At 43.6% G+C, this 71,356-nt stretch overlaps 3 protein-coding genes across 9 annotated transcripts; 2 read left to right on the plus strand and 1 right to left on the minus strand.

Annotated features, from left to right (window-relative positions):
- Nucleotides 1-4,126: 4,126 nt before the first annotated feature.
- Nucleotides 4,127-27,979, plus strand: LOC109896274 (golgin subfamily B member 1). 3 transcript variants are annotated; one of them, XM_031831586.1, is made up of 22 exons: nucleotides 4,127-4,275; nucleotides 7,724-7,814; nucleotides 8,271-8,450; nucleotides 8,797-8,910; nucleotides 9,072-9,239; nucleotides 9,354-9,485; nucleotides 9,589-9,702; nucleotides 10,372-10,978; nucleotides 11,094-11,170; nucleotides 14,512-14,581; nucleotides 15,731-20,948; nucleotides 21,070-21,493; nucleotides 21,739-21,972; nucleotides 22,227-23,054; nucleotides 23,212-23,384; nucleotides 23,504-23,663; nucleotides 24,106-24,222; nucleotides 24,527-24,661; nucleotides 24,868-24,968; nucleotides 26,086-26,157; nucleotides 26,467-26,563; nucleotides 27,069-27,979. In XM_031831586.1, exons 2-22 carry the CDS (start codon nucleotides 7,734-7,736, stop codon nucleotides 27,207-27,209), a joined length of 9,243 nt encoding a protein of 3,080 aa, XP_031687446.1. In that variant the 5' UTR covers nucleotides 4,127-4,275; nucleotides 7,724-7,733; the 3' UTR covers nucleotides 27,210-27,979. The 3 variants fall into 3 exon arrangements, with proteins under 3 accessions (XP_031687446.1, XP_031687445.1, XP_031687447.1); XM_031831585.1 differs by having other exon boundaries at nucleotides 24,106-24,216; nucleotides 24,491-24,661; XM_031831587.1 differs by having other exon boundaries at nucleotides 24,106-24,216.
- LOC109896621 (src substrate cortactin) lies at nucleotides 27,249-35,690 on the plus strand. 5 transcript variants are annotated; one of them, XM_031831588.1, is made up of 16 exons: nucleotides 27,249-28,945; nucleotides 29,852-29,932; nucleotides 30,132-30,205; nucleotides 30,603-30,732; nucleotides 32,105-32,215; nucleotides 32,321-32,375; nucleotides 32,492-32,602; nucleotides 32,721-32,831; nucleotides 32,950-33,060; nucleotides 33,152-33,207; nucleotides 33,339-33,408; nucleotides 33,528-33,676; nucleotides 33,745-33,930; nucleotides 34,050-34,221; nucleotides 34,312-34,380; nucleotides 34,558-35,690. In XM_031831588.1, the coding sequence occupies exons 2-16, from the start codon at nucleotides 29,852-29,854 to the stop codon at nucleotides 34,689-34,691; spliced, it is 1,620 nt and encodes a 539-aa protein (XP_031687448.1). In that variant the 5' UTR covers nucleotides 27,249-28,945; the 3' UTR covers nucleotides 34,692-35,690. The 5 variants fall into 5 exon arrangements, with proteins under 5 accessions (XP_031687448.1, XP_031687450.1, XP_031687452.1 ...); XM_031831592.1 differs by lacking the exons at nucleotides 27,249-28,945; nucleotides 32,721-32,831 and adding exons at nucleotides 29,203-29,227; nucleotides 29,409-29,483; XM_031831589.1 differs by lacking the exon at nucleotides 27,249-28,945 and adding an exon at nucleotides 29,585-29,711.
- On the minus strand, nucleotides 35,314-36,835 carry LOC109896620 (protein LLP homolog). Its single transcript, XM_020490902.2, has 3 exons — nucleotides 36,736-36,835; nucleotides 36,032-36,262; nucleotides 35,314-35,951 (listed from the first exon to the last, which is right to left on the minus strand). The coding sequence occupies exons 2-3, from the start codon at nucleotides 36,249-36,251 to the stop codon at nucleotides 35,782-35,784; spliced, it is 390 nt and encodes a 129-aa protein (XP_020346491.1). The 5' UTR covers nucleotides 36,252-36,262; nucleotides 36,736-36,835; the 3' UTR covers nucleotides 35,314-35,781.
- Between the last annotated feature and the right edge of the window lie 34,521 nt (nucleotides 36,836-71,356).

Consider the following 71,356-nt stretch of genomic DNA (forward strand, 5'->3'; position numbering starts at 1 on the left):
GCTGTTTGAAAAGACTGCCTGAAATTTCAGCCAGTTTTAGTGGGATGGAGTTTTGGCCTGCCTGGTGACATCACCAAGCTGTAAATGATTTAATAGACCAATAAGAAAGAGTTCAAAACCTCTCGGCCAATAACAGCTAATATTCCGTTTTCCCCTCCCCACTCAGACAACTCCCAGACAGTCCTAGCAAAATTCTTGCTTGAGAAATTGCTCTTTGACAATTTTAATTTAACCATCACAGTAAGGTACTTAATTGTTACCCAGAAATGATTTGATATTGAGATTTAAAAAATTGCTGCATTGGACCTTAACTAGTTTTTTTGGGGTGTCTGTACTTTATATTTTTGACAACTTTTACATTTCAAATGTTAAGGCAGGACAGCAATATGGTCCAATTCACGTACCTGTCACCATAAAGCATTGTCATCCCTGCTGCCTCTGATCAGGCAGACTCACTAAACAAATACTGTTTGTAAATGATATCTGAGTGTTGGAGTGTGGTTCATCTGGTTTTCTTAATCCAAGAAATTTGATGTAACGCATTTACTTTCACTCAAGTATGACTTGAGTACTTTTTCCACCACTGAATGCACTACAGCATCATTAGTCATACATATGAGCTTCTCTGGATCAGCAATTGTAAAGGAAATGCTACTGTTTCTGGAAATTATGTTTTCATTGAAGACTGAGCTCTTTAAAACAGCAACAACAGACTAACTCTTCGGGTGACAAGAAGTTCTCTAACAATCTGGAATCATTTCATGTTCTCACCTATTTGCAAGCCTACGTCAATCAGGACCATGTGTCTGTGTGGCATTTAACTGGAAAGGGAAGAAAATAGTAAAGAATGTCACAGTTCTGTGTTTAGTTTGGTTTATTTAGATTCCTTCACATTCATAGACCAAGTAGGCCCAGGTCATTACTCACGAATAACTTCATCATGACTACAAGACAATGCTTTCTGTATTACAGTGCCAGACTTTGATTCTTCATGCAGCCCAACAGGAACATTGAGGCCAGACAAGCATAGGATTTAGCATAATGCACAATAAAGTACTTCAACTGTGGCGCTTAGACCCAGATAGAACATTGTGGCACATCCTACAGTCAGTTAGAGGTTTCTTACTTAGACTACAGTACAGAGTACATGCTGTAGCTTTCACAGAAATCCCCAAAACAGTTTGCTTTACTGGTTCTTAAAGCTGGAATCCTTAATGGTGAAACTTTCATATCCGTTTGGGATATTACTATACTGAACAAAAATATAAACGCAACATGTAAAGTGTTGAGCCCATGTTTCATGAGCTGAAATAAGATCCCAGAATTTTTCCATTCGTACAAAAAGCTTATTTCTCCAAAATGATATGCAGAAATGTGTTTACATTCCTGTTAGTGAACATTTCTCCCTTGCCAAGGTAACCCATCCACCAGACAGGTGTGGCATATCAAGAAGAGGAGGACACGTACGGCCAAATTTGAGAGACAGTGGTGCCGTTTCCCCTAATGTGTATTCCATCTTTAAAGGCTTTATCTAGACCAGGGGTGTCAAACTCATTCCCATGTGGGGCTGCATGTCTGCAGGTTTGTTTTTTTCCTTTCAATAGAGCTCTAAACAACCAGGTGAGGGGAGTTCCTTACTAGTGGGTGACCTTAGTGGAGCAAGTTGAGAGCTTCAAGTTCCTTGGTGTCCACATCACCAACAAACAAACATGGTCTAAGCACACCAAGATAGTCATGAAGAGGGCACGACAAAAACCTATTCCCTTCAGGAGACTGAAAAGATTTTGCATGGGTCCTCAAAAGGTTCTACAGCTGCACCATCGAGAGCATCAATGTCTGTTATGGCAACTGCTCGGCCTCCGACCGCAAGGCTCTACAGAGGGTAATGCGTACGGCCCAGTACATCACTGAGGCCAAGCTTCCTGCCAGGACCTTTATACCAGTCGGTGTCAGAGGAAGGCCCTAAAAAAATTCAAAGACTCCAGCCACCCTAGTCATAGACTGTTCTCTCTGCTACAGCACGGCTAGCGGTACCGGAGCGCCAAGTCTAGGTCCAAGAGGCTTCTAAACAGCTTCAACCCCCAAGCCATAAGACTACTGAATATGTAATCAAATGGCTACCCAGACTACTTGCATTGCCCCCTCCCCCTATTTTACACTGCTGCTACTCTCTTATTATGTATGCATAAGTGACTTTAATAACTCTACCCACATGTATATTACCTCAATTACCTCGACTAACCAGTACCCCTGCCCATTGACTCTGTACCGGTACCCCCTGTATATAGCCTCCACATTGTTATTTTACTGCTGCCCTTTAATTATTTGTTACTTGATTTATTTATTGATTTATTTGTATTTTTCTTAACTGTATTGTTGGTTAAGAGCTTGTAAGTAAGCATTTCACTGTAAGATTTACACCTGTTGTATTCAGTGCGTGTGACAATTTTATTTTATTTAATTTAATTCCTCTCGAGTACAAGGGAGGAGCGAAAACCCGCAGACACTCAGCCCTCCGTGGAATGAGTTTGACACCTGTGATATACACTGAGGATACAAAACATTAAGGACACCTCTTTCCATGACATAGCTTTCACCTGGACAGTCTATGATCCCTAATTGATGTCACTTGTTAAATCCACTTCAATCTGTAGGTGAAGGGGAGGAGACCGGTTCAAGAAGGATTTTTAAGCCTTGAGACATCGAGTGTGTGTGTGCCATTCAGAGGGTGAATGGGCAAGACAAAATATTTAAGTGCCTTTGAATGGGGTATGGTAGTAGGTGCCAGGCACGCCGGTTTGTGTCAAGAACTGCAATGCTGCCGGGTTTTTCACTGTAACAACAGTTTCATGTGTGTAAAAATGGTCCACCCAAAGGACATCCAGCCAACTTCACACATCCAGACAACAGTCAACACATTTGCAACTTTAGGGATTATTGTTGGCATGATTTTGAACACAATGCTGCCATTCATATAGTATTTTCACAGTTTGTACAAATAAAATAAGTAAATACAATAATAAAAGAATACACATTATAAGCATAGATAAAGACAATTCTGTATTCGTTCAACTCAATAGTGGTTCGAATTTCTGATTGACACAGTATAATGCAGGAATGGGAATAGTCTAGTTAGACCCCTATACATGTTACAAATGACAGTTCATAGGTGGGTAGTGTAGTTGAATTGACGTTATCCCCTTTAGAAAAGTGTTACAATAGTGTGTTTAATGCCCGATTCTTCCCCTCCTGTTAGTGGTTTTGGAGAAGCTTTCCTTGAACATTATTATAGTAGTTTATGATATGAATATTCAAACATGTAACTTTCATATTGGCATTACAGTACAAGGAATACACATGCAACCGATACATGCATATACTGTAAAAGACTAGACTGTTAGTAATAAATTAAACTTAAAAATGAAATGCTCAAGCTGAATGACTTCAGTTAGGTGCTCTTTCCATTCTACTTCAACTCTCTCCCAACTTTCTCACCTCTGTTGCACTTCATTTTCCCAAAAGATCAATGAGATCTTCTGATGTGATGTCTTGAGCAGGCTGTTAGTGATCGGGTTTGTTAAAACTCTTAGAATAATTGAGACTTCTTCAGGTTTAAAGGGACTTGGCATGTTTACTCTGGTCACCCTGATTTTGTGTCAGTGCTGGGGCAGATCTGATTGGCAACCCCTCCACCGCCCCTTCTACGCCACCAATGCAGGTGTCTGTAGATAGAGTCAAAGACAGACACGGTGTACCGTGCAAACAGTGTGGTCCACTTTAGCATCTGCACGAACCAGTTCACAGAGCGACTCACAAAGGTCAGAAACACTGTGGTGTAGTGTGCAAGTAGGAGAAGGCTTCGTCCAAGTTGCCTTCCATTGTTGATGATCAGATTGACCCGTGGGTCATGACCTGGCCCCATCCTAATAAATTCAGCAGTGTGGTTCCAAACGAAAATGGATAAGAAGGTTAATCGTGGTATAAAAAGACAAAAACATTATCTTGTAAAAAACTTCTTTTTTTAAAGTGTTTTGGCGCATGTTGCACATTTTTCGTTTTTTGAAATGTCCATGTCCCTAAGACGGTCTCTATAAAAATGGTAAAGGTCGGAATTTACAGACTCCCCCTTACTGTTGAGCAATCCTCCACTGGCCAATCGATGTTCTGCAAGTTTTGTTTCCGGGATGTTTGGTGATGTGGCTATGCACAGAAATACAGCAGAGGAGATTTATCATATAAAAAGAATAAACAGACATCTGAGAAGCTTTCATACAGGTTAGTCGCTCGTTCTTTCAACTATCAGCACACCATTCACAGAGTTGCAATTTAGAACAGCTGCCACACGCTCCAATAAAACAAGGCACGGCGATATATTTAGACAATATTGTTATCGTTGTTAGCCAGCAAGCTAGCTAGCTGCTTGTCTACGTGCACTGAAAAGCTAAGTCGTTCGCTTTCTCTCTGAGATTGTCTACTGTGCTGTTTTTATACAAGCGCAACCAATACATCATAATTCCGATTTATGTATAAACATCAAATACTCTTACTATGGTTGGAGCCAGCACTGTCACAATGTTCAGAAAGTAAGCCATCCATTTCTCCCCATTATCTGCTGTTCAGGAGTAGTGGGCAAAACGAAGTGACGCAGCCGCAGTCGAATGGCCCTATTGTTCGGCAGTGTTCGGTTCTTCGGGTGACATTCGAACCCCGAGGCCCTCTGCACGAACTATCTGGGTCGCAATAACAATAATGCCCGTAAATCTATGTTGCCACATGTATATTATTGGCACAAAGGATGATTGACTGCAGTGGCGGTCGGGGCCATTTAAGATGAGGGAGGATGATACATTTTTATGAGTATGGCCTTATTTCTATTACAGCATATCGGATGACACATTCACCCAGCTAACATCGATAGGTTTAGGCTACCACATGATACTCTAATTTCCCCTGTACCCATTGTGATGCTGCTACAACCTAGCCTATGAGGTGGAGAATCAAGGTGACAGACAGTGACACAGTCAATACCGCCTTCCACACTCTTGACTGCGTCTAGCTGACAGTTGCAAATGTGAATTTCTATTGGACAAATTCAGGTCTTTTTTCCCCAGTTTCTTTCCGTTTATGAACCCGGTGGCAATAAGTAAAAATAAAAAGCTTACCTTGGAAGAAATCCAGTGTTGGATAGCCAGCTAGTTAACATAGCATCCCTCTCTGTACACTTAACTAGCTAGCTGCATTTGCTAGCTAAGTAAGTGAAAGTAACACAAATAAAATACAACACTCTCTCTCTTACTTTTCCTTAATTTTTAGAATAAATTGTTTTGTTAACCGTTCAACTACTGTCTTTCTCTCTCTTTGAGTCAACTAATGTTACTCACCACATTTTATGCACTGCAGTGCTAGCTAGCTGAAGCTTATGCTTTCAGTACTAGATTCATTCTCTGATCTTTTGATTGCGTGGACAACATGTCAGTTCATGCTGTGATAGGTTTCTAGGACGTCCTCTGGAAGTTGTCATAATTACTGTGTAAGTCTATGGAAGGGGGTGAGAACCATGAGCCTCTTAGGATTTGTATTGAAGTCAATGTACCCAGAGAAGGACAGAAGCTAGCTGTCCTCCAGCTACACTATGGTGCTAACATGCTGAGGGCTGCTGAGGCTACTGTAGACCTTCATTGCAAAACAGTGTGTTTTCATCAATTATTTGGTGACGTGAATATATTTAGTATAGTTTGATCTAGAGGTCAACCGATTATGATTTTTTCAGTACCGATTATTGGAGGACCCCCCCCCCCCCCCCCCCAAAAAAAGGGCGATACCGATTATTCGGCCGATTTTTAAAAAATCATTTATTTGTAATAATGACAATTACAACAATACTGAATGAACACTTAATTTAACTTAATATAATACATCAATAAAATCAATTTAGCCTCAATTAAATAATGAAACATGTTCAATTTGGTTTAAATAATGCAAAAACAAAGTGTTGGAGAAGAAAGTAAAAGTGCAATATGTGCCATGTAAGAAAGCTAACATTTCAGTTCCTTGCTCAGAACATGAGAACATATGAAAGCTGGTGGTTCCTTTTAACATGAGTCTTCAATATTCCCAGGTAAGAAGTTTTAGGTTGTAGTTATTATAGGTATTATAGGACTATTTCCCTCTATACCATTTGTATTTCATTAACCTTTGATTATTAGATGTTCTTATAGGCACTTTAGTTTTGCCAGTGTAACGGTATAGCTTCCGTCCCGCTCCTCGCTCCTCCCTGGGCTCGAACCAGCAACACAACGACAACAGCCACCATCGAAGCAGCATTACCTATGCAGAGCAAGGGGAACAACTACTAGAAGGCTCAGAGCGAGTGTCGTTTGAAACGCTATTAGCGCATGCTAACTAGCCAGCCATTTCACTTCGGTTACACCCAGCCTCATCTCGGGGGTTGATAGGCTTGAAGTCATACACAGCGCAATGCTTGACGCACAATGAAGAGCTGCTGGCAAAACGCAAAGAAAGTGCTGTTTGAACGAATGTTTACGCGCCTGCTTCTGCCTACCACCGCTCAGTCAGATACTTAGATACTTGTATGCTTGTATTCTCAGTCAGATTATATGCAACGCAGGACACGCTAGATAATATCTAGTAATATCATCAACCATGTGTAGTTAACTAGTGATTATGATTGATTGTTTTTTATAAGATAAGTTTAATGCTAGCTAGCAACTTACCTTGGCTTACTGCATTCGCGTAACAGGCAGTAACAGGCAGCACTTGTGGAGTGCAACGAGAGAGAGGCAGGTCGTTATTGCGTTGGACTAGTTAACTGTAAGGTTGCAAGATTGGATCCCCCGAGCTGAGAAGGTGAAAATCTTTTAAATAATAATAATAATAATTTACAAAAAATCAGCAAATCGGCGCCAAAAAATACAGATTTCCGATTGTTATGAAAACTTGAAATCGGCCCTAATTAATCGGCCATTAATCGGTTGACCTCTAGTTTGATCAAAAAATAATAACTTTTTGAAAATGTCATAATTTTTTATGAAATTCACTGTGGAGGATGGTCCTCCGAGGGGCCTTCAGTGATTGACTGTCCAGGAATCCTCATTCTATGATTTCACTGGTCTCAATTGTTATCATCCACTGCACTTATTTCCATTTATTATTTTATTTTTATCTATGTTTTTGTCTTAAATAATTTCAATACACAGAAATGTGAATCATAACGTAACAGGGGTGCTAACATTGGAAATGCATCATAACTCCATGGAGATTTTTTGATCCGGTTTCTGTATAGCACTTTGTGACAACTGCTAATGTAAAAAGGGTTTAATCAATAGTGATTGATTGAGACAGAACCCTCGATCTCCAAACTCTAGAATCTTGGGCATCTCTCAGAAATCTCATATCTAACATGTCAAACCAAGGTGAAAGTATCATGTTAGGACATGGGTTTACTTTGATCAGGGATCTTGCATGGGAAGAAACACTGCATGGAATATTCACAATTTTTAAGAAACTTTTGATAAGCTTATCATTTATTTTGTTGTGGCATCTATGGACTCAGAAGATAAGAAAGCCCCAAAATATATTTGGAAAGTTTAGGTAGGACCTCTTGAAGGACCTTTTTGGGGTAGGATCTTTTACAACCTACTGACTATGACCCAGGTCCCACCTGTCCAGATAAAGGCCTAATGTCTCTGTCTTGTACCACCAGTTTCGGCTACATGTTCAGCCGGCTGTCCCAGGGCTTTACCAACGTCCTGCAGGAGCTGTCTGGGGACGAGCCCCCCGATGGAGCCCCTCATGTAAGAGAGACTCCCTCAACCCCTCACAAGCTTACATAACATGGCACATGTTTTCTGTCCTGGGACCCATATTTATCAACTGTCTCAGAGCAGTAGTGTTTAACTAGGATCAGCTCCTCTCTGTCCATAATAATAAATCCATTGTGATCTAAAAGGCAAAACTGATCAGCACTCTAACACATGTTCCCCCAAACTCGGTTCTGGGGTCCCCCCTGGGTGCACGTTTTGGTTTTTGTTCTAGCACTACACAGCTGATTCAAATAACCAACTCATCATCAAGTGTTGATTATTTGAATCAGCTGTGTAGTGCAAGGGGAGAAACCAAAACGTGCACCCAGGAGGGACCCCAGGACCCAGTTTGGGAAACCCTGCTCTAACGAATCACCTTTGAAGACCTTAATGTTCTCCAAGTCCCCATATTTGTATCCACTCTTCTTCTCTGTGGCCCTTTTGCAGGATATGTTGGTCCCCCAGCTCCCCCCTGGAGATGCCCCCGGGGCTCCTGAGGAGTCTGGGCCTGGGGTGGAGGAGGAGCCCCTGGAGAGGCTGGCTCATCTGGAGCAGCTCACGGTGCATCTCAAGGAGGTGGTCAGAGATAAGGACAGCCAGCTGGCCACATTCGAAATGCAGCTCAAGGTGAGGCCTGGGTACAGGTGGGTGTGTTTTCCTTTGGTTTTGTGGACCTGCATGTATTTTGTTGACTGTGTTTGTGTGTGTGTGTGTGTGTGTGCGTGCGCGCATGCCTGTGTGTATTGCTTTGACTTTGTATGCGTGTGTGAGACACATGAATGCAGTGGTTTTATATGGATGTGCCCTCAATGCATAGCTTCGATTTTTACTCTCCTGTGTGGGTTGGGTTCATGAAATATTCATATTTGATGCACTTCTTGTCAAATAATGATTGTGGTCAGAAGTATACTGAGATGATGCTGTTGTTGCTGGAACACAAGTTTCAATGCTGTGTTTGTTGGTGTGTTTACAGAGTGAAAGGGAGACAGCGGAGGCACGCTTCACTAAACTGAAGCTGCAGGCCAAAGCCAAGATGGCTACTCTGAACAAACAAATTGCTGACCTCAAGGGGCAGGAGGGAGCAACAGTGAGTCCTTTAGCTGAGTTCAAATAACTCTGTTCATTCAGCATGGTTCTGATGTGTATTTTAGCTGTTATGTATTCAGTCGATTCTTTACAGCCAGTTTGGTCTACACTAGACTATTTTGTCATCAATAACATTTTGAAATCCTTGTCTATTTCCTGAAGAGCTCTCCAGACAGCTCCTTCACCAGCTCAGCTCCTGCTGTGGAGGAGGAACTCCAGGAGCTGAGGAAGCAGCTCAGTGAGGTCTCGACCTCGGCGAAGAACCTCGAGGAGCGTCTCCAGATGTCCGAAGAGGCCCTGTGTGAAAAGGAAGCCGTACACACGGAGCAGGTGCCAATTTTGTTGTTACTCTAACCATTTTCAATGAAAATGTTCCGGGTTGCATTGTATTTAAAAAAAAGGGGAGGCCCTTCAGCTGACTGCAGAGATGTGTCATGCGTTTAGGTTCGTGTGCTTCAGGCAGTTGTCTGTGAAAAGGACGTGCGTTTCCAGGAGCAGATCCAGAAGCATGAGGACGAGCTGCTGAGGGTCACAGTGCAGAGGCAGAACGACGCTGAGCTGCAGCAGGTGCAGCAGGTACAAACTTCATTCTCTGACTCACTCTACACCCCCTCACACAGGCCAGGTCCTATACACTGTTTTTAGCCTGTACCCAAGCCTTTAGTGTGTGTGTTGCCAGGCTCTACGTGCAGCCCAGCGGCGTTGTGAGGAGCAGGAGGAAGCCATGCGGTCACGCTGCCAGGTGCTGGAGATGCTGCAGGGGGAGCTGAACAATGCCGACCAGCAGAAACAGGTACAGACGCGCTCTACTGTCCTGGTCAGTGTAGAACCATAGTGGGAATGGTGTTTTCTCAATGAAGGTCCCACAATAGAATAACAATGAGCAAAATGAGCCCATCTGAAGAGACTGACACAGAGTACTGTATTACATTATTCACCAAGTTACTAGTGTGACAGCGGAGTGACACTGATTGAGTAAGTACATTTGGTGATTGACATGTTGCATGTTACATAAGGGCTGAGGGGCAGACTCATTTCTCATCTAAATGCAAAATCACTGCTTTACTCGCACAGCCGAGCAGTCCTTCTTGTAGACCCTACCGTCCCCGTCTTCATCTGTCTTCATTCTCCCTCTCTGCCTCTGTCTCTCGCTCTGCCTCTCTTTCCCTCTCTGCCTCTGTTGCCCTCTCTGCCTCTGTTGCCCTCTCTGCCTCTCTCTCTGTCTCTCTGCCTCTCTGCCTCTGTTGCCCTCTCTGCCTCTGTTGCCCTCTCTGCCTCTCTCTCTGTCTCTCTGCCTCTCTTGCTCTCTCTGCCTCTCTCTCTCTGCCTCTCTTGCCCTCTCTGCCTCTCTTGTCCTCTCTGCCTCTCTCTCTCTCTCTCTCTGCCTCTCTCTGTCTCTTTCCCCCTCTCTGCCTCACTCTACCTCTACCTCTATCTCTAACTCTCCCCCTTCTCTCTGCAGATCCTCACAGCTCAGTTCCGCCAGATGGAGCAGGAGCTGGCTGAGGCTGGCAGGCAGAGGGAGCAGGAGCTGGCTGAGGCTGGCAGGCAGAGGGAGCAGGAGCTGGCTGAGGCTGGCAGGCAGAGGGAGGAGGAGAGGCAGCAGTGGGCTGGGTGGTCCAGCCAGGCCGAGGCAGAGCTGGTGGCCCTCCGAGCCAACCTTGAGGCCTCCGAGCAGGACAGAGCAGCCCAGCTAGCCAACCTGGAGGGTTCAGAGAGAGACAGATCAACCCAGATGGAGGAGCTGACAGTGAAACTGGAGTGTGCCACTAGAGAGCGGGAGGAAGTGACCAACAGAGAAGTAGCCAGGTTGGAGAAGGAGCTTGCTGCCTTAAGAGAGGAGTATGGAGAGGGACAAAGGGCAGGAGAGGCCCTGGCTGAGTTGTTGACAGGCCTGCGCTCTCTGGCTGGAGAGGGGGCCAACGAGGACAGCCCTGTTCCCACCGACCCGGCCCAGTGCCTGGGTACACTGCAGGCCCTGGAGGCCCGGCTCGAGAGACTGAGGGTGGAGCAGAGGGAGAGCGAGGAACGCTGCGCCCAGGTCACCCACACCATGGAGACATTGCAAGGTAAGGGAACCAAATACACTATCATGCAAGTTCCGTTTAAAAGTGTATAGCATTCATGATACCCTAACAAGTGGCTTGCTTACAGCGTATTTAAACATTTTGTTTTTTCTTTCAGAACAACTGGATAAGCGCACCGCAGAAGGCAAAGAGGCAGTTGCTAGGATACAACAGCTGGAGCAGCAAATTGGAATGGTGAGCAGTCAGACACACTAAATTAATGTAGGGTATTGTTACGACTACTAAATGAATTAAGGTAGCACATGTTGTAAGCTTGTTTTGAATCCTGTAATAACCTGAAAATAAACATGAAAATGTACTTTGGGAGAAATAGCTTATATGGTTTATTATCTGTGAACCCCAAATGACCAGACTCTTCAGTCTGTTGTACCCATTGCTAGATTCTCTAATGTATTTCTGTCATTTGACCAAATGGTGGGCTCATTTTCATCTGTGTAAAAGACAAAGCTGTGGATGTCTTACAATGCTTGTTATTTGAGAAGTTATGCAATGCCAAAAAAACTATGACCAATGATCCAAGATTGTTATTATGTTAATGATTAATTATTATTATGTTAATATATGGCATCTATTTATGTCAGATGTTTTCACACACAGTGAATTTACAGAAAGTATTCATAACCCTTAACCCATAACCCACATTTTGTTGTATTAGAGCCTGAATTCGAAATGTATTTAAAAAAATATAAAAAATCTCTCACCCATCTACACACAATACTCCATAATGACAAAGTGAAAACATGTTTTTAGAAGTGCTACTACATTTATTGAAAATGAGATACAGAAATATCTCATTTACATAAGTGTTCACACCACTGAGTCAATACAGCTAGAACCACCTTCGGCAGCATTTACAGCTGTGAGGCTTTGTGGGTAAGTTTCCAAGAGCTTTGCACACCTGGATTGTGCAATATTTTCATTTTTATTTATTTTTATTCTTCAAGCTCTGTCAAGTTGGTTGTTGATTATTGCTAGACAGCCATTTTCAAGTCTGGCCATAAATTTTCAAGACGATTTAAGTCAACTGTAACTAGGCCACTTAGGAACAAAACATTAAGAACACCTTACTAATATTGAGTTGCCCCCTCCCTCCCCTTTTGCTCTCAGAACAGCCTCAATTCGTCGGGGCATGGACTCTACAAGGTGTCGAAAGCGTTCCACAGGGATGCTGGCCCATGTTCACTCCAATGCTTCCCACAGTTGTGTCAAGTTGGCTGGATGTCCTTTGGGTGGTGGACCATTCTTAGCGCACATGGTAAAATGTTGAGAAAAAAACCAGCAGTGTTGCAGTTCTTTACACAAACCGGTGCACCTGGCACCTACCACCATACCCCATTCAAAGGCACTTAAATCTATTGTTTTACCCATTCACCCTCTGAATGGCAGATGTACCCAATCCATGTCTCGCTGGTCTCAAGGCTTAAAAATCCTTCTTTAACCTGTCTCCTCCCCTTCATCTACACTGATTTAAAGTGGATTTAACAAGGGACATTAATAAGGGATCATAGCTTTCACCAGGATTCACCTGTTCAGTCTATGTCATGGAAAGAACAGGTGTTCTTAATATTTTGTGCACTCAGTGTATATTTAAGCAAAAAGGCCAGAAGTGTGGTATTTGACCAATATACCACAGCTAAGGGCTGTTCTTAGGCACGACGCAACGCTGTATATCACAAACCCCTGAGGTGCCGTAATGCTATTATAAACTGGTTACCAACGTAATTAGAGCAGTAAAAATAAATGTTTTGTCATACCCATGTTATACGGTCTGATATACCAGGCTGTCAGCCAATCAGCGTTCAGGGCTCGACCCACCCAGTTTATAATTGGCCTTGTGTTTTAGGTTATTGTCCTGCTGAAATGGGAATCGGTCTCTTTTGGAAAGCAGACTGAACCAGGTTTTCCTCTAGGATTTTGCCTGTGCTTAGCTCTATTATGTTTCTTTTTATCCTGAAAAACTCTCCAGTCCTTACTGATGACAAGCATACCCATAAGATGATGCAGCCACCACCATGCTTGAAAATATGAAGTGTGGTACTCAGTGATATGTTGTGTTCGATTTGCCCCAAACATAACTATTTGTATTCAGGACAAAAAGTTAATTTATTTGCCACATTTTTTGCAGTTTTACTTTAGTGCCTTATTGCAAACAGACATGTTTTGGAATAATTTTATTCTGTATAGGCTTCCTTCTTTTCACTCTGTTAATTAGGTTAGTATTGCGGAGTAACTACAATGTTGTTGATCCATCCTCAGTTTTCTTCTATCACAGCCATTAAACTCACCATTGGCCTCATGGTGAAATCCCGGAGCGGTTTCCTTCCTTTGCGGCAACTAAGTTAGGAAGGGCGCCTGTATCTTTGTAGTGACTGGGTGCATTGATACACCATCCAAAGTGTAATTAATAACTTCACCATACTCAAAGGCATATTCAATGTCTGCTTTTAAAATGTTTACCCATCTACCAATAGGTTCCCTTCTTTGCAAGGCATTGGAAAGCTCCCTGGTCTTTGTAATTGAATCTGTGTTTGAAATTCAATGCTTGACTGAGGGGTAACTGTATGTGTGGGGTACAGAGATGAGGTAATCATTCAAAGCTCATGTTAACCACTATTACTGCACACAGAGTGAGTCCCTGCAACTTATTATGTGACTTGTTAAGCACATTTTTACTCCTGTACTTATTTAGGCTTGCCATAACAAACGGGTTGAATACTTATTGACTCAAGACATTTTAACTCTTAATTTTTAAATAATTTGAAAAATGTCTAAAAACATAATTCCAATTTCACATTGTGGGGTATTGTGTTCAGGCCAGTGACAAAACATCTTAATTTAATCCATTTTAAATTCAGGCTGTAACACAAAAAAATGTGGAAAAAGTCAAGGGGTGTGAATACTTTCTGAAGGCACTGTATGTTCAATCCAATTGTTAGACAATCCCCTTTCCAGACAGAATTTGTTGACTGTGCGGAGTCACAATAGAAAGCGACAAACCCTCTGTAGACATTTGTGCTGTATGTGTGTGCAGTCTGATACAATATGATCTATTGGTGTGCTGTTATTTCACTGTGCTGTGAGGACTGCCCAGTCAGCACATTGAGTGTCGCACATGCTTATTCATGTGGGGAAGTCTCTCTGGTTTCTGCCCTGACTACTGGGGCAGGTCAGTCTGCCACAATCTATCTCAGAGGGGACAGCCTGAGGGACAGAGACAGTGGTTAGGTTTAATAATGCTGAGGCTGAATGTCCTCCTGTCGTTTGGGTCAAGGCAATGCTAATCGCCTCTCCACTGATCCTCTGTTATGACTGCAGCCCTGGGCTGACCTTCACACCCAGGCTCATCATAACTACAGTGTAACTATTGTGTAACAACATTACAGCTGTGTGAAACGATTAACTGACTTCATTTTGAATGTAGTCCCACTTCAATGGGATTAATGTATTATTAAGTCATAAGGTTTACACCCTCTGTGTGTTCAGAAATAACTCAGGCCTTTGTCATTCTCTCCTAGGCTGCTAGGGAGTCATTGGTCCAGTGTGTGACTGACCCGTCTGTGGAAGAAGTGACTGATGCTGAAAAAGGTAAGGAGACCTATTTTAAAATGTGTGTTTTTATTCTCTGAATCTGAAAGCCAACCGCCAGGACCAGTCATACATCTGAAATCCAACCGCCAGGACCAGTCATACATCTGAAATCCAACCGCCAGGACCAGTCATACATCTGAAAGCCAACCGCCAGGACTAGTCATACATCTGAAAGCCAACCGCCAGGACCAGTCATACATCTGAAAGCCAACCGCCAGGACCAGTCATACATCTGAAAGCCAACCGCCAGGACCAGTCATACATCTGAAAGCCAACCGCCAGGACCAGTCATACATCTGAAAGCCAACCGCCAGGACCAGTCATACATCTGAAAGCCAACCGCCAGGACCAGTCATACATCTGAAAGCCAACCGCCAGGACCAGTCATACATCTGAAAGCCAACCGCCAGGACCAGTCATACATCTGAAAGCCAACCGCCAGGACCAGTCATACATCTGAAAGCCAACCGCCAGGACCAGTCATACATCTGAAAGCCAACCGCCAGGACCAGTCATACATCTGAAAGCCAACCGCCAGGACCAGTCATACATCTGAAAGCCAACCGCCAGGACCAGTCATACATCTGAAAGCCAACCGCCAGGACCAGTCATACATCTGAAAGCCAACCGCCAGGACCAGTCATACATCTGAAAGCCAACCGCCAGGGCCAGTCATACATCTGAAAGCCAACCGCCAGGACCAGTCATACATCTGAAAGCCAACCGCCAGGACCAGTCATATATCTGAAAGCCAACCGCCAGGAACAGTCATACATCTGAAAGCCACCCACCAGGACCAGTCATACATCCTGCCAGCAGCACACACTCCCTCTATTGATGTGTTTGCATAGGATTGGACACTGCAGATGCGGTTACAGGCCTTACCCATTTCACACAGTCTGTAACTAAACCTGAAAGACTGGTGGTTTAGTAGACATGCCAACAGTATTGTCAGTATGTTGACAGTATGTCAATAATCATCTCAATTGTTAACAGTTAGAAGCGAAAATCTGAAAGGAAATCTATAATATATAGGCAGAGTCATGAAAAAAATATCTGTTTTGGCAATTCAGGTATGATCAATTAATTGTGTATTGTGAGATAATTAGGCTGGCTATTAATTTTCATCTTTATTGATTTCCCCAGCCCAAATATTGGCTCTGGAGCAGCAGCTATTGGAGAAAGACCACGAGTTGGCTGCCCTGCGAGAGAGTCTTGTGCTGGCTGAAGAGCAGGGCTCAAATGATGCATTCAAGGTAAGCGCTGATCAGATTCTAGACCAGAGTGAGGACACTGCCATGGCCCCCTGCGACAGTCCTACAGTGCTGCCAGACCTCCTAGAAGACACGCGAGAGGAGGACACCACCCTGGTGGCAGAGGATAGGTCAATCCTGTCAGTCTCCGCTGATAACGAGAGCAGTCCAGAGCTCATTGAACCCCAGTCTGACTCTCCCGGAGAATCTAAGGGGGCCTCCTCTGATGAGATGGTCACGAGCAGTGACTCCGAGGTGGCCCACAGCAGCTGGACCCTCCTAGAGGCTGTGAACCAAGATGAAGGTCAGCAGTCGCCTCCCATACTGCAGGGCTTTGGCCAGCTCCAGATGCAATCCTGGGAAGAGAATAGCTCTGAGCAGGAAACATCCACAGTCCAGGTGGAGTCCTCATCAGTCATCATCCGTGAGACTGTGCAGGTGCACCTCAACCAGCAGGGGGCGACCCTCTTTGACTCTGACTCTGCCCCTGGACAGGTGTTTGCCCAGGCCCTAGCAGATGAGCTGCAGAACAGGTACAGTGAGCTCATGGTTGAGCTCCAGAGACTGAGAGAGGCTGCCTCAGAGTCACAGGAGAGAGCCCAAGGCCTTGAGGAAGAGATTCGGTCCCTGGCAGTTGCCAAGGATGAGGCAGAGTCCCAGGCCCAGAGATATGAGGAAGAGCTCCAGTCAGCCAGGTCAGAGATGGACACGGTGGCCCAGCACAGTGGCTCTGACTTGGAGAGGCAGAGCATGGAGCTGCATCTCCTGGAGGAGCAGCTGGCCAGCCTGCAGACAGAAGGCCGCTCCAAAGAGCAGCAGATCCAGGCCCTGCAGGCAGACCTGGACAAGGCTCAGCACTCTCTCTCTCAGCAGGAGGGCCAGGCCAGGATGCTGAGTGCCCAGCTGGAAGAAGGGGAGATCACCTCCTCTGAGCTGGAGCAGAAGCTCCAAGACATGGAGGCCAGCCTACTGGACATCTCCCAGGCTAGGGACATGGCCAAAGCTGTACTGTCTGAAAGGGACACAGAGATTAACGAGCTGCAACTGTGCATCACCCAGAAAGAGCAGGAGATGATGGAGCTGAGCAATGGCATGTCTGCCAAACTGCTCCAGACCGGTGAGGAGAAGTTCCTGATGAGTGCTGAAGTCAAGAAACTAAAGGAGCAGATAATTGAGCTTGAGAAAGCTGGAGAAAAGGAGAAAGCGACAGGGGAGAGTCATGTAGAGGATAGTGATGAGCTCACTAGTTTGCGAAAGGACAAAGAGGATCTGACAACCCAAGTGGCCACCATTAAAAAGAGGTTGCAGGCAGCCCTGATGCAGCGCAAAGAGCTGATTAAAAAAGTTGCAGAGTTTGAGAAAGAGGCAGATCAAAGGAAAGGACAGGTAGGGAAAGCAACAGAGGAAGCCTCTGCAAGTGTACCAGCTTTAGAAAAAGACAGAAAACAAGAGGTTATGGCAATTGAGACTACTCTTGAAGAGTTCAGACAAGCCTTGAGGTCCAAAGAAGAGGTCATGGAGGTTTTGGAACGGAAAATCAGCCAGCAGGATCAGGTTCTGGAAGAGACACTTGAAATGAACAGAAGGCTAAGTGAGGGAGCTCAGCAGACTCCAGAGGCTGACACCTCATCTGAAATCACTGGGTTGCAGTCCCAGGTGGCCTCACTGGAGTCAGATTGCGAAACACTGCAAAAGAAACTCCAGGAGGCCCAGGACTCTCGCAAAGACACCATCCGCATGGCCAAAGAAAAGGACAGGCACCACCGCGAACAGCTTAAACAGCAAAAGGAAGAGTACAACGGGCTGTTGGAGCGTTTGGAGGAGCAGGTTGGTGAACGAGATGGGCTGTTGACTAGACTGAGAGAGCTCGAGGAACTGCAGGCACAGAAAGAGGGGAGCACAGAGAAGGAAGTCCATGCCGAGCTGGAGACCAATGCTGCAGTGGAGAAGATTGAGAAGCCAGCTGCAGGAGATTGGGTCCAGGAAGACTGGGTGGACTTTGCCGCTCCTGAGAACGAAGCACAACAACGAGGTGATAAACCCATTCCCAGTGCTGAGGAACCCTCTCAGGTACTTTCAGCTGACATTGAGGCCTCATTTCAAGCTCTGAAAGAAGAGGTCCAGGCTGAGAAGGCATCTTGTACAGAGTTGGAGGGCCAACTGCAGGAGAGCCAGGCTAGCCTGTCACTCAGGGAAAGTGAGCTTCTAGAGCTGGGCAAAGAGCTGCAGGCCCTGAGAGAGAAGGAGAGCCAGATTGAACATGTCTATGAGGAGTTGGAGGCTCTGAGGGAGAAGTGTCTCCAGGCTCAGACCTATGCAGAAGCTGTGAAAGCAGAGTTGGAGGCTGTGGCCAAGGGAGCCGCCTCAGACTCCACTGAGTCCACCATTGCCGTCCTGCAGACAGAGGTGGAGGACTTTAAGCAGTTCCTGAGCAACAAGAACGATGAGATCATGGAGCTTAGCCAGCAGCTGGGTGAGCAAAGCTCCCTCCTCCAGTCTATGCAAGAGACAGTGTATGAGAAGGACCAGTCGATCGCCTCCCTGCAGGAAGGCCTGAGAGCAGAGAAGGAAAAGAGCCAGAGACTGGAGGCCGAGGTTCCCCAGAGGCAGGAGGAAGAGAAGGGCAGCGAGGCCAAGATCCTGCAGCTTCAGCAGAAGCTCAAGGCCGCCCTTATCTCCCGCAAAGAGGCCCTCAAAGAGAACAAAAGCCAGAAAGAGGAGTTGGCCTCCACTGAGAAAGTCATCACTGAACTGCAGCAGAGGATGGATGCTAGAGAAGTCGAGCTGGAGAAGCTGAGAGCAGAAAGAGAGAGGCTTATAGAGGAGGTCGATCGGACCTTGGTGGAGAACCAGAGCCTTGGGGGATCCTGCGAGAGCCTCAAGCTGGCCATGGAGGGTATGCTGACAGAGAAAGACTTCTGTAAAAGAGAGGCCGAGTCTGCCAAGGAGGAGACTGCCCGGGCATGCAGAGAATGGGAGGAGAAGGTGCATGGGATGAAGGATGAGTATGAGACTCTGCTAAAGTCCTATGAGAACGTGAGTGATGAGGCAGAGCGTGTGAGACGGGTGCTGGAAGCTGCTAGGCAGGAGAGGAAGGAGCTTGTTGCTAGAGCCAGGACCCACGAGGCAGCCAAGCAGGAGGCTGAACGGCAGAAAGAAGAGGCCCAGAAAGAGGTGGACACTGTCAAAGACAAGATGAGGAAGTTTGCCAAGACCAAGCAGCAGAAAATCATGGATTTAGAGGAGGAGAATGAGAGACTCCGAGAGATGGATGAAAAGAAAGGAATAAGAAGGGAGGACAAGGCACTCAAAGGAGAACTTGAAAGACTCAAAGAAGAGTTTGAGGCTCTGAAAGCTGATTTGAATGCCACTACGGCACAGAAGGACTCCTTAGAACAGCAAGTTGTTGAGGTGAGGGAACAACTAGCCCAAGAGCTAGAGAAAGGGGACAGATTAGCTCCAGATAAAACCCCCATCTCTGATGATGTAGTGGAGGAAACTATTGTTGCCCAGCAGTCTAGTACAGTCATGACTGAAACTACCCAAGAGCCAGTTAAGAGCCAGCCTCAGGACATAGAGCCACATAGTCAGGCAATAGAGTCTGAGGTAGCTGCACCTGAAATGCACTCTTTTGAGGAGACGGGGAAGAACGAAATAACTGAAAGTACACAGGCCCTAATTGATGTAAAATTGAGCAAAATGGAGGCAGCCCTACAGTCAGAGAGGGAACTGAGGCAAGAGCGCGAGGCTGAACTCACTGCTGAGCTGGCCTCTCTGGAGCAGCGCCTTCGGGAGAGTAAAGAAAAGGAACAGACCCAGGGGGAGGATCCAGTGAAGACGGACATGTCTGAAAGTGAACTGGCCACAATTGAGGGAAAGCGGAGGGAAATGGAGGCAGCCCTACATTCAGAGAGGGAACAGTGGCAAGAGAGTGAGGCTGAACTCAAGGCTGGACTAGCCTCTCTGGAGCAGCTCCTTCAGGAGAGTAAAGTTAAGGAACAGAGCCTGATGGAGGAGAGCTCTAAAAGGGAAGCCCAACTCCAGGCGCTCAGCAGCCTAGAGGTAGAGAAGGACGACCTAGAGGAGCGTCTGATGAACCAGCTGGCCCAGCTGAATGGCAGCATCGCCGGCTACCAGCAGGACGCGGCAGACAGCCGGGAGCGCCTTGCGGAGCTGCAGCGGGAGGTGGAGAGACTGGAGAGGGAGCGGGCCGAACTGGAAGCCCTGGCCGAGAGCGAGAGGGACCGGGCAGCCAGGCTGGAGGAGGACAAGAGGCAGGCCCAGAGAGAGAGGGCTGAGGCAGAGGCAGAGTCAGGGAAGCAGAGGGAGCTGGAGCAGCAGCTGAAGTCCGCCCAGAGGGTGAAAGAGGGCAGCCAGAGCCGAGCAAAGCAGCTGGAGGAGCTGCTGAGAGAGAAGCAGCTGGAGGTGCGCCAGATGCAGAAGGACTGCATCCAGTACCAGGAAAGGATCAGCGAGATGGCCAGGGAGGGCAAGGCTTTGCAACTGGGCAGCAACGAGGTCCACAAAGAGCTTGGGCAAGCCTATCTGGAGAGGACCAAAGTCACAAACGCTTTGAAGAAGACTGAGGCTGAGCTATCTAGCTGCAAAGCCCAGCTGGTTGAGGCCCAGACAGAGGCCAGCCAGGCCCAAGCTGAAAGGAGAGCCTGTGAACAGACCGCTCTACAGAGAGAGGCTGAGTTGAAAGCAGAGGCAGAGCAGAGCCTGGACTCTGTGAGGTTCAGGCTGGGAGCCGAGCTGAAGCAGATTGAGCTGAGGTTGGAGGAGTCTTACCGGGAGAGGGAGAGAGAGGAGAATGCCACCCGGGAGGCAAAAGAGCTGGCTGACACCGCTGAGAGACAGGCCCAGCAGATGCAGGCCCGCCTGGATGAGTCTCTGGCCCGACTGGCTGCCTTCTCGCGCTGTATGTCCTCCCTGCAGGACGACAGGGACCGCGTGCTGGATGAGACCCGGCAGTGGGAGAGTCGCTTCAACAGCACCCTCCAGGGGAAGGAGGCAGAGGTGCGGGAGGGAGAGACCCGATCCAGAGATCTGGCTGAACAGCTGCAGAAAGAGACCGCACAGAGGGAAGAGCTACAGCTTACAGTGGACAGGTAAAAATGGCTACAGTTCCTGAAAAAGTTAATTAATTAAATTGCCCCAATTTCCTGCCATGTTTGTGATACACTATAGTGTGTTATGTAATGTGTTTTTTTGTCTTGTTTTTTTGTCCAGACTGCAGAAAGCAGACGAGCAGTGGCAGCTGAAATGGGAGCAGGAAGAGAAGAGGCTCCGTGAGAACCAGGCTGCCCTGGAGCAGGAGAGGGGAGAGCTTCAGAAGTCCCTAGCCCAGACTGAGACCTCCCTGGCTGACACTCGCGCCCAGCTGGCTTCCCTGGAGAGCGAGGCGGAGGGGCTCCGCCACAGAGCCCAGGCCCTGGAAGAGGCAGTTGGGAAGCTGCAGGGAGAGACCAATGAGGCCAGGTCCCAGCTGAAGGAGAGGGAAGCAGAGGGGAGGAGGCTGGGCCTGAGCGTGGAACAACTGGAGACAGACCTGCGCTCCTCCAAGACCCTGACCGAGAGCCTGCAGACAGAGCTGAGTGAGAAGGAGAGGAGAGAGGTAGAGCTGCTGGGGGAGAAGGAGCAGGCCGTGACACAGGTACGCATCACTTTTATTTCATCTCTGCTTTATGACATGTTTTGTCATCGCAATGAATAGTTGCTCATTTCAATGCACATGGTGTCAAATCCTACATTTATTCAAAATAGGGTGTAAGAATTCCCTACAAATTTATTGTGATGTTACCGTTTTGATTGAGCTATCAAGTTGTTTTACGAGCTTGGAAATGTTTAAACCCATACCCGTGCATCTTCTTGACTGCTTACATGCTTTCTCCCCCCCAGGCTGCAGAGGAGGCCAGGAGGGAGGCTGACGCCAGGGCCCAGGAGGCTGAGAAGGAGCTGGAGGAGAGGAGAGAGGAGGTGCGGGGTCTGGAGGACCGGCTGCGGAAGGCAGAGGAGGAGAGCAGCCACAGCAAAGCCAGGCTGGACGCCTTCACCAAGGCCATGGGCTCTTTACAGGACGACAGAGACAGAGTACTTGGCATGTACAAACAGCTGGAGGAGAAACATCTGCAGGTAAAGAAACAATGATAACACTCATGTGTACTGAAGCATAAATGGCAGAAGAGATTCTGAATGGATTCTCCTACACTTAATGTAAATGGGTGGTAAAATGGTCCATGTCTGTTTACGTACACGCATGTCATCGACATGCTGAAACTGTATGTAGTGATAAGAGGGATATTATTAGTGTGATAGTACTGTAGAATGTCTTCCTCGTGCCCCAGTTGTATAACCCATCCCTCTACGTAATGGGTCTGTTGTCCCAGGTGATGATGGAAAAGGACGCTCTGATCCAGGAGGCTGCTGCGGAGAATAACAGTCTGAAGGAGGAGCTGCGCTCCCTATTGGTCCAGAGGGACGACCTCCACGCAGAGAAGGCCAAGCTATCTGCCCAGCTTCACGGCTACAGGGACGACCTTACCCAGGTCCTCACCATGAAGGAGTCCCAACACAAGCAGCTCTTGTCCGGCCAGCTGGAGCGCATCGCAACCCTGGAGAAGGAGAGAGCTGAGCTAGAGGCTAAGATCAAGAGCCTGGAGGGAGGGGAGGCTTTTGTTCAGGCGGTGGAGAGGGAGACACTCAGCCAGGCTGGTGATAGTGGAAACAGGCAGGTGAGAGACGCTCCCGGGGCAGAGGTAGAGAAGCTGAGGGAGCAGCTGCAGGCTGCCAGGGCCCAGGTGGAGAGCCTGGAGGAGAGCCTTGCCAAGGAAAGAGAGGTGCAGGAGGCTCGGCAGAAGGAGCTGAAAGAACTGCGTTGGGAGGGAGGGGTGACGCGCACGGAGTCGGAGACAGCGGCAGAGAGGGTGGCTGAGCTGGCCCGAGACCTGCTGAGCATGGAGCAGAGGCTGCTGGAGGAGAGGGAGGTGGCCGGCCAGCTCCGGGCCCAGAACCAGGCGTTCGGCCAGGCCATGGCGTCACTGCAGGGCAGCAGGGACCAGGCACTCAGCCAGGCCCAGGAGCTCAGCCTCAGACTGGAGGAGATGAGCAGGGCAGGGGGCCAGCAGACACCCACCACGGGCCATGGAGGATCCACTGCGGAGGTGTGGGGACTGAAGAACGCCCTGTCAGCCCTGCAGAACGACAGGGAGAGACTGGTAATCAACCAGAGTAATCTCCATTTTGCACAAAGTATTCCATTAAAGCACTACTAATGCAACCACAATGGTAGTGATTTCATAACTTACCTGTATATAGTGTTTTCATATACCAGTATCCACAGTAACACAAGCTTTGTTTCTCCCTGTCCTGTAGTTGGAACAGCTCCAGCGGCAGCACTCAGAGCTCACTCGACTGGAAGGAGGAGAGCTGTCTAGACTCAGCCAGGAGCTAGAGGAGGAGAGGAGGAGGGCTGAGGAGATGGTGGACAGGATGAGGGAGCTAGACAACCTGAGGCAGAGGGAGAACCAGGAACTAGAAATTCTCAGGTGAGACATACTTCATTAAGAGCTGCTAATGTTATTTAAAATCCAAACATTCTTAATCATATTTAGAGGTATATGAGTGTCTATGCCTCGGCTACATAAGTATATATGTCTCTCTCTAGGCTGGAGCAGGTTGACTGGCAGGCCCAGGCAGAGCTCCTGAAGCAGCAGACCCTGGCCACCCTCTCAGACCGTGACCAGCAGGTGCGCCAGCTCGGTGCCATGTTGGAGGAGGCCCGCGCTACCAGGCCCAAACCACCGGAGGAACACCACCAGAGACAGGTGAGGAGGAGGACACCTCTAAATCTGAAACTGATAACGACTGTACTTGGACCAGGCATTAGTGAGATGGCAGACTGCTGTTCATGTCCAAATCAAATTGTATTTGTCACGTACACAGTTTACAGCAGGTATAAAAAGTGCAGTGAAATCACCTTTTTCTGGACCAATCAAAATAACAATGAATTAAAGGAAGGTCGTATGCATAGCAATAAAACTGATATCTTCACAATTGGATATACAGTATAAATGATGAATGTGCTGTGTCAAGTACGACTGTGGTACAAATATAAAGTGGATCCTTATCAATGTTATCTACAAATCTAGGTTTAAGTTATACATTTGTGCAGTTAAGAGACGGTTAAATGGTGTGATTATGGTTCACCTCTGTTGTCTCTTCTCCATGGCTGTTTATGTATTCTTGTTTGTTGTTTTTTGTGCTCAGGCACCTCTTGAAGCAGACCTGTCATCTAAAGTAGGGGTCCTTCAATCAGAGAGTGGCCCGCTGAATGATCTTCAGCTGCGAGAGCAGCGGATTACACAGCTCAGTAACAAGGTAGAGGTACCAGACTGTTCCTCCTTCCTGTCACCCATAGCCTCTTGTCCGTGTCTTAGCAACCCTACCTGCACTCATTCTGTTTTCCTACTACGCTATCTCACAACTACCTCTGATCACCCTCTCTGACTTTCAGTACTTAATGACATGGTTGAATGAAAGGTACTTAATTTCATGATTATGGATTAGATGATCACATATTTCATAAATATCTCCCCCTCTGGCTCTTTCCTTTTCATTTCTCTTGCATGCTCCTTTTCCATTGTGTGTACAGTCTGCTGAGCCCGTTGCTGTCCCTCCCTCCCCTCAGCTCTCGCAGGTGTTTGAGGAGAACCGCCATCTCTCCTCCCAGTTCCAAGGCAGTTCCCAGAGGCTGGATGAGGCCGAGAGCCGCTGCACTGCCCTCCAGAGGCAGCTCCAGGAACTGCACGAAGACAAGCGCAAGGTCAGCATGCCCTTGGATATCACTCTGCTCTGATTCGTTCACTGTCCCTAGTTGATACATACTGAACATATGTTTTTAAAGATAATGTGTCCACTATGGCACAGAGGAACTAGATTTACACATTGACATCTCTGGAACAATTTAAGACTGCACTATAGTGATTTCTACAATGTTTAGTGATTTTGACTATTTCTTGTGGCCCCCAGAGGACAGGGGAAGTGGACAGTGCCCCCGGAGCTCCTCAGCAGCACAGTGGCCCTTCAGAGAGCGAGAGCCTCAGGGTGGATTTTGAAGAGCTCCAGCGCAGGTACCAGTTCTCAACCCCACGACACCCCCCTTTAAAAGCACACACAGTACACACACACGTTCTCTCTACCAATGACCAAAACACACACACATACATTACACACACACGTTCTCTCTACCAATGACCAGAACACGCACGCATACAGTACACACACACGGTCTCTCTACCAATGACCAAAACACACACACATATACACAGTACACACACACGGTCTCTCTACCAATGACCAAAACACACACACATATACAGTACACACACACGTTCTCTCTACCAATGACCAAAACACACACACATATACAGTACACACACACGTTCTCTCTACCAATGACCAAAACACACACGCATACAGTACACACACGTTCTCTCTACCAATGACCAAAACACACACACATACAGTACACACACACACGTTCTCTCTACCAATGGCCAAAACACGCACGCATACAGTACACACACACATTCTCTCTACCAATGACCAAAACACACACACACATACAGTACACACACACACGTTCTCTCTACCAATGACCAAAACACACACACACATACATTACACACACACGTTCTCTCTACCAATGACCAAAACACACACATATACACAGTACACACACACGGTCTCTCTACCAATGACCAAAACACACACGCATACAGTACACACACACGTTCTCTCTACCAATGACCAAAACACGCACGCATACAGTACACACACACGTTCTCTCTACCAATGACCAAAACACACACACATACAGTACACACACACACGTTCTCTCTACCAATGACCAAAACACACACACATACAGTACACACACACACGTTCTCTCTACCAATGACCAAAACACACACACATACAGTACACACACACACGTTCTCTCTACCAATGACCAAAACACACACTCATACAGTACACACACACGTTCTCTCTACCAATGACCAAAACACACACGCATACAGTACACACACACGTTCTCTCTACCAATGACCAAAACACACACGCAAAAACATTTTACAATAACAAACAGAACAGACATAACAAACCCATTCAACACCACACAGCCCCAGCCCATGATAATGCAAGCATGTCTGACATGCTAATGTGTCCTTTCTTTGTGCCTGTCAGACTGGATGAGGAGCAGCAGTATAGGGTGGTTGTGGAGGAGCAGCTAATGGCCGCCCAGGACCGCCTCAAACTGTAAGAGAGTTATCACAGCTTAGTGTCACCTGGCACATGGCAGGGGTCATCCTCTGCCTTCTCCTACAGCTCTACACTCACTGACACAGTGTGATTCTAATGAGGAATGAGCATGTCAGCTCGCTGCTGTGACTGTCAGGCTCTATAGAGATGCTCTGCTCTGTGATTTGTAGAGGTACAGTGTTGATAATGGGATTATTGGCCTCAAGTCATCGTTTGGAATATTTGTGTTGGAACTTGTCTGTGTGCTTTCCTGTGTGTGTCAGACAGTATTTACTCAGTATCTCTCTCCTCGCTCACCTGCCGTAGGATCAACCAGGGTGAATGGCAGTCGGCCCATGAAGGGCAGTTCTCTGCTTCTGAGACAGCTGTCCTCATTGAGCCACCAGGAGGCTCTGTCACCCGAGTAAGTACCAACCAACACCCTGGATTATTTACACAGGATACATATCTGAAGATGAAATGTCCATTCACCATTGTCATGTAAGAATGGTCTGTTACTACTACTACTACTACTACTACTACTACTACTACTACTACTACTACTGCTACTACTACTACTACTACTGCTACTACTACTACTACTGCTACTACTACTGCTACTACTACTACTACTGTCACTGCTACTACTGTCACTACTACTACTACTGCTACTACTGCTACTACTACTACTACTACTACTGCTACTACTGCTACTACTACTGCTACTACTGCTACTACTACTGCTGCTGCTGCTACTACTACTACTACTACTGCCTCCTGTAACTGTCTATACTTCTCTCTCTCTCCCCCTCCCTCTCTCTCTCCCCCTCCCTCTCTCTCTCCCTCTCCATCTCTCCCCCTCCCTCTCTTCCCCTCTCTCTCTCCCCCTCCTCCCCTCTCTCTCTCCCCCTCTCTCCCCCCTCCATCAGATTCGGAGCAGCAACGGACCAGGCCTGATGAGAATGCTGCGCGTGTCCTTCTGCTCTCGCCAGCGCACACCCCTGCTGGTGTCCCTCTACCTGCTCACCGTGCACGTGCTGCTACTGCTCTGCCTGGGAGGTTACGTTTAGGGCCCCTTCCACCCCTTAGAGACTGAGAGAGGAGAGAGATGGAGAGATAACGGACATGTGACACAGACCCACCCACCCCCTCTCCAAGACAAATATCATATTATTGTTACATTCAATACTGTAGAATAGGAGAAGACTTGTCACACACACACACACACACACACACACACAGACCATGCACTTTTGATATAACAAAAAAATAACGATAATGTGTCTTAGCCTGTTAACCAAAGTGAATAGTTTTTTTATATACTGGGACTCAAAAACACCCTCTGCCATCATTGATTTGATTCAATATTTAATATGTTACCGTTAGCAATCAATATTTAATATGTTACCGTTAGCATACATGATCAGTCAAATGTTATTGTAGAGGAAATGAGAAGCAGTATTGCACTACCTCAGAACTGTTGTTTGTTAGACTTCTATAAAGGGACGTGGATATTATGCATCTTTAAATGTATCTGGGGGAACTAACATGAAATGACACTATACAGTAGATTTACACGGTGTTTAGTTTTTCAGACCGTTTTATATTAGTGGTGGTTTAGGTGCCTTTAAATGAGGAGAATAAAGGATCACTTCATGTCTGGATGGAGTGAGGTTTAGGATCTGTGGATCTGTTCAGATCTCTCTCTCTCTCCTATGTTCTCATGTACAATGGACACCAACTGAAACGTGTACAACCTGCTATGACTACATTCCCACAACCATATATTTGTTTTTCCTCTTCGTTTTCTCTAATTAAAGAGAGAGCACCGTCATTGGCATATTTGACTCCTGTAGTATTTGTATGTCGTATGTACAGTATGTATGTACTGGAAGTGGGTTATCCAATCAATTCCCCAATTTCTGCCATTGTTGCACAGATGAGGGTTTTATTCTATTGATTTTATGGCAGATTCATTTGCCATTCTGGTGTTATGTTGTCCATTCCAGATGAAATAGTGTTGGTGTTTTTTCTGTGACCCTACAAATAATGTCCATCCAATCTATGATTCCTATAATTTAGCATTATTTATTGCTTACGCATTCAAACCGCATAATCTACTACAATGTATGGTGAACACTGCTGGGAAAAATGACTACTCAAAAACGTATTATTGGTGTCTGTTGTCCCACTACACATCTTGTGACTCACTTGTCCTCTGTTAACTTCTATTGTTAATGACCTTGTACTGTGCTGTATAGAGTGAATGTTCATGATGATTGATGATGATTGAGGATGATAACGATATGTGTTTTTCAGCACAGCCCACTGAGAAGTATAGGACTAGATGTGTACCAGTCAATTTCAAAGGGGACTAGTTAGAACATAACTGGTGAAAAGATCAGACAAATTTTGGTAATGACACGTGATTTATGACCTGATGAAAATAACTGGTGCAAAGTAAATCTAGTCCTTTAAGTGTCAAATCTCTGTATGATCAGTGTTGGTTACTCTTGGGCTATTTTTTTAAATTGAAATATATTGGGAAAACAAATGGATGTTTATTGCAGTTTATTACGGAATGAGAATGTGTGTTTTTACTAATTAACAAACATTATCGTTTTGAGTACAGTTGTATCCAGCTTTGATACAGTAGCAAGCCCGTAGCTACTTGCATGTCATCGCCCACGCGCATTATTTCCTACATCAACTGTTTGCGCGACTCTATCCTCGTTCTGGTTGAGATTTGTGAAAATATACATTTGTGGCATTATTACATCAAGGAAAGTTGTCTGGCAACGCAAAGGTACGTGTAATTTCCATGAAATAATGTTTCTTTATTTGAATGAGGTATTTATCACCGTGATATTAGAAATTCTAAACGTGTCTTTCAGGAAGTTGCAGATTAGTTCTGTACTGATCTCATCATTGGCTAACGTTACGTTATATTGTTTCAAAGTTGAATTAACGGAAGGTCTAGCCTACTTAGAAGATATAAATAGTTACTGTGTAAATTATAGCCAACTTATGTTTAGTTTTACTAGTATATTGGGTAAGTGCACTTTCAGACAATGCACGCATCAAACAGGTGAGTTAATATAAGCCAGAAGGTTCCTTTTATCGTTATTTTTTAAATTAAATATTTTGTATTACTTTTTAACTTAATCAAAATGCCAAAAGCATGTCCCTCAAATGTACAACCTTTAGATATATCCGCAATTACCAGACTTTGAATGTGTAACTGACTGCAATTTGTGTGGTACAATCAGGTAGCTGCCCTACATTAAATTGGCATCAGTCTGGACAGCTGTGCCAAGCTGTAAGATACCCACCACTTCCATCAGGTTACTTTGTGTTTTGTTAAACTATTCATTAATGATGATAGTGTGTTATTTTATGATGAGAGCGCTGCAGCTCAGTGCTGTATAAATAACTCAACTTCCTATTTTGTGACCTCAGCAGAATGAGACTATATACTTGTGGTTAGCTGTTAGTTTTTCCACTGACAAAGAGGAAATGTTAAATGCCTTGGAGCTTATTTGTATTTGCAGGAACAGGTGATTGTTCACAAGGTACATACAGTGTTTAGTAAAGCAGTGTTTCTCAACTTGTTTTTACACCGGGGACCAACAAGCTGTGGTCCCTCTTGTGTTTACTCAGACACTACGCTTAGACTGATAGTACAAATCTTCTGTTTTGTTTCTCTTCCTAGATGTGGAAGTCAGTGGTGGGACACAACGTGAGCTTAAAGGTTGCAGAGGGGGACGACTGGGAGACCGACCCTGACTTTGAGGTTAGCTACTGGGGTGGAGGGAGCGAGGGTCCTTATGGAGCCAGTGTTTTTACTAAAGCACTCTAATCAATATTTTCTCCCAGTGGAATTACTGTTTTGTTTATGCTTGATGCGTAACCGCTTCAGTCCTGTTTTCAACGACACCTTGGTCTTCAGACTACAGTTAGGTGATGAGAATGACTTGGGTTCTGTGTTTCAGAATGATGTGTCAGAACAGGAACAGAGATGGGGGGCCAAGACCATTGAGGGGTCTGGTCGAAAAGAACACATCAGGTAACCATTGAACATTAACTGGGGGTGGGTGGTCAGCCTGAGGTGGCCAGACCAGAAGTTACACATCAAAGACCGATCACATTATGATTGGTGTTTTATGCTGTTGGAGAGCTATGGGGGATGGTTAGCTCAGCTGTGTATTGCTGCTTTAGCTCTGTAGAAACAGGAAAAGGAAGTGAAAACAGTGTGTAGGCTGTCAAGCAGTGAGTCTTACCAAATATGGGTCGGTGACTGAGTAATTCTAGGGTTAGCCACAGACGAGTGTAACTATGTAGTCCCGGTGTCAGCAGATAATGTAAAATGGAAATAAATGTATGCAACAAAGTTCTGGTGTGTGTGTATGCTTGCATATGTGTATTTCCCTGCGTGTGTGTGTGTCATCCCTGCTTCTTCCCAGTGTATCAGAGCTGAGACAGAAGGTGTCCCAGGAGCATGAGGTGGGGAAGCAGAAGGAGCGAGCGGAGGCTCCCAAGGCCTCTTATGGTTACGGGGGGAAGTTTGGAGTGGAGAAAGACCGCATGGACAAGGTTAGGTTATAACATGTCATCATGTGATGTTCATACACTATATGACCAAAAGTATGTGGACACCTGCTCTTCGAACATCTCATTCCAGAATCATGGGCATTAATATGTGGTTGGGTCCCCCTTTGCTGTTATAACAGCCTCCACTCTTCTGGGAAGACTCCACTAGATGTTGGAACATTGCTGTGGGGACTTGCTTCCGTTCAGGCAAAAGAGCATTAGTGAGGTCAGGCACTGATGTTGGGTGATTAGGCTTAGCTCGCAGTCGGTGTTTCAATTCATCCTAAATGTGGGGTTGAAGTCAGGACTCTGTGCAGGCCAGTCAAGTTCTTCCACACCAATCTCAACAAACCATTTCTGTATGGACCTCGCTTTGTGCACGGGGGCATTGTCATGCTGAAACAGGAAAAGGCCTTCCCCAAACTGTTGCCACAAAGTTGGAAGCACAAAATCGTCTAGCATGTCATATGCTGTAGTGTTAAGGTTTCCCTCTACTGGCGCTAGAGGGAAAACAGCCCCAGACCATTATTCCATCTCCACCAAACTATACAGTTGGCACTATGCATTGGGGAAGGTAGTGTTCTCCTGGCATCTACCAAACCCAGTCCATCAGACTGCCAGATGGTGAAGCGTGATTCATCACTCCAGAGAACGCGTTTCCACTGCTCCAGAGTCCAATGGCGGAGAGCTTCACACCCCTCCAGCCAACGCTTGGCATTGCGCATGGGGATCTTAGGCTTGTGTGCGGCTGCTCGGCCATGGAAACCCATTTCATGAAGCTCCGGATGAAGTTATTGTGCTGATGTTGCTTCCATAGGTAGTTTGGAACTCTGCGGTCCTGTTCTGTGAGCTTTTGTGGCCTACCACTTTGCAGCAGAGACTTGTTGCGCCTAGAAGTTTCCACACTCACTTTAACAGCACTTACAGTTGACTGGAGCAGCTCTGGCAGGGCAGAAATTTGACGGACTGACTTGTTGCAAAGGTGGCATCCTATGACGGGGCCACGTTGAAAGTCACTGAGCTCTTCAGTAAGGCCATTCTACTGCAAATATTTGTCTATGGAGATTGCATGGTTGTGTGCTTGATTTTATACACCTTGCAGCAACGGGTGTGGCTGAAATAGCCAAATCCACAAATTTGAAGGGGTGTCCACATACTTTTGTATATATAGTGTATTTCGCTCATAAGGTCTTCAGTCTAATGCAAATAACACACCAAGCACAAGGCTTCCTCTAGTGCAATGCTGCTCACCCCAAAACGTATGCTGTCAGACAGTACAGTTCTGTGTGCTGACCTATTGCAATTTTTATGGACTTCAACAGTTTATCAAAGATCGTTTCCTGTGTTGATGTATTATGTGTGTGTAATTACCCAGGGGGCAGTGGGGCATGGCTACGTGGCGCAGGTGGAGCAGCACTCATCCCAGACCGATGCAAAGAGAGGATTCGGGGGGAAATTTGGAGTGCAGAAAGACCGTGTGGATAAGGTGAGGAAACTATACTCTTACTGACAAATACAAAGATATCACAGGATTTGATGAGCAGGATGAGGGATCGTTCTGGTGATGAACATTCCTTCTCTCTCCCTGTAGTCTGCCATGGGTTTTGAATACAAGGGAGAGGTGGAGCAGCATACATCTCAGAAAGGTACAGCCTTCAGGACGTCTAATACACATACGTTCTGATTTCCAATAAGTTGACTGCATGTTGTTATCCTACCCAGTTACTCCTGGCATACCTCTCACCCTGCTTTTATCTTTCAGACTATTCAAAGGGTTTTGGAGGGAAGTATGGGGTGGAGAAGGAGAAAGTGGACAAGGCTGCTTTAGGTTACGACTACAAGGGAGAGACCGAGAAACACCAGTCTCAGAAAGGTTAGAGGGGAACTGTACCGTGGGCTGTTTGTAGGTAGAAACGTTTCATGGTCAATTATTGATATTAGATTTCTAATTCATATTTGAAACAACCTCATCCCTCACTTTCCCTCACCAGACTATTCCAAGGGTTTTGGGGGGAAGTTTGGGGTGGAGAAGGAGAAAGTGGACAAGGCTGCTTTAGGTTACGACTACAAGGGAGAGACCGAGAAACACCAGTCTCAGAAAGGTTAGAGGGGAACTGTACCGTGGGCTGTTTGTAGGTAGAAACGTTTCATGGTCAATTATTGATATTAGATTTCTAATTCATATTTGAAACAACCTCATCCCTCACTTTCCCTCACCAGACTATTCCAAGGGTTTTGGGGGGAAGTTTGGGGTGGAGAAGGAGAAAGTGGACAAGGCTGCTTTAGGTTACGACTACAAGGGAGAGACCGAGAAGCATGAGTCACAGAAAGGTCAGTTACTCACAGTTGTAACCACAGTTGTGATTGTGAATGTCAAGGACCATGTCCACATTAAACTGACCTTTGATCTCCACACGTTCAGACTATGCCAAGGGCTTTGGGGGACGCCATGGCGTCCAGACAGACCGCATGGATAAAGTGAGTCTTGCGTGACCCTCGACTCAGGATCACAGTAATTCTTGATGCATTTTACATTGACCTGTACAAACACACTCAGACTATGACGTTTTCTCATTGATTGGAATTCTGGTTCCCCATTCGCTCTATAGAGTGCAGTGGCCTTCACAGACATGGAATCCCCTACCTCTGCCTATGAGAAGACAATACCATTGGAGGCATGTAAGTATGTTCTTTATAGTTCCTCATAGAAGGGCTGAAGTTGTTCTGCTTGCTAAACATTTAGTTCTCAAGTTCAAAGAGGAAAATACCATTTTAGATTTTCCGGTCTGTCTGTGCAGCAAGTGCAGGGGCAGGCAACCTGAAGGCTCGCTTTGAGAACTTGGCTCGGTCATCAGACGAGGAGAACAGAAAGCGAGCGGAGGAGGAGAGAGCCAGGAGACAGGCTAGAGAGAAGAGAGAGCAGGAGGAGGCACGACGCAGACAACAGGTACTGCAATAAACATGTTACTCCAATAAACATGCACGCCCTGACACAGCGGTATGTATCTCTTGTAGGAACAGAACAGCAGGGAGGAGGAAGCAGAGCAGCATCAGCCTCCACCTGTTGAAGAGCAGAGACCTCCACCTGTTGAAGAGCAGAGACCTCCACCTGTTCCAGAGACCAACAGGAAGCCCCAACCACCACAGCTGCCCACTGCCAGGGCAGTGCCTCAGATACCAAGAGATGAACCTGAGCTAGTGGTAAATATCTGATTTAATTCAATGCAACTCACCGATGATGTAAAAACGGCCATTTCTTCTTCACTGCAACGTTATAAAATGAATAGGTGAAATTCACACCTCCTTTTCTGTGGTCTCAGGAGGAAGAGGAGGAGCCAGACTATGACCAGCCCCCGTGCCTGCCCCCACGGTCAAGTGACCTGCTGGAGGCGGAGCCACCTCAGGAGCAGACCCCATCAGAACCAGAGCAGGAGGATGAGGGAGAGTATGAGGATATCTCACCAATACCTTTCTTCCCAGAACCTGTTCTAGGTCAGTGTGCCACACCCAGTGGGGTAGAGGGGATGGGTAACCCATTACTGTGTCATATCAGACTGACCCTTCCATGTGTTCCCTCTACAGCTGTGGATAATGACTATGAGGACCTGACATGCGGTCAGACAGCAGTGGCCATTTATGACTACCAGGGAGGTAGGTAGTCTACTGTATCAATGACTGCGTTGTGATATCATATCGTTGTCATACTGTGATGTTGTTTCTTCCATTGTGGATGAATACAGAAATCAATGCTAAACATTGCTCAACACAGAAGTCTATAAACCCTTTCGGAGACAAAATCCTAAAATAATGTTATTCTCACACATGAAGAGGCAGATGATGAGATCTCCTTCAACCCGGATGACATCATCACCAACATAGAGATGGTGGACGAAGGCTGGTGGAAGGGACACTGTCACGGACGCATTGGACTTTTCCCTGCTACATTCGTGAAAATGATGTAGTGAGTGTGCCTATACAGTCTCCAACACAGACATATACCTGAGCCCATAGGACCTGTGGGTCTTTTCACAGGGGGGACATCAGCATATTGATCCTATTAGACAGGTATAGTTTGATTGTACCATGGGAGCATCTCAATTGCATACTCCTCTATCCTCACTTTCTTAATACCCATTGGAGGGCAGAGGGGAGGGACCTCTGGCTTTCTCATCCAATGGGTTTTGAGGTGAGGCGAGAGGACGCAAGGAGTATACAATTGAGATTCTCCCCATGTGTTTTCTAGTCAATTGATTTATATCCGGTCAGTAGTCATGATATATAATGGATAGTCATTGTGCTTCATACTGCTCAGGGTGGGATGCAGCCCTTCCCCTTATAAACGCTGATTGCTAAATGTTCCAGAATATTCTCATACACTTGCATTTCAAAGGATTATGAAAGTCATTTAGCTATGGAATGTTTTGTTTAAAAACAATAATGATTAACTACAGAGAATTGTATTTTGGCTATTGATGGAATCCTTAACTTGAATTACATTGTCATACTTTGGAAAAGCATCATATCTGAAACACCAGGTTAAAAAGGTCATTTCTAGAATCAACTGCATGTAATCAATCAAATGTATTAATGTACAGAAACACATTTATTTACTGTGTGACAGCCAGAATATGATATGGACAGTTTGTTGCATGTATAATGAATGTCTTTGTAACTATGGGCTAGGCTACAGAAAAAGGAGCAAATCAAACAAGAATGGAGCTACCAACAACAGGTAGTAAGTAGTAGCATTATTAAGGTAAAATGTAAAGAATCTACCATCTTCTGTATACCACAGCAATAAGAAAACATGGCTTTCATTCAAGTGAAGTTTGCCAATGCAGTATTATACCATTGTGCCCAACACACAACTCTGTTTCCTTTCATACATTAAAATGAGCTTACAGACAATGGGTTGCACAATATAGATCCTTTGCCTCATATCACCATTTAACTTGAACAAGGCAGGCAACTCAAGTCCAGAAAGATCATGTATTCAATGCTCATGTGTGTGTCACAGGTTCCAAGTCAGAAGTCCTTTGGTTTTTTTCCAGGCTACCAGGCAATGCCCTTCTTTTTTTTGTTGGCCTTTCCTCCTGATTTTTTTGTTATGCGTTTGCCTTTCAGTTTCTTAGCCTGTCGTTGGCTCATCCATGTTGGGTACTGTCCGTGCTCGTCCAATTGGGTCGTCTTACTGCGCTTGCTGTCCATGTCCATCTTTCCATCTGCAATGCAAAAACAAAAAGGTGTCAAAACTCAAGACATAGGAAACGATACAAAATGCTTGATCTGTGTGTGATCTCACCATCGACTTCCTCTGCCTCCATGTCTACATCCACTTTCTTCTCCTTTATCTTCCCAGCTGGCACAACTGTAGCTATGTCCTGAATGTCATTCATGGAGATCTCTCCTGTGCCACCGTGGGCTAAGGCTTGCTTCAGCCGAGCCAGTTCCTTAGGGGCGTTCTTCGCTCTCTTCACAGCACGCATCTTCCGCTTCCATTTGCTTCGCAGACTTTTGGCCATTTTTAGGTTTTCTGAAAGACAGGGTTACGTAATGGAAACACAGATCCACTTGCATAAGACATCCCGGCTGGCTTTAACCCTAGTTCTGTGACAGTCTCTGCAGAGCCTAGCCATACATATGACTGAGTTCTTGGCTCATATAAACAACACTCATGCCATCAACTCCCATCAAGCCAGCAAAGACATACGTATAGTCCAAATCCCCCTCAATCATAAATCGAGGTTCTTGTATAGTTAATCACGATGAACTGCCGTTAAACTGTCCATGATTTTACTGTCTTTAAATGTGCAAGACTCAACATAAACAGGCACGTTTGCTAGCTTTTGGCTAATAGCTAGCTACACTGCTAAAGAAAATTGATTGTTTTAGAACAATCGATCGGCCTATTCCATTCAATGTTTTTATACTTCAATAACTAGTATTCGGTATACTCAATTTACTCCTATTGGTGGTATTGTAATTAATAAAAGACTGTCAACATACATAGACGCAGATGTATCTTCCGTACAGTTGATAAGGAGGCAGCACACACGTGTTAGTATTTTCGACAACCGTAAAGCAGGTCAGACAGTCGTTATGTTGGACACATTTGCGACAATTTACGTCCTCTTAATTTACTATCATACTGTGAACTAGTATTTATTTAATCGAAAACCTATAACCTACATATTTAGAGTGAAACATTATCAGTGGTGGATAACTGACGAACTGTCTTCCTGATGCACTTTATTCTCAATTTATCGCTACGTTTTGTCAGCTATTCTGGTGCAGTTCGCAGTTCTTCCAGGAGATGGCGAGCTCATTCTATACTGCAAGCCAAAGCGACCTAAGTCTCATTAATGATCATCCAAATATCCACAAATTCACATCTGCTCCAGAACAAATGTGTTGAACCACTTTAACCTCTGTCTGCAAAAACAAAGGCCAAACGAAAAGCAAAGTATGTGAGTACAGTAAAGTAGTAATGATATGTTATACCATCACAACAATTGAATGAACTACAACCATTCAGGATAAATACATTATTGTTGGTATGGCATGGTTGAAATGTCTTTGTACTATTTCGAATGGAGAATTTGCAAGACTGATGTTTCTTCTGGGACTGCATGTCATCAAGCTAAACCCATGAGACCGATTGGGGTGTAAAATCCAAGGGCAGGTCCTATTTTAGCCCCACTCGGGGCATGGCCCTACATACAGTAGGCCTCCACTCTTCCCCAGGAGATGTGAGTTGAGCCCCGCACTTTTCCAGCTGACCTCCTCGACTCCCTGCTCACTCAAGTGGAAGCCAACCAGCCCCAACTTCTCCCTCTTTCCTCTTCACATCCCAGAGGAACATTCTATTCAGTGCAGCCCCTCCTCAGCCTGGCCCCTCAGCTTCTGTGAGCTAAAATAGCAGCTTGGCACAGCAGGAGCCATGCCCGGCGAGAAGGTCCTGTCATCCCCATAAAAAAACCTATTTGGAGCTTTGGGTCAAATTGGGGTTCCTGGTTCACCTTCAAAGTAAACAGTTGGTGGGGAGAATACAAACTCAGGCACTGACCCTAGCCTACACCCACAGTGGGGGTTGTCAAAACCCATTTTTTTGTGAGATGGAAAGAAATGGGAAAACAGAAATCCCTCATACTGACCTGGGCCCAGATTCACAAAACACTTCTTACGCAAAAACATCAACTTTTTTGTTGTTTTAATTTTACCCTCTTTTCTCCCCAATTCTGTGATATCCAATTGCGCTCCAATTGCGGTCTTGTCTCATCGCTGCAACTCCCCAACGAGGCAAAGGTCGAGTCATGCATCCTCCGACACATGACCCGCCAACCACGCTTCTTAACACCTGACCGCTTAACCCAGAAGCCAGCTGCACCAATGTGTCAGAGGAAACACCATTCAACTGATGACTGAAGTCAACCTGCAGGCGCCCGGCCCGCCACAAAGAGTCGCTATAGCGCGATGAGCCAAGTAAAGCCCCCCTGGCCAAACCCTCCCCTAACCCGGACGACACTGGGCCAATTGTGCGCTGTCCTATGGGATTCCTGGTCACGGCCAGTTGTGACACAGCCTGGATCTTTTTTTTTGTAGTGACGCCGCAACACTGCAATGCTTTTCATACTAACTTCTCAAATATCTTCTTCCAAATCTTCTTAAGATATTTGTTGCCAGGCAACTGATTTAGCTTGCTATCTAGCTAGCAATGGCAATCATGTTAGCATATTTCGTACAGAGATTACTGTTCTAAAACATGTTCTTGGGTTTAAAATAATCAATACTTAAACTTTCAGATGAAGTTTGTGAGTGAATTAAACATGTTCAATTGCTTTCATGAGTTTATTCTCTCACAGCCTTGAGTTTAAGACAAGCTATCTTGGAATTAAGAACATTTCCAAAAGCTTTATTTTCAAGAATCTCTTCTTAACTTTTTGCTTTAGGAAAAACATAAGAAATAGCGCAAGAACATTTCCAATAACATTTTTGAGGAATAGCAACTAATATTGAACTTTCTTCTTTAGTCTATAGTTAAGGTTAAAAGGTCAGTTAATAAGACATTTCTTCTTAAGAAGGTTTTGTGAATCTGGGCCCAGGTGACATCGCCCTTGACAACCAGCTGAGGTCCCCGTACCGATGGTGGTATTAGTGTTTTGACTCCCCCAATTAGGACCCTATTACTGCGGAGAATGGGTCTGTGTCTGTGAAGAGTAATTAAGTCCCAGGGCATCATGTTCAGAAAGAGGCAGGGTCTAAACAACACACACACACACACACACACAGGAGAGCAGGTGACACCGTCTTAAGAGGGCAGATTAAACAAGAGGGCTGTCCTTTCAAGGAAGACAAAAAGGAAAGCCTCGTCTGTGACTGAATGTAAAAGGCTAATATACTCTCTTCTGCCAAGGTAATAGAAATATTCTGCATTTGATACCCAAAAGCAGAGTTGTATTCCTTACAAGTTTAAATGAAATACTAATATAACAGTAGTTGTATTTGTGCTCAGGTCTAGTTGTGTTCAGATGAACAGTAGGAATCAACGTTATCCTATTGGCTACTACAACATAGTATAAAGTCCTAAACATAGTTATAAAGTCATAAACATAGTTATAAAGTCATAAACATAGTTATAAAGTCATAAACATAGTTATAAAGTCATAAACATAGTTATAAAGTCATAAACATAGTTATAAAGTCCTAAACATTGTTATAAAGTCATAAACATAGTTATAAAGTCCTAAACATAGTTATAAAGTCATAAACATAGTTATAAAGTCATAAACATAGTTATAAAGTCATAAACATAGTTATAAAGTCATAAACATAGTTATAAAGTCATAAACATAGTTATAAAGTCCTAAACATTGTTATAAAGTCATAAACATAGTTATAAAGTCCTAAACATAGTTATAAAGTCATAAACATAGTTATAAAGTCCTAAACATAGTTATAAAGTCATAAACATATTTATAAAGTCCTAAATATAGTTGTAAAGTCCTAAACATAGTTGTAAAGTCCTAAACATAGTTGTAAAGTCCTAAACATAGTTATAATGTCCTAAACATATTTATAAAGTCCTAAATATAGTTGTAAAGTCCTAAACATAGTTGTAAAGTCCTAAACATAGTTGTAAAGTCCTAAACATAGTTATAAAGTCCTAAACATAGTTATAAAGTCCTAAACATAGTTATAAAGTCCTAAACATAGTTATAAAGTCCTAAACATATTTATAAAGTCCTAAACATAGTTATAATGTCCTAAACATTGTTATAAAGTCCTAAACATACTTCTAAAGTCCTAAACATAGTTATAAAGTCCTAAACATACTTCTAAAGTCCTAAACATAGTTATAAAGTCCTAAACATATTTATAAAGTCCTAAACATAGTTATAATGTCCTAAAACTGTTGTTATAAAGTCCTAAACATAGTTATAAAGTCCTAAACATAGTTATAAAGTCCTAAACATATTTATAAAGTCCTAAACATAGTTATAATGTCCTAAAACTGTTGTTATAAAGTCCTAAACATACTTCTAAAGTCCTAAACATAGTTATAAAGTCCTAAACATATTTATAAAGTCCTAAACATAGTTATAATGTCCTAAAACTGTTGTTATAAAGTCCTAAACATAGTTATAAAGTCCTAAACATATTTATAATGTCCTAAACATAGTTATAATGTCCTAAAACTGTTGTTATAAAGTCCTAAACATAGTTATAAAGTCCTAAACATTGTTATAAAGTCTTAAACATAGTTATAAAGTCCTAAACATAGTTATAAAGTCCTAAACATAGTTATAAAGTCCTAAACATAGTTATAAAGTCCTAAACATTGTTATAAAGTCCTAAACATAGTTATAAAGTCCTAAACATTGTTATAAAGTCCTAAACATAGTTATAAAGTCCTAAATATAGTTATAATGTCCTAAACATATTTATAATGTCCTAAAACTGTTGTTATAAAGTCCTAAACATAGTTATAAAGTCCTAAACATTGTTATAAAGTCATAAACATAGTTATAAAGTCATAAACATAGTTATAAAGTCCTAAACATAGTTATAAAGTCCTAAACATAGTTATAAAGTCCTAAACATACTTCTAAAGTCCTAAACATACTTCTAAAGTCCTAAACATACTTCTAAAGTCCTAAACATAGTTATAAAGTCCTAAACATATTTATAAAGTCCTAAACATAGTTATAATGTCCTAAAACTGTTGTTATAAAGTCCTAAACATAGTTATAAAGTCCTAAACATTGTTATAAAGTCCTAAACATAGTTATAAAGTCCTAAACATAGTTATAAAGTCCTAAACATAGTTATAAAGTCCTAAACATAGTTATAAAGTCCTAAACATAGTTATAATGTCCTAAACATAGTTATAAAGTCCTAAACATAGTTATAAAGTCATAAACATAGTTATAAAGTCCTAAATATAGTTATAATGTCCTAAACATATTTATAAAGTCCTAAATATAGTTATAAAGTCCTAAACATAGTTATAAAGTCCTAAATATAGTTATAATGTCCTAAACATATTTATAAAGTCCTAAACATAGTTATAAAGTCCTAAACATAGTTATAAAGTCCTAAACATAGTTATAAAGTCCTAAACATTGTTATAAAGTCCTAAACATAGTTATAAAGTCCTAAATATAGTTATAATGTCCTAAACATATTTATAAAGTCCTAAATATAGTTGTAAAGTCCTAAACATAGTTGTAAAGTCCTAAACATACTTCTAAAGTCCTAAACATACTTCTAAAGTCCTAAACATAGTTATAAAGTCCTAAACATAGTTATAAAGTCCTAAACATTGTTATAAAGTCCTAAACATAGTTATAAAGTCCTAAACATATTTATAAAGTCCTAAACATAGTTATAATGTCCTAAACATTGTTATAAAGTCCTAAACATAGTTATAAAGTCCTAAACATAGTTATAAAGTCCTAAACATAGTTATAAAGTCCTAAACATAGTTATAAAGTCCTAAACATAGTTATAAAGTCCTAAACATAGTTATAAAGTCCTAAACATTGTTATAAAGTCATAAACATTGTTATAAAGTCCTAAACATAGTTATAAAGTCCTAAACATTGTTATAAAGTCCTAAACATAGTTATAAAGCCATTTGCCTCTTTAAATAGCAGATCAAATCTTACTTGGCAAATTCTTGTGAGCATGAGCGATAGCCCAGGACATTTAACAGACTGGCCTCTTCTTCCAAATATGCTTGTGGATCCCAATACGCAGTAGTTACCCATCCAAAAAACAGGCTCCCATAAGTTAAAACGCGTTGATGGAGCGATCCCCAAATCCATAGTGAGAGATATGAATTGGCAATCAGTGGCCAGGCACTGGGAGCTGCCTTTAGCATTCAGGTCAGGACTGACAGGCCATCTGTTTCTGTTTTCTGAGAACAGTTCGGTTGCTGTGCAGCACACCTCAAAGCCTCACTCTGCTGGATTCAGGTGTTGTTGAATAGGCTACTTTGCATTTGGTTTCTTATATAACCTTTTTATATGGATCATCACTTGTAAAGACAGATGTATTACACTGACAAGGTTATGCGACGTGAAATGACTCAACAATATTAGAAATAGAGTGTTTATACAGGGCTTTGAGATTTCAAAGTATTCCAGATTTTCACATGAAGTTATATTGCAGTGGTAAGAAACATTTGTATTATAAAGTATTCAATACAAATAATGATTGTAGTGCATTTAATTTGAATATGACCAGAATGATCTAAGGGAGCATTTGGTGTAGCCGTAGAATGAATTATTGTGATGTTTTGTTTTAGCAGAGGCTCTCGTCCAGAGGGATTTACAGGAGCAATTAGGGTTAAGTGCCTTGCTCAAAGGCACAGACAGATTTTTCACCTAGTCAGCTCAGGGATAGGAACCAGCAACATTTCGGTTACTTGCCCAACGCTCTTAACAGCTAGGATACCTGCCGCTTTTGATGTGTAACGTGAACCTGTTGAACCAGGCACTGTGGAATTGGAGGAAGGGAGGTGAGCGTTTACCTAGATTACCTCGTCTCCCAGGGCGACGGATGGTGCAGAATGAGAGCGACAAAAAGACAAGGACCAAGCCCACATGAGCAGACAGGTATTTGACCTCTGCAGGGAAGAAATACCTCCTTATTTGCTGTTTAGCTATATGTGTTAAATCCTTCCAGTGGTAGAAAAAGTACCCAACTGTCATACTTGAGTAAAAGTAAAGATACCTTAATAGAAAATGACTCAAGTTAAAGCAAAAGTCACCCAGTAAAATTCTACTGAGTAAAAGTCGAAAAGTATTTAGTTTAAAATATACTTAAGTATCAAAAGTAAAAGTAAAAATAATTTCAAATACCTTATATTAAGAAAACCAGATGGCACATTTTCTAGTTTTTTTTTATTTACGGAAAGCCAGGGGAACACTCCAGCACCAGACATAATTTACAAACAAAGCATTTGTGTTTAGTGAGTCCGCCAGATCAGATGCAGTACGGATGACCAGGGATGTTTGGTTGATAAGTGTGTGAATTTGACTATTTCCTGTCCTGCTAAGTATTCAAAATGTAACAAGTACTTTTGGGTGTTAAGGAAAATATATGGAGTAAAAAGTACAATATTTTCTTAAGGAACGTAGTGAAGTAAAAGTAGTCAATAATATAAATGGTAAAGTACAGACACCTCAAAAAAATGACTTAAGCAGTACTTTAAACCAAAGTATTTTTACTGAAGTACTTTACACCACTGTATTCTTCCATTGTTGAGGCTCTTTTCACAGTCAGTTCTCAGTTTTCATGTAACATTTATGTGGAATTGCTTTATATTTCCATAAGGGATTAAGAAAATCGTCTTTGATGATTTACAAAATGAAATTAGTCACATTCTAAACGTTTTAAAAACGTTTTTTGAGCTTTGTATTCCAACAATTTGCTATTGACATCATTACTAATCTGATTTTATGGGTCCCTTTCGATAAGGAGCCTATATACTTTGCACTAAATAATGACATTTAAAGCCGTGTGTGACTAAGAGGCCCCTCCAGCATCTGAACTCTATCTACATCAGTAGCTCTGTACTGTAGCATAATGATATTGATTCCCTTAGTCCATAAGATACAGCTCAATGAAACAACTCCCACTGAGAAACAAGAAGAAACTAAAATAAGAGCCACTGTTTGAATCAGAGACCCCCAAGGGGCAGACACACACACACACACACACACACACACACACACACACACACACAGCCACACTCCTGACACACACACAGCCACACTCCTGACACACACAAACACACCGTCAGGTCTGCAGGCAGGGTGTCTTGGGAGGCGGAGCAGCAGTCTTGGGGCCTGTCCTTTCCCCCTGCCCGGGGTAGTGTATATCCACTGGGCTGTGTTGACTGTGTGTTCCTATGCCTGCGGCTGCTACAGAGCCAGCTGAGCTGCAGCTCCCAGAGAGCCTTGCTGTAGAGCTGAGCACATATTACCCAGCCACACTTGGAAGGAGATTGGCTGTGATTCGCTGTCTTGTCCTCCTGCTCCCCTGGATATTTTGCACATGGCCTTGTTGTTCTTGTAGGTCTCACTTCACATATAACAGGCTGGCTGGCTGTTACTCTACTTGTTTCGTTGACACTGTTAGGGAGAGCTTAGGTTGCTCAGTGCCATATCTAGTACATGTAAACCAGCATTATAATGAATGACTAATGGAGCAAATCTTGAAGGTCTGGAATCACACACCCCTTTCATCCTATGATTCTTGAACCTTTTGCATAATAAATGGGTCACTCTGGTCATTGGGTATGCCTTAGTTACATATGATTCTATCGTAAAGATATCTAATTCATTGGATGTTAGTTGAGAGTCACTCAAATGTACACTACTATTCAAAAGTTTGGGGTCACTTAGAAATTTGTTTTTGAAAGAAAATCACATTTTTGTCCATTAAAATAACATCAAATTGATCAGAAATACAGTTTAGACATGGTTCGTGTTGTAAATGAATATTGTAGCTGGAAACGGCTGATTTTTAAAGGAATATTTACATAGGCGTACAGAGGCCCATTATCAGCAAACATCACTCCTGCTTTCCAATGGCACGTTGTGTTAGCTAATCCAAGTTTTTTATTTTAAAAGGCTAATTGATCATTAGAAAACCCTTTTGCAATTATGTTAGCACAGCTGTTCTGATTAAAGAAGAAATAAAACTGTCCTTCTTTAGACTAGTTGAGTATCTGGAGCATCAGCATTTGTGGGTTCAATTACCGGCTCAAAATGGCCAGAAACAAAGAACCTTCTTCTGAAACTAGTCCGTCTATTCTTGCTCTGAGAAATTAAGGCTATTCCAATGCGAGAAATTGCCAAGAAACTGAAGATCTCGTACAACGCTGTATACTACTTCCTTCACAGAACAGCGCAATGGGCTCTAACCAGAATAGAAAGAGGAGTGGGAGGCCCTGGTGCACAACTGAGCAAGAAGACAAGTACATTAGAGTGTCTAGTTTGAGAAGCAGACGCCTCACAAGTCCTCAACTGGCAGCTTCATGAAATAGTACCCTCAAAACATCAGTCTCAAAGTCAACAGTGAAGAGGCGACTGGAACACAGGAGTGATGGTTGCTGATAATGGGCCTCTGTACGCCTATGTAGATATTCCATTAAAAATCAGTCGTTTCCAGCTACAATTGTAATTTACCACATTAACAATGTCTACACTTTATTTCTGATCAATTTGATGTTATTTTAATGGACAAAAAATGTGCTTTTCTTTTAAAAACAAGGACATTTCTAAGTGACCACTAACTTTTGAACGGTAGTGTATTTATTCCCTCAAATTAGTAGGAGTAGATAACGGACCACACAGACAAACTATAATTGAATCAGTACAGCTCACAGACAGATGGGCCAAGCCAACCGTGGCAGGTACAGCTGAACATTTCAAGCCCGCAACAATACAATCGGTTTACTGTATCTCGCCAAACAATAAATAGACTCATTAATAAATCAATCAAATTCTGGACAAGAAACAATAGAAAAATGCTCATCCCAAGGAAAATGGACTTCATTGGAGCGCCTTGCATGCATATTATGAGTAATGAGCACATCAATAATTCATCATTTTCATTATGCTTCTGATTGCGTTGCCCGCAATCATTTATTTTAAATATACATTGCTGTCATAATCGGCATGGAAGAAATCATGAAGATTTAGATTCATAATGCATTATGAATGTATACTGGACAAAAATATAAACGCAACATGTGAAGTGTTGGTCCCATGTTTCATGAGCTGAAATAAAAGATCCCATAAATGTTGCATTCGCACAAAAAGCTTTTCTCTCAAATTGTGTCCACACATTTGTTTTAGATCCCTGTTAGTGAGCATTTCTCCTTTACCAAGATAATCCATCCACCTGACAGGTGTGGCATATCAAGAAGCTGATTAAACAGCATGATCATTACACAGGTGTTCCTTATTCTGGGAACATTAAAAGGCCATTCTAAAATGTGCAGTTTTGTTACACAACACAATGCCACAGATGTCTCAAGTTTTGAGGGAGTGTGGAATTGGAATTCTTGACTGTAGGAATGTTCTCCAAAGCTGTTGCCAGAGGTTTGAATGTTAATTTATCTAAACTAATGTCACGCCCTGGCCTTAGTTATCTTAGTTTTCTTTATTATTTTGGTTAGGTCAGGGTGTGACATGGGGGATTTATGTGTTTTGTCTGGTCTAGGGGTTTTGTATGTTTATGGGGCTGTTTCCTTTCTAGGTAGTTTGTATGTCTATGGTTGCCTAGATTGGTTCTCAATTAGAGGCAGCTGTCTATCGTTGTCTCTGATTGGGAACCATATTTAGGCAGCCATATTCTGTGGGTGTTTGTCTTCTGTCTTTGTGTCATTGCACCAGATAGGACTGTTTCGGTTTTCACATTTGTTGTTTTGTATTTTGTAGTGTTCTCGTGTATGGTCTTTATTAAACATGTTGAACTCTAACCACGCTGCATTTTGGTCCTCCTCTCCTTCAACGGAAGAAAACCGTTACAACTAAGCTGCCTCCAACATCGTTTTAGAGAATTTGGCAGTACGTCCAACTGGCCTCAAATCTACAGACCATGAGTAACCACGCCAGCCCAGGACCTCTACATCCGGCTTCTTCACCTGCGGGTAGTCTGAGACCAGAGACCCGGACAGCTGATAAACTGTGGGTTTGCACAACCAAAGAATTTCTGCACAAACTGTCAGAAACCATCTCAGAGAATCTCATCTGCGTGCTAGTTGTCCTCACCAGGGTCCTGACTTGACTGCAGTTCAGCGTCGTAACCGACCTCAGTGGGAAACTGCTCACCTTCAATGGCACGCTAGAGACATGTGCTCTTCACGGATGAATCCCGTTTTCAACTGTACCGGGCAGATGGCAAACGTATGTCGTCTTGTGAGGGCGTGTGGTTTGTTGATGTCAACGTTGTGAACAGAGTGCTCTATAGTGGCGGTGGGGTTTTGGTATGGGCAGACACAGGCAACGGACAACTAACACAATTGCATTTTATCGATGGCAATTTGAATATACAGAGATACCATGATGAGATCCTGAGGCCAATTGTCACGCCATTCATCCGCCGCCATCACCTCATGTTTCAGCATGATAACGCGCGGCCCCATGTCTCAAGGATCTTTAAACAATTACTGGAAGCTAAAAATGTCCTAGTTCTTCCATTGCCTGCAGACTCACGACATGTCACCCATTGAACATGTTTGGGATGCCCTGGATTGTCGTGTACAACAGCATGCTGCAGTTCCCGACAATATCCAGCAACTTCACACAGCCATTGAAGAGGAGTGGGACAACATAACACAGGCCATAATCAACAGCCTTATCAACTATATGTGAAGGAGATGTGTCACGCTGCATGAGGCAAATGGTGGTCACCCCAGATACTGACTGGTTTTCTGATCCACGCCCATATCTTTATTTTAAGTTATCTGTGACCAACAGATCCAAATCTGTATTCCCAGTCGTGAAGTCCATAGATTAGGGCCTAATTAATGTATTTCAATTGACTGATTTCCTTTATAAGAACTGTAACTGTAACTGTAACTGTCCAGTGTAATTGTCTGTCGTCACAGTTTGTACACTTGCACTGATTTCTATCATATATCTGCCTTCAGATGTAGGATCTTAATTTGATCACTCTTTTGTTGTTGAGAATTTTCCTGCAGATGTGCTTTGTGATTTACAATAATTCACTGAAAACTCACACAAACACACGGTTATATTAACAGTATTGCACTTTTCATGTAGCCTACTTTTGGCCAGCTAATAGCCTAACCACCGATCAAGCAACACTATGGACTAAACATTAAAATATTTTTGCTGCAGGAATATTTTGCTGTGACAATATAGGTTAAATTAAGTTCCTACATCTGTATGTCGGTCCCATTAGACATTCTAACAGTGTCCCAACTGCAGCAGTTGCAGATATGCTAAACATGTCAACATGTTAATGTCTAATCTACATACAGTATTTCCCAAGAGTCCAACAGACTGATTGAGTTCATTCAAATAGCATTCATTTGAATTGTTAGCTTGTTTTCATTTCTCATAATGGTTGTTCATCTGCAGCCTGTCCATGAGTTTCCTCTCATCAATTTGGTCTCCACAGAACAGTAGCGGTGCTTGGGTGAAATCACTGCGGAAGCCAAGACCCCCCCAGTGCATACTGCATGTAACAGACAGTTACATGACCTACAAGTTAATGTTTCTTACATTTTCGTACTACTAAACAACTATTGATTTAGAACCACAGTTACTGCAAGTCACAAAGAAAACAGGAGCTGCCTCCACTATTCCAACACCATTTCAACTTCAACATTTCAACACCATCTAATCACCTACTGTATGCTTAGTCTAATACAGTGACAACTCAAAGATACCCCAAAGTCTTTAGTCCAATAAACGTAAGCTAAATATGATGTGGTGGTCCATGGTTCTGATTTCTATCTGCGTGCGCCTTCGTGCAAGTAGAAAAACATGTTGACTCACCTTACCAGCCAATGCCATCCTCTTCTCTTTCATGTTGACGAAACAATCTATCACACTGTCATACAGTACACACTTTTATTTCTGGTTGTCCCAGGCTACCTAAATAAAATGCTTGCTCGCTAGCCTAACTTCCATTCATGGGCAACGTTAGCTAGTTACCATTAGCCTTCTACATTTCGCTACTGTTTATATTGAACTTCCATCCTCTCAGGCCAGGGCCACAATGTATGAATTAATGGTTGGATCAGAATCGCCGGTATAATCATTGGCCAGTATGGAGAATGACGTAAAAGCCCAAATCTGTATCTCCATCCATGGCTAATTTAGGAAAGGGTCAATTTTACCTAGCTAGCTAGCTAGGTAGACACCTGAGAACAACACAATGAGATTAAATAATTCTAGTTGTTTCTGTTAATGCTCTCCAAGCGATTTGATAGGAGAGACGCCAAATCGAAGCTGGCTTCCCTTGACATTTTTTTTTTTTTTGCCAGGACCATTCACAGTTGAGCTCGCTCAGTTTAGCTCAATGCTGATTGGCAAATTTTGTATACTTTTTTTTTGTCAAGGGAAGCCAAATGCCCACTGGCTTCCCTTGCATTCAATGTTACGGGCAGCAACAATGTCATACTTGTTTGGATGAGACAGTATCAGATAGATGGTCTACAAGAAAAGAGACAGAGGGGCATCCCTCGGAGGATTTCTCCTGTGAGATACATTCTCAGCCTCTTGCGAATTGAAGGAAAATTATGAGACACAGTTATAAATTATTTTATGTTTTAAAATTAAATGTTTTGTACATTTTTGGGGGAAGCCTGGCTTCCCTTGGCATCCATGAATATACGCCACTGTCACAGAATAAAAGCTTCCACTTAAGGAACAAAGTACAGATGTAGATCTTAATTTGATCACTCTTTTGTTTCTGAGAATTTTCCTACACCGCAAGAAACGCAGATGAGCTTTGTGATTTACAAAAAATCACTGAAAATGCACACCAACATCTGGTTATATTAACAGTATTTGACTTTTCATCTAGCCTACTTTTGTCCGGCTAATAGCCAAAGCAACGATCAAGCAACATTATGGACTAAAAGTTCAAATCCTGTTGCTGCAGGATTATTTTGCCAAGACACTATTGGTCAAATGAAGATCCTACATCAATAGCTCAAACTGTATACAGCTGTCCCTGAGCCCTATAATAGGCTACCACTCTACTGAACTCTTTACAATGGAGTTTTTTTATTCACAATTTTTCTCTTGACAAATTGAAATGATCTCGAGACGGTCTGTTGTTCTGTTTGCTTGCCATTAGTTTGACCTTTGTGAATCCTCCTTGAGATAGTCTTTATTCCTAATTCCCGTTTGGGAGACCTCCATATGTCTAAGGGATGTATTACTCTTAGCCCAGGCCTGGAATAGGGTCAGAAACCGCTTCAGGAAAAAAATGTTCCTCAATGGGCTCTTTCTAGGATTGTATGCATGCATTAAACACTTGGCAGCACTCTTTATTTCAACACATTATGTTGCTCATTAAAAAAAAAACATTTTCATTCAATGCTAATTGAGGAAGTAAAACTGTAATTACAAAATATATATATTTTTTAAAATAATTTCTTGACAACGTGTATTCCTAGTTCCTAGCTGCTAAGATTTCATCAATTCCCTGAAATATATTTTTACAGCCTTAACGATGAATTAGACCATGTTTGTTCTGTACTAAGATCTCTCTCTATCCCGTTGGCATTTTCCATTTGGGTATGTTAGTGTCTCAGTCTGCTGGTGGTGTGGTGGGTTCAGTGAGGCAACGATGGAGGGGGAATGCTAAAATAGGAGCCAATTTACCAGGAGAGAAATGGGCCCACTGCTCAGTAGGCTTCCTGCTTGATACTTCAAACCCAGTGCAGCTCAGTATAGCCCAGTCATTTAACATTGACTGTTTCCACTCTGTCCATTATAATCTTTGTCAGCACATGACAAGCCCTGCTGTCCCCTTGAGGTGTCTCCTGTTCTGTACCTTACTAATGATACTCTGGTTACACACAGACACTTATATAAGCGCAAGACGGAGAGGTCTGGGTGCATGGTGTGATCAGCCTGTCCCCCAGAGCGACTGCATGCACACACACCACCACCACCACACACGCAGGTCTGTCTTTGCCAGGCATGGTGAGCAATCATCCCATGCCCTCAGTGGAGAGGGGCATGGTGCAGTTGCCAAGTCAACAGCTGGATAGCCATCCTGAGTGGGATTCTCTGTGCAGGGGGAGGGGCATGACGAGGGGAGGGGCTGAAGGCAAAGGGGGCAGAGAGGGAAAGCCAGGAGCTTTTTCTTGCCCACACCCACCCAGCTGGGGCCAATGGCAGCCAACATGGGAGAAGATCTCCTCACAGCATGTTTCACAGGCACAATGAAAGATGGTTTGGGATTTTCATTGTGCTGTATGAGTTTTTATTTCATTTGTTTTAGAAGATCGTTCGTATGTTATTTATTCTGTAGCTATTCTTACAATAGTGGGAATCCCTTATTGAGGGAGGGGTTTTCCCTGCACCCCAAAGCCTACATGATATGATATACAGTTCTACTGTTAGTATATCAGTGGTGCAGTGTGGATGTCAGATATCCTATATGACTGAAGCTACTTTAGCTTAGAGCGGCAACATAAACCCCCTCTGGTAATGTTATTGATCCTTCACTATGGTATAAAGCTGGGTGTTCAGATCCTTCACTATGGTATGAAGCTGGGTGTTCAGATCCTTCACTATGTTATAAAGCTGGGTGTTCAGATCCTTCACTATGGTGTGAAGCTGGATGTTCAGATCCTTCACTATGGTATAAAGCTGGATGTTCAGATCCTTCACTATGGTATAATGCTGGGTGTTCAGATCCTTCACCATGGAATAAAGCTGGGTGTTCAGATCCTTCACTATGGTATAAAGCTGGGTGTTCAGATCCTTCACTATAGTATAAAGCTGGGTGTTCAGATCCTTCACTATGGCATAATGCTGGGTGTTCAGATCCTTCACTATGGTATGAATCTGGGAGTTCAGATCCTTCACTATGGTATGTAGCTGGGTGTTCAGATCCTTCACTATGGTATAGAGCTGGATGTTTAGATCCTTCACTATGGTATGAAGCTGGGAGTTCAGATCCTTCACTATGGTATAAAGCTGGGAGTTCAGATTGTTCACTATGGTATAAAGCTGGGTGTTCAGATCCTTCATTATGGTATGAAGCTGGGAGTTCAGATCCTTCACTATGGTATGAAGCTGGGAGTTCAGATCCTTCACTATGGTATAAAGCTGGGAGTTCAGATCCTTCACTATGGTATAAAGCTGGGAGTTCAGATCATTCACTATGGTATAAAGCTGGGAGTTCAGATCATTCACTATGGTATAAAGCTGGGTGTTCAGATCCTTCACTATGGTATAAAGCTGGATGTTCAGATCATTCACTATGGTATGAAGCTGGGAGTTCAGATCCTTCACTATGGTATAAAGCTGGGAGTTCAGATCCTTCACTATGGTATGCAGCTGGGAGTTCAGATCCTTCACTATGGTATAAAGCTGGATGTTCAGATCCTTCACTATGGTATAAAGCTCGATGTTCAGATCCTTCACTATGGTATAAAGCTGGGTGTTCAGATCCTTCACTATGGTATAAAGCTGGGTGTTCAGATCCTTCACTATGGTATAAAGCTGGGTGTTCAGATCCTTCACTATGGTATAAAGCTGGATGTTCAGATCCTTCACTATGGTATAAAGCTGGGTGTTCAGATCCTTCACTATGGTTATAAAGCTGGGTGTTCAGATCCTTCACTATGGTATGAAGCTGGGAGTTCAGATCCTTCACTATGGTATAAAGCTGGGAGTTCAGATTGTTCACTATGGTATAAAGCTGGGTGTTCAGATCCTTCATTATGGTATGAAGCTGGGAGTTCAGATCCTTCACTATGGTATAAAGCTGGGAGTTCAGATCATTCACTATGGTATAAAGCTGGGAGTTCAGATCATTCACTATGGTATAAAGCTGGGTGTTCAGATCCTTCACTATGGTATAAAGCTGGATGTTCAGATCATTCACTATGGTATGAAGCTGGGAGTTCAGATCCTTCACTATGGTATAAAGCTGGGAGTTCAGATCCTTCACTATGGTATGAAGCTGGGAGTTCAGATCCTTCACTATGGTATAAAGCTGGATGTTCATATCCTTCACTATGGTATAAAGCTGGGTGTTCAGATCCTTCACTATGGTATAAAGCTGGGTGTTCAGATCCTTCACTATGGTATAAAGCTGGGTGTTCAGATCCTTCACTATGGTATAAAGCTGGATGTTCAGATCCTTCACTATGGTATGAAGCTGGGTGTTCAGATCCTTCACTATGGTTATAAAGCTGGGTGTTCAGATCCTTCACTATGGTTATAAAGCTGGATGTTCAGATCCTTCACTATGGTATATAGCTGGATGTTCAGATCTTTCACTATGGTATGAAGCTGGGTGTTCAGATCCTTCACTATGGTATAAAGCTGGGAGTTCAGATGCTTCACTATGGTATGAAGCTGGGAGTTCAGATCCTTCACTATGGTATAAAGCTGGATGTTCAGTTTCTGGCCGCGACTGGCAGGTCCATGGGGCGACACACAATTGGCCCAGCGCTGTCCAGGTTAGGGAGGGTTTGGCCTGCAGGGATATCCTTGTCTCATCGTGCACTAGCGACTCCTGTGGCGGGCCGGGCTCAGTGCATGCTGACCAGGTCGCCAGGTGTACGGTGTTTTCTCCGATGGTTGGATGTGCATTGTGTCAAGAAGCAGTGCGGCTAGGTTGGGTTGTGTTTCGGAGGACGCATGGTTCTCGACCTTCGCCTCTCCTGAGTCCGTACGGGAGTTGCAGCGATGAGACAAGACTACCAATTGGATACCACGAAATTGGGGGGAGAAAAACACACACAAAAAACACTCTTCTGGACCAGACAGCATCAGACATGACCTACACATACAGACAGAGGGGCATTGGATGCGTTCTCCAGTGAGATACATTCAGTCTCTTTCGAAATGAAGGACATTTATGAAACAGAGAGACGAAAGATATATATATTTTTCCCTTGGCATTCATGAATACACGCCACTCTGTCTGTGGCTATTCACTGTAATTCACTACATGGTATTGATCCTTCACTATGCTATAAAGCTGGGGGTTCAGATCTCTCTAATGCCATAATAAAATGCCTTGTCACTGGAGAGTCTGTGGGGATTCACTGCTGTTTAGAACACATCCAGACTGGAATGGCCAAGATTATAAAGAGGCAATATCTTTGCACTGAAAGTCATTTAGTCAAATCTGACAGAAGGCATTTCTCCTCAAAACTGAAGGACACCTACTTGAGATTTCTCTCTGTGAAGAACATCCTTATAATATTTGCACAGAGGTGATTGTCAGTTGTAATTTGGGTGTCTTCAATACTCTTTACCCTGCATTTCCCATCAAGACCCTCTTTGGGGCATTTGTGGCCCTTTTGACAGGTCATTTGTTGTCCAGTCTCCCTGATATTTTGGGGCAGGTCTTCTATGGAGGACGGATCGTTTTGAGGACTTTCTGAGAGTCAGATGTTCCACGCAACTGGAAACACAGTAGAATGTATAATCTACCATCTTTATTGAAGTGTACCTGAGCAGACGGTTACATGCATGCTCTTATTCTCTCCATTTGTACTGCTGCTGACCCAGCGGGATGCCCGTGATGGATGGCAATCGTCTCCACCCTCCCTCGCCTCTCTTCACCCTCTTCAGAGCCCTCAGCCGACTGGGCTGTCTTCCAGCGCTGGAGAAGTGAATCGCCGACCGTGGCTGAAGCTGTCTGCCTCTCTCCTGCTGAGGCCCGGGATTTTCACATGTAAATCAAATCAAATCAAATTGTATTGGTTACATACACATGGTTCGCAGATGTTAATGCAAGTGTAGTGAAATGTTTGTGCTTCTAGTTTCGACCGTGGAGGAATATCTAACAAGTAATATAATCTAACAATTTCACAACAACTACCTTGTACAGACAAGTGTAAAGGAATGAATAAGAATATGTACGTATAAATATATGGATGAGCGATGGCCATGCAGCATAGGCAAGATGTAGTAGATGGTATAGAGTACAGTATATACATATGAGATGAGTAATGTAGGGGATGTAAACATTATATAAAGTAGCATAGTTTAAAGTGACTAGTGATACATTTATTACATCCTATGTTTTATTATTAAAGTAGATAGAGATTGAGTCAGTATGTTGGCAGCAGCCACTCAATGTTAGTGATGGCTGTTTAAACAATTTAATGCCACTTTATATAATGTTCTTATACCCTACATTACTCATCTCATATGCATATACTGTACGCTATACCATTTACTGCATCTTGCCTCTTGATGTAATGTAGTACTAGCCACTTTAAACAATGCCACTTCATATAATGTTTTCATACCCTACATTACTCATCTCATATGTATATACTGGACTCTATAACATCTACTGCATCTTGCCTATGCCTTTCGGCCATCACTCATTTACAATATTTTTATGTACATATTCGTATTCATTCTTTTACACTTGTGTGTATAAGGTAGTTGTTGTGAAATTGTTAGATTATATTACTTGTTAGATATTACTGCATGGTCGGAACTAGAAGCACAAGCATTTCGCTACACTTGCATTAACATCTGCTAACCATGTGTATGTGACAAATACATTTGATTTGATTTAACAGTCTGATGGCCTTGAGATAGAAGCTGTTTTTCAGTCTCTCGGTCCCCGCTTTGATGCACCTGTACTGACCTCACCTTCTGGATGATAGCAGGGTGAGAACAGGCACTGGCTGTTGGGTGGTTGTGGTCCTTGATGATCTTTTTAGCCTTCCTGTGACATCGGGTGCTGTAGGTGTCCTGGAGGGCAGGTAGTTTGTCCCCGGTGATGCGTTGTGCAGACCGCACCACCCTCTGGAGAGGTTGGTGGGCGGAGCAGTTGCTGTACCAGGCGGTGATACAACCCGACAGGATGCTCTCGATTGGTCATCTGTAAAGGTTTCTGAGTGTTTTCGGTGACAAGCCAAATTTCTTCAGCCTCTGTTGCGCCTCTTCACAGTCCAAACCACTGCTGAGAAGAAGAGTCTATTTTTCCTGCCCTTAATGGGCCTGTGGAGGACAGGGCCTGTTATTTCAGACCTGGATCACATCCAAAAAACTCCAGCTGATGCCACACTAGACTCTGCCTAGAATCCACAATGACCCGCCGGGGCGGTCCCCGATCCTATCCTCTCTCTACAGTACCTTTCTCTAAGAAACCAACCGCCTCTAGAGAATCCATCCTGTGAATTGGCATTTTATAAGCGCCTTCTTATCTAATTCTACTCGTTTGTCTTTTCTCCATGCAGACTCCTCTTGAGCAGCATTGATACCCATGAGCTGTAGTTGTATAGCATCAACCCTCACATTGGATGGACATGGTGACGGTCCTGAGAGGGACAGATAGAAGATGAGTTGAGGAGAGTTGAACAGACAGATTCCAGAAACCTTGACCCATTTTACTATGTCCCTGACACACTGGGGTTCAGCAAGGATGCATGCTCTGCCTCTTCCAGTTTGTGTGTGTGTGTGTGTGTGTGTGTGTGTGTGTGTGTGTGTGTGTGTGTGAGAGTGAGTGAGTTAGATATATTATGGCAGCTTCCCAGCTGAACTCTTTGTGGAGGGCCACAGGTAGAGTAGGTTGACCCAGCTGTCTCCCTCTCGGGGCGGCTAGAACACTATCCCAGATACAGGCTTGCCTTGTACAGTACAGTTAGTCTGGGTGATGAATGAGGAAGAGAGGAGGGGTGTGACAGGGCCCTGATGCGTGATTGATCATGGCACTTTATTACTTAAAGGGGCGTATTTAGCCCATCTCAATGTGCTCAATGTCAGTGTAAATGTGTCAAGCCCAGGAATTTGTGTCTTGGAGATTTAGAGTGCGCTTTGCAGTGGTGCTTTGTGTTTATTGTGATGTAGCGCAATGTGATGTATGTAAAAGACTGAACTTAAAATCATCATGTACATCAATGTACATCAAGTACTTATTGATATGGATCAATATGCCTTTCAATCATAGTGCTATCTGCGATCTTTATTCTGCATAACCTGTGTCTCTGTAGTACACAGAGCTCATTTCACAGCGTCCTTGTTGACCTCTGGTTTCTTCTACACATCCCTTTATACATGTCCATGTATCAGACCCACCACAGTGTTATGCCAGCGTTCTCTTCTTCCCTGTCAAACAGCTGACTGATACGGCTGAGCAGTTGCTAGGAAACGCCTTCTCCCTGCCCAGTCAATCTTTAGGGAGCCTATAGGGAAGGAGGTGAGGTGTGTGTGTTTCACTTTAGTTGTTGAGTGACATGTGGCCCTATATATACATTTCAGTCTCAGGGAGGGTTATTCTCTGGGAAAGAAAGTACAATGGCAGTACTAGTTAGTATACTGCTGTTCAATCGAGCGGCACTATAGCTGCCATTTCTCTAGAGATGTTCCTAATGTTGCTTACCATTTCTCAACGTCAAAGAAATCGTGTCAATTTGACAGTTATTCCACTTAGAGAAGAGGTGTCTGGAACAAGGAATTCTCCTTCACTTCTGATTCAGCGTTGGTGTGTGGTTGCTTGTCTAATCTGAAGTGAGGGTGTTGGCCCATTATTTCGGAAGTTGCTGCCTGGTGTTCTCTGCCACGTTGTGCACACCGTCCTCTCTCCCACACCCACCTTCAATCCCTGTGAGTTGCCCTGTCATGTTGGGCCCTGTTCCTCCAACAGTTCCTCTGCGACACACAGTGTGTGAGCGCGCACGTGCCTGTTAATCTGAAATGCTAGAGTGATGCAGGAAAGCTACGCGTCTCATTCCCAGAGAAAAGTGAGTCCGTCAGTAAAGATATTTCTCCATACCTGACTAGGATTGGTCAGTGCATAGATGGTACCTTTTTACTGGGCTGACGAATAAGATTGGATTGTGCTGAATAGTTCTGTTAGTTTTGATGACTATAGACAGTACTCTTCTTGCAGATGGACTGTGGGAGGAGAATGAGTGTTTATTCCCCAGCATATGGGATCTTCCTGGAAGGGTCCTCTGAATCACTCAGACCTATCATAGTGACCTTCACATCTGTTTCCTCCCGCCCCACATCTCAACACAGTGTGTTTTAGTTCTCTTGATAACACCATGTAAATGAATGTACATCTGGGAAGTTAATTCTTCGCAAGAATTTCAGCTTAAAACCACAGGATCCAAGCTATCATTGGGAGCATTGACAACCCCTGTATCTTACTCTTATACCAATGTATTCAGCAGAAACACCCTCACTGTATGACGGACCACACAACCCAAGCTGCAGTCATGTCTCTGTAAAACACGTGGTATTGAACTACTGTAATGGTCCTCTATCACTTATACAAGGTTGCAACATGCCCAGATGCATTTGTTCTGTTCTAGATTCTGTAAGGGTGCAGGATCATTCTTCATACACAGCCTCCACGATCCAACCCGCGTATCTTAATTCCATCGACTCACGCTGGTCACGGAGGTGGTATCAGAGAGAGAAAGATGAGAGAAGTGTGTGTATAGTCTTGTAAACCGGACCCTAGGCAACAGCATTGGATACATTGTGGGAGGCAACCGTGTGTGTGTGTGTGTGTGTGTGTGTGTGTGTGTGTGTGTGTGTGTGTGTGTGAGACACACTGTTTAAGACCATACCTTTTCATTTCAGAGACATGAAATTTACAAAATCAATATGCTGTTTGCAAATCGTTGAAGGTGATACTTTCAGATCTGTCTTGTAGGTTTAAGCCTGACTAACTAGTGTGAAATGCTGGATTTTGTGGATGCCATCTTGTGTTGAAGTCTCTCTTGAAGGTCAATCAGGTAGTCAAGGATGTAGAAATGTATGTAATTTCCATCTGAAGCAGAGTGGATGCTTGTGTGGGAGTCTGAGTGGGAGTATAGATGTCTCAATGATAAAAGTGTGTGCGTGCGTGCCTCAAGAGTCAGCCTACATCCTCTCCGCTATTCTCTATTCAATTATAGGATTTTCAATCAGATACAGGTTATTTTACCATGACAGCAGAAGTGTGTGTTCAGCTGTAATGCCTCTTGGTTTTAATAGACCTGTGAAATTAGTTTTTTCATACTTACCCAGCACTGGAGTTTAAAAGATTTGTAATATTGTTGAGGTCCTCTGAAATTCTGTAAAATGACATCTGATCTTAGCAAATGAAGCCCTCCAGTGAGAGTTCATTGTTAATTCCAATTTTATGTATTTTCCTTCCTCTCCTTTTCGGCTGCCCTTCGGCCTGAACGGAGTAAACCTCACTTCCTCACTTCTGACCCAACGCGCCGTTTTCCATTTACAATTTCAAGTAGAGCTTTTGTAGCACAAACTACCCCTATTCACAGATCAGAAGTGGATTCTGTGAACATGCTGCTTCGAGAGACATAGTGGATAAAGTAACCTATTGTCTTCATCTGTGTCTGAAACTCACTTTATACACAGAATTTACAATACGCAATTTGTGTCTGTTTCACCATTACCTCTGATCCTGGGGAGATATAATGGATGAGTATATCAGGTGGCAGTGTCAGGTGAGCAAAAATACTGTATTCTATACTATCTACTGTATCTTAGTCTATGCTGCTCGGAAATTGCTCATCCATATATTTATATGGTCTTCATTCCATTCCTTTACTTAGATTTGTGTGTATTAGGTATTTATGTGAAACTGTTAGATATTACTTGTTAGATATTGCTGTGCTGTCGGAACTAGAAGAACAAGCGTTTCGCTACACCCGCAATAACATCTGCTAAACACGTGTATGTGACCGATCAAATTTGATTTGATTTGAAAAAACCCTCAACGATGAAGAGGACAAATGAGTCTATATATCTTTGATTATTAAGATTCATCTCTGCAATATTGTATACAAACACTAAAGTGACAAAACTACCCAAAGGGACCTAGCTATCTGTACAGACATGTCTCTATGGTGAATTGGTATGTGTGTGTGTGTCTGTGTGTTGATCCTTGAGTGAGTAGAATGACAGGGGTTGGGGGGTGAATAGCGCCACTGTGACAGCTTTATAGAGGGAGAACCAACCTATCATTATGTCTCGTCCTCTTCTGAAAAAGCCACCACAGCAGTCTCTGACACTAACGCAGCCTCCTGTCTCAGAGTCATCACAGAGCTCATGTGGCCAGCAGGTCCTGGATCAATACCGCAGCTGTGTGACTCCTTCTCCATCCGTGTTTGACGAACGCTTCCTATCTCCACCTGTCCACCTCTGTAATGTGGAGGGATACACACAGGGTGGCTAATGAGCATCATAATCAATATTTAGTGTGTGAGACAGGGGGTTATGGCAGAGGTACAGTCAGTGCCTCACCCTCTTGTAGGCTATTCATGTTGGGCCCGATTCAGACTTGAGATACGTGTAAATATATATATTTTTTAATTTAACCTTTATTTGACCAGGTAGGCCAGTTGAGAACAAGTTCACATTTACAACTGCAATCTGGCCAAGATAAAGCAAAGCAGTGCGACAAAAACAACAACACAGAGTTACACATGGGATAAACAAACTTACAGTCAATAATACAATAGAAAAATCTATATACAGTGTGTGCAAATGGACTAAGGAGGTAAGACAACAAATAGGCCAATGGTGGCGAAGTAATTACAATTTAGCAATTTACACTGGAGTGATATATGTGCAGATGAGGATGTGCAAGTAGAAATACTGGTGTGCAAAAGAGCAGAGAAACAAATATGGGGATGAGGTAGGTAGATGGTAGGATGGGCTATTTACAGATGGGCTGTGTACAGCTGCAGCGATCGGTAAGCTGCTCTGGCAGTTAGTGAGGGAGATATAACATGGATTTAAGTCAATAAAACAAGGACTTAAAGGACTTAAAATCAACCATTTTTGACATAAATCCATGTTAAGTCTACTTATCTCAAGTCTGAATTGGACCCAAAGTGAATATGTAAAATGACCTCTAAAATGGTACAGACATCCCTGGAATAGCAGACACTATTCAGTCTCTCCTCTTTTTCTTCCTAGTCACAAAGAAAGGGTTTTGTGTATGTTTGCTATCGGAAGTGGGGAGCCAAGATATCAGTATGTTGGACTGGTGTCCCCACTGATGTTCCTTCAGTCTGTTATACATTCAACGCTGCGCTATACTGGCTCTCCTCAAGGTTTCCTTGAAAGACCAGATGAAGCTTTAAGCCTCCGATCATTGTTGTCAATACACATTGACAGTTATTCTACGCAGGGCCGTGTGCACTGAATGCCAACACATAGAGGGAACTGACACTTTTAGAGAAATCCCGTTTGGGGATGTGAAAGAAGGATCTCTTATTGTGTTGGACATGCAGTAGTGTTTATTCTCCGCAATAACCTCCCACCTTCACCCCATCTGTTTAAAAGAGCACACCACATTGCTGTGATGGGATTATCAAATTCAGAAATGATGACATCACAGACATTTTAATCGTTCCTTCTACTGTGATCATTTGGAGACGTGCTGACCCTCTAGCCCTCCAGGATGTCTCGTATTACAGCTTGACCTCAGTTGAACTACAGTCATTTCAGAACTCATAATCTCCTAATCCCCCTATTATAGCCCAGCCACCGACGGTTGTCTTCTAACGTTTGACACTTGATGCGCTTGACATGGAGGTTATCAGGCATTTGGCTCAATTGCTCATTCTCCCACCGTTATGTTAAATGGATGAGACTGGGGCTTTAGTCCTGATAGCCAGTGTAGTATAATAGTGATAGCATAAGTCATTCAGTCTTACAACAGAGGGGGGCCTTGAAGAGACAGGCTTTCGCCTCCCCCTCTCACCACCTATATTGATTCTTCCAGGCCTCCCTGTGAGGATGCTTCACCCAGGCCAGGCAGGCTCTTACCTCTGAATGATTCATGGAGCAGCAAAGCGTGGAGAAGATATGGAAATGAGGAACTCTTTTTCCAAATAAAAGAGGAAACTTCTTTTTGGTTCTAGATAGCATCTTTATTTTTGTAGCCACTGCTGACAGTGGCTACAGTGGTTTCCTCAGTGTTCTCTTGATGTTGACGTATGGGTGCTGTTGTTGGTGGATAGCATGGGAGACACATAGCAGGATTTGATTGTTAAGCTTGTCAGGTGTGGTTGGTTGCTTTGACGTGTTCATTATGCCAGGTTGCCAGGTCAAATAAATGAACTCTCTCCACTCGACACTCCATTGGAGGAGTGAGGACTTGAGATATAATTCCATCAGGTTTACTCTACTGTAGACCTACCAATTGCCTCAACAGGCTCTGTAGTGTTCGTGTACCATTATGTGAACCGCTGAGCTGAACTATTGTACACTACAGCCTCTCCTCTTGAGTTATCATTGACATTTAGCTACTGGAGCTGACCTTTGCCCTCACAAACGGTTATTCTACAACTGATAAGGAAAGAGTCAATCTCTCTTAGTCCCTAAGGCTTAGTATTTTCATAAAGATAGCCCTTAGGCAAGGCTGGCTGCAAAACCTGGACTGCAGCCAAATGCCCTGGCTTTTGTGTTTGGTCTGGTTCAGTCAGGAGCATAGGAAATACAGGTGTTCATAAATAGAGCATAGTAACACGTTGGTCTGGTTCAGTCAGGAGCATAGGAAATACAGGTGTTCATAAATAGAGCATAGTAACACGTTGGTCTGGTTCAGTCAGGAGCATAGGAAATACAGGTGTTCATAAATAGAGCATAGTAACACGTTGGTCTGGTTCAGTCAGGAGCCTAGGAAATACAGGTGTTCATAAATAGAGCATAGTAACACGTTGGTCTGGTTCAGTCAGGAGCATAGGTAATACAGGTGTTCATAAATAGAGCATAGTAACACGTTGGTCTGGATCAGTCAGGAGCATAGGAAATACAGGTGTTCATAAATAGAGCATAGTAACACGTTGGTCTGGTTCAGTCAGGAGCATAGGAAATACAGGTGTTCATAAATAGAGCATAGTAACACGTTGGTCTGGTTCAGTCAGGAGCATAGGAAATACAGGTGGTCAAAAACAGAGCATAGCAACGCGTTGTGATTGTTGTGTATATCACTGACCAGCTGTCCCTTTCCCCTCCACACCGTTCGACTGTTTCCCTTTGGGCCGTGTAGCATTGTAACATCCCTGTTCATGTTCGTCTTAAGTAAGTGACGGCGTCCCACTGGGCACAGGCGTCAATTCAACGTCTATTCCATGTTGGTTCAATGTAATTTCAATGAAATGACGTGGAAACAACGTTGATTCAACCTACGTGTGCCCAGTGGGATGGCTGATAATCAGGAAGGGAAGGCGGCCACAGCTCATGAGTGTTATCTAAACACTGGTCACTGATCCTGAATGCTAGTGGCAAAGCTAATGTACAGCGAGGGGGTATCTTGACAAACAGGACGTGAAGGATATCAGTCTCTCTCTCTCTCGTCTTCCCCTATCCTCTCTGATGTGATGTCAGTATGATAAAGCCACATGTTCTATCTGATAGAATAGATAGATATTCCAGGCTGTTTGCTAATGGGGGGCTTGTTGTGTGAAGGAGTAATTGAGTAAAGATGTGCCCCTGCTATGACCCCATGGTACGAGGCGCTAGCTGCTCAATGTGAAAATGAACAGTGGCATCTCTATACTGTTGTGCTTCACCACCTCTACTCACATTCCTTTCTATCTCATGTATTGCCATGTATGTCAAGTCAGACATACATTATATACAGTATATACAAAGTATTTGGACACCTATTCAAATGAGTGGATTCGGCTGTTTCAGCCACACCCATTGCTGACAGGTGTAGAAAATTGAGCACACAGCCATGCAATCTCTTTAAAAAAAATGTACCCCCTTTTTTCTCCCCAATTGGTAATAGTTACAGTCTTGTCTCATCGCTGCAACTCCCTTACGGACTCGGGAGAGGCGATGCGTCCTCCGAAACACAACCTAACCTAGCCGCACTGCTTCTTGACACAACGCACATCCAACCCGGAAGCCAGCCGCACCAATGTGTATGAGGAAACACCATACACCTGGCGACCTGGTCAGCGTGCACTGCGCCCGGCCTGCCACAGGAGTCGCGAGTGCGCGATGAGACAAGGCCAATTGTGCATCGCCCCATGGGCCTTCCGGTCGCGGCCGGCTGCGACAGAGCCTGGGCTCGAACCCAGAGTCTCTGGGACCACAGCTAGCACTGCGATGCAGTGCATTAAGACCACTGCACCACCCGGGAGGCTCCAGACATGCAATCTCCATAGACAAACATTGACAGTAGAATGGCCTTACTGAAGAGCTCAGTGACTTTCAACATGGCACCGTCATAGGATGCAACCTTTCCAACAAGTCAGTCCGCCAAATCTCTGCCCTGCTAGAGCTGCCCCGGTCAAAGTAAGTGCTGTTATTGTGAAGTGGACACTTCTAGGAGCAACAACGGTTCAGTAGCAAAGTGGTACGCCACACAAGTTCACAAAATGGGATCACCGTGTCCTGAAGTGCGTAGCGCATAAAAATCGTCTGTCCTCGGTTACAACACTCACTACCGAGTTCCAAACTGCTTCTGGGAGCAATGTCAGCGCAAGAACTGTTCATCTGGAGCTTCATGAAATGGGTTTCCATGACCGAGCAGCCACAAACAAGCCTAAGATCATAATGTGCAATGTCAAGCGTCGGCTGGAGTGGTGTAAAGCTTGTCGTCATTGGATTCTGGAGCAGTGGAAATGTGTTCTCTGGAGTGATGAATCACGCTTCACCATTTGGCAGTCTGATGGACAAATCTGTGTTTGGAGGATCCCATGAGAATGCTACCTACCCCAATGCATAGTGCCAACTGTAAAGTTTGGTGGAGGGGGAATAATGATCTGGGGCTATTTTTCATGGTTTGGGCTAACCAGAAATTGTTTGTTGAGATCGGTGTGGAAGAACTTGACTGACCTGCACAGAGCCCTGACCTCAACCCCATTGAACACCTTTGGGACAAATTGGAATGCCAACTGTGAGCCAGGCCTAATTGCCCAACATCAGTGCCCGACCTCACTAATGCTCTTGTGGCTGAATGGAAGCAAGTCCCCGCAACAATGTTCCAACATCTAGTGGAAAGCCTTCCCAGAAGAGTGGAGGATGTTATAGCAGCAAAGGGGGGACCAACTCCATATTAATGCCCATGATTTTGGAATGAGATGTTCGACTAGCAGGTGTCCACATACTTTTTGTCATGTAGTGTACATTTGCCAATTTGGCTTGGTTTACATGGGTCCATAGTTATAGAATTCTCAGCAATTACAGCTCCTTTTCTATTTCCGAGCCCCTTCCTAACAGACACTGCTGGATTGCTTGATAATGTTGACAACTGACCCTGAACCAGTACAGTTGATGCTCATTACCAATTAACCGTTTTAGTGACTGATGAGTATATGGATTTGAGTATTCCAGCATGGGATGTTCTGTTAATGTGGTAAACAAAGACTGGGGGTGGGTGGGAGTCAGGGTTACAGGGGGGTCAGTGGCAATGTTCCCTCTAAGAATTGCCATGCCTCGCAGAGACGCAAGTTGAACATCACTGAGGTCGCCCCATTAGTTTGCACTAATAGATCAACGCTTTTTCTGTGATCGAATCAACATAATATCACCCCCTTTGAAACGCAACAAAACAAAACAAAAAAGTCGAACTTTGCAAGATTGAGTCTGTGATTTTGTTGTAGGCAGAGCCAGAGCGCAAAGGTGTATAATTATACTGGCGGGGTAGCCCATGAGCTGTCTTTCAATTAATTACCCGTTAGTGAATGTGCTTTTCAGATCAGTTTAAATCGGTGCGCAGAGCCGCACATTTGTTGATATAGTTAGCGAGCTATTAGCCCAGTTATAGATAAGTATAGGTCAGCAATAGGGAGGTACTGCTTCATACAAGAGCACAAAACGTGTAGACTACATTTCAAGCTATCTTTGAAAAGCCAGTCAGGTAAAAAGCGTATTTCTTAATTAAAGGGGCAGTGTTGTGTTTTCAGATCGGCTTGAATATGTAAATAAGCCAATAGGCAGAGGGAGAACTGCATTAATAATTTGAGGGAACATTGGTCAGTCGGTGTAAATTCACACGAATGAGGCTGACCTGTCCCTGGACAAATTCCATTGTGGGTATTTGGGTACCAGCGTGATTAAGAGGGAATTGATCAGCGTCTCATTGTCCCTTTCATCTGTGTCACCAGACCTGGGGACAGCAGCACCAGGCCACTCACAACTCTGGAGGCACCATGTGGTACCAGCTCTGTAAAGGGAATGAATGGGAAAAGGTATTTGAAGAACCTTAGGGTACTTGGCACTGAAAATTGTTCCCAAAAGTTTCTTCCAAGAACCCCATAGGAGGTGGGGTTCATCGAGGAACCTCCTTAGTTGGTGGGGGTTCTTGGGGGTTCTTGAACCTAACTGCCCAACTGAAACGTTTGGATTTGAATTTGAAAGGACAGAAGGTGCAGAAACTTAACTGAAAACATTTAAAGATCTCAATTTAAGGTAAGGTGTGTCCCTTGAATGATCTAAATTCATATTGTTTTACGATGATACCATATTCATTTTGGTGCAAATCTGGCTAAAACAGAAAATGGACACAATTCAATGGATATCAAGAAAGAGGTAAGACTATGTACTGTAAGTTATGAGAATATTTTGAAGGAGAGCTGTATTGGATGCAGATGACGAAACGGCTCTCTTTTGTGTCTGTGTCTGCAGGTACAGTGGGGCAAAAAAGTATTTAGTCAGCCACCAATTGTGCAAGTTCTCCCACTTAAAAAGATGAGAGAGGCCTGTAATTTTCATCATAGGTACACTTCAACTATGACAGACAAAATGAGAAAAAAAATCCTGAAAATCACATTGTAGGATTTTTAATGAATTTATTTGCCAATTATGGTGGAAAATAAGTATTTGGTCAATAACAAAAGTTTATCTCAATACTTTGTTATATACCCTTTGTTGGCAATGACAGAGGTCAAACGTTTTCTGTAAGTCTTCACAAGGTTTTCACACACTGTTGCTGGTATATTGGCCCATTCCTCCATGCAGTTCTCCTCTAGAGCAGTGATGTTTTGGGGCTGTTGCTGGGCAACACAGACTTTCAACTCCCTCCAAAGATTTTCTATGGGGTTGAAATCTGGAGACTGGCTAGGCCACTCTAGGACCTTGAAATGCTTCTTACGAAGCCATGCCTTCGTTGCCCGGGCGGTGTGTTTGGGATCATTGTCATGCTGAAAGACCCAGCCACATTTCATCTTCAATGCCCTTGCTGATGGCAGGCTTTGTTACTTTGGTCCCAGCTCTCTGCAGGTCATTCACTAGGTCCCCCCGTGTGGTTCTGGGATTTTTGCTCACCGTTCTTGTGATCATTTTGACCCCACGGGGTGAGATCTTGCGTGGAGCCCCAGATCGAGGGAGATTATCAGTGGTCTTGTGTATCTTCCATTTCCTAATAATTGCTCCCACAGTTGATTTCTTCAAACCAAGCTGCTTACCTATTGGAGATTCAGTCTTCCCAGCCTGGTGCAGGTCTACAATTTTGTTTCTGGTGTCCTTTGACAGCTCTTTGGTCATGGCCATAGTGGAGTTTGGAGTGTGACTGTTTGAGGTTGTGGACAGGTGTCTTTTATACTGATAACAAGTTCAAACAGGTGCCATTACAGTTTTTCTCAGTCACTTTGTTGCATTTTTCACATCATCCCTAACATGTGCAAAATAATAAGTGCATTTCTCAGAACAATTTGTACAAACTACAATATACAATAGATATGTTTCTAAAGCTAGTCAGGCACTAAAAATCCTTAGTACATCTCTCAAAAGTAAATATTTATGCCAATGATCATGTCAGTGTCATCAGAATGATAAGTCATTGAGTCATTCTTCACGAACAAGGTCGTCAAAATGTTTAGGCATGTTGTCAATGTAACTGTGTACTTTGACAGTAATACCTGATGTAAACTTAGGCTACAGTTTGGATGACAGTTACTGTATTGAAAATGCACAAGGCTGCACTTCTATGGCATATATCAATTTCAACAGTACTATTTGCATATTACTGTATGTGGGTTATTGATTGAAAGAGACTGGACAACCCAAGGGGCACAAAGAAAAAAAGAAAAAATTTGAAAGAAACACAGGAAACCACCCCTAAGGCACAACTTTGCCCGCAGCACTGTTCCTGTCTGTCGGCCCACATATTCTCATCCACATCACACCGGATATTTTCCCTTCCAATATAACGTGGAAAGAATCTTTTGGAATGCCTTATACATCCTCTGCAGGCGTCTACTGTGATGTCCTCACATGCTGCATCCATTGCAGCCAGCAGGGTCATCTGTGTGTGTGGCTGACGATCGTACACCTTCCACCTCCATGCTGAAAATAACTCCTCAATTGGGTTATGTAATGGTGAATAAGGTGGAAGGAATTCTATGAGCATCCTCAGGTAGGTCACAAACCATTGCCTTATGATGTTTGATCGATGGAAACTCACATTATCACAAATGACCACATACTTTGGCAAATCCTCTCTAAACAGACCCCTCTCATCATCAGGGATGAGAGGCCTGTAGAGAGTCTCTAAAAAGTTGAGTAGATGCTGGGTGTTGTATGGCCCTATAAGGGGGATATGGGTTAGGACACCATGCTCCGAAATAGCAGCACACATGGTGATATTTCCTCCCCGTTGGCCTGGCAAATCCACAGTAGCTCTGTGACCGATGATATTCCGACCCCGCCTTCTGCATTTGGTCAGGTTGAAGCCAGCCTCATCCACGTATACAAAGTTGTGAGAGGGTTCACTTGATTACAACTCCATTATACACTATATCCCAGAACACACAGTTGAATTTGTTTTGGTAAGGAAGAGTGACATAAAATGTACATATATTGCATGTTCTTTCCACAGCAATGGAAATGTGTGCAGTTTATGCTTACTGTACTATGTATCACTATAAAATGTTGCTGTAAAGTAGTTACATAAATATATGTTTTACCTGTACATACTGGTACCATAGCTCTTTAACTCTGTCCTCATTCCTTTGGAATGGTACACGGTACAGCTGTTTCATACTCATCTGGTTTCTATGCAGCACCCTGTCGATGGTTGAGATGCTAACCGTATGGATGTTTTCAAAGACATCGTTGTCTTCTATAATGGTCCTTTGGATTTCTCTGAGTCTCATGACATTGTTTGCTCGGACCATGGTGCAAATAGCCTCCTCCTGTTGAGGTGTGAAAAGGCGTCCTCTGCCACCGGTTTGAGGTAATCTTGCAGTCCCTATGTGGGGAAAAATGCAGTGATGCATCGCACACTTTCACATAGACAAAAACTATGCGAACACTCATTTTGCTGTAAAACATACAGGTGGGTGCATGTAAGGTGCAGTATGTATCTGTATAGAGTATATTTCTGTATGCTGTGAAATACAAGTGGACTACTGTAATATGAAGCATTGTAGGAAGTATACAGTATTCTGCTTATATACAGTAACAGTGCACTGTACATTGGTGGACATACCTGTTCTCTCTTCAAAACGTTTGAACTATTGAGGACACGGTTGATCTCCCAATATTCAGCTGCACCCTTCGACCAGCCTCAGCCATTGTAAGGCCATTGTAAGGCCATGATTGACCACATGGTCTACAATAGTGGCCCTTATGTCATCAGATATGCGCCTATGTCCTCTTCCACCACGCATCCTTGCTCCTCTTCTTCCTCCTCTTGGCTGTTGACCCTGTTAGTTTCCTGGTCCATCCATTATTGGAAAACTGCAACTCTGTGTTGTGGTCTGTCTATATATGCTTGCCAATTGATTCTTCATGAGATGCACCTTTGAGCAATTTAGACAACTGGTTGATTGTTGGTTGAACTAACACTTTACATTCCTTCATGAGTGAGGGTCAATTTCACCCTCACGATTCATCAATTAACATTTTTGTACAAAAGGTCTAATAGAAATGTGTAAAACTATGCTTCAGTTTATGACAAATAGTTCAACCATTTTGCATGTAATGGCTTATGCAAGGAACTAATGCCTAGATGTTTTGAGGGGTAAGACTATTCAACAGAGAACCATCTACTATATTTTGATCAACATGACATGAGCAATTGATAATGTGGAAAAAAGCTGACACTTGTACATTATCAATTGCAATTTGTTCAAAGGAATAAGAAATTGCTTTAATCAAATCAAATCAAATCAAATCAAATGTATTTATATAGCCCTTCGTACATCAGCTGATATCTCAAAGTGCTGTACAGAAACCCAGCCTAAAACCCCAAACAGCAAGCAATGCAGGTGTAGAAGCACGGTGGCTAGGAAAAACTCCCTAGAAAGGCCAATACCTAGGAAGAAACCTAGAGAGGAACCAGGCTATGTGGGGTGGCCAGTCCTCTTCTGGCTGTGCCGGGTGGAGATTATAACAGAACATGGCCAAGATGTTCAAATGTTCATAAATGACCAGCATGGTCGAATAATAATAAGGCAGAACAGTTGAAACTAGAGCAGCAGCACAGTCAGGTGGAAGTTGAAACTGGAGCAGCAGCATGGCCAGGTGGACTGGGGACAGCAAGGAGTCATCATGTCAGGTAGTCCTGGGGCATGGTCCTAGGGCTCAGGTCCTCCGAGAGAGAGAAAGAAAGAGAGAAGGAGAGAATTAGAGAACGCACACTTAGATTCACACAGGACACCGAATAGGACAGGAGAAGTACTCCAGATATAACAAACTGACCCCAGCCCCCCGACACATAAACTACTGCAGCATAAATACTGGAGGCTGAGACAGGAGGGGTAATGATGATGTGCACAAGTGACTAGATGATTTGGAATTTGTACAAGTAGTATCAAGAATTACACTTTGATCTAAGAAATGCACCAAAGCGACTGAGAAACTGTAATACAGGTAACGAGTGGAGGACAGAGGATCCTCTTAAAGAAGAAGTTACAGGTCTGTGAGAGCCAGAAATCTTGCTTGTTTGTAGATGACCAAATACTTATTTTCCACCATAATTTGCAAATAAATGTATTAAAAATCCTACAATGTGATTTTCTGGATATTTCTTTTCTCATTTTGTCTGTCATAGTTGAAGTGTACCTATGATGAAAATTACAGGCCTCTCTCATCTTTTTAAGTGGGAGAACTTGCACAATTGGTGGCTGACTAAATACTTTTTTGCCCCACTGTATACAGACGAGGAGGCATACAAAGGTATGCCAATTGGTATGTTATTATGCAGATCACATGTACCATCCTCCTCCCTTACCTCTTCAATGAATATTCCACAGGCCTTTACATTATGGACAAGGTATGTGTATGGAAACCATTATCAAAACAGCTTTTTGTCATTCACTTTTACCACAAAAACCAAGGTATGAATACTGTTGTGTGCATGTTTTGTTAATCATCTGTATAACTGCTATGTTTTGGATTCATATACTTCACCTTCTCTACACCTCTGATGAATATAACAGGAAACCTGTTCAGTCACCATGCACTGCAAAATCATTCTGGCTATA

This window comes from Oncorhynchus kisutch, linkage group LG9 (genome assembly GCF_002021735.2).
Source record: "Oncorhynchus kisutch isolate 150728-3 linkage group LG9, Okis_V2, whole genome shotgun sequence".
Classification (NCBI taxonomy): Eukaryota; Metazoa; Chordata; class Actinopteri; order Salmoniformes; family Salmonidae; genus Oncorhynchus; species Oncorhynchus kisutch.

Coding starts and splice junctions, on each gene's coding strand:
- LOC109896620 (XM_020490902.2), bottom strand. CDS start 36,251: ATGGCCAAAAGTCTGCGAAGCAAATGGAAGCGGAAGATGCGTGCTGTG. Junction 35,952..36,031: donor GGAGGCAGAGGAAGTCGATG/GTGAGATCACAC, acceptor TTTGCATTGCAG/ATGGAAAGATGGACATGGAC.
- LOC109896274 (XM_031831585.1), top strand. CDS start 7,734: ATGTTCAGCCGGCTGTCCCAGGGCTTTACCAACGTCCTGCAGGAGCTG. Junction 10,979..11,093: donor CACCATGGAGACATTGCAAG/GTAAGGGAACCA, acceptor TTTTTCTTTCAG/AACAACTGGATAAGCGCACC. Junction 24,969..26,085: donor TTTGAAGAGCTCCAGCGCAG/GTACCAGTTCTC, acceptor TGTGCCTGTCAG/ACTGGATGAGGAGCAGCAGT.
- LOC109896621 (XM_031831588.1), top strand. CDS start 29,852: ATGTGGAAGTCAGTGGTGGGACACAACGTGAGCTTAAAGGTTGCAGAG. Junction 29,933..30,131: donor AGACCGACCCTGACTTTGAG/GTTAGCTACTGG, acceptor TCTGTGTTTCAG/AATGATGTGTCAGAACAGGA. Junction 30,206..30,602: donor GGTCGAAAAGAACACATCAG/GTAACCATTGAA, acceptor GCTTCTTCCCAG/TGTATCAGAGCTGAGACAGA.